We start from the raw sequence: 72,089 nt of genomic DNA on the forward strand, positions 1-72,089 counted from the left end.
ATGCCCTAGTTGCACCCAGGGACTAATTTGCTAATTTACATATTATCAAAACTCTGTTTTCTCTGCAGTGCTAGGACCAACACCATTAGATTCAGCTGACAAGGGCACATCTCCAATGTCTGGTTTTATTGAGAGGTGTTTCATGATAGATTCTCTTTAAAAACAATCTTGCCATGTTTCATGATGTGCTGTATTACACTTATATTCCAAGGGAGGATACCTAAGTATAAAATAATATGGACCTGCTTGCTCGGAGTTAAACTTTTCTCAAGAAAGTGGACACTATCTAGATTTGAATGTGTGTGACAATAATATTCCTTTATGAATGAGTATTAACTGTGATTAAAGATCCATACAATTACTGATGGTCCTGTTCCACTGGTCAGAACATATATGGTGCTTGTTTTCATAGTTTTATGTTTTTCTCATTTGCCTTTGGTGGTCTTCCAGCTGCTTGTGTTTATTGCTTTTAAAGGAGTCCACAGAAGACTTGACATGCTCATACTTATCATGAGAGGTCAGTGTTTTATTATGTTTCCTGTAATGCATCATAAAATGCATGTTATGGATGGCCCCGACTGGACACATTAATGAACGCTCATATTAGGGAATTTATGAAGCTTTGTACCCTAATTATCCAGTGTAAAAAAAAACATTGTCACAATTTTTGTGAGTTTTTGTGATTTTACGCCACTCTTGCCACTTTTGAAAAGTGGGTAGCAATGTGATGGCTGTTAGATGAAAAAGTTTAGACTACAATAAAGAAATTGCAATTTTTTGAAAAGTCACAAACAATGCTACGGTTTTACTTCAGCAGTGGGGTGGTGTAAAAACTGGAGTAAGATTTCTAGACATATTTAAAGATTTGCCAGATTTATCAAACAGTGCATGATGTTTGATACATTTGCTGTAAATTACAGCAAAACAAACTAAGGACACACCAGAAGGCCCTATAAGGAACCCTAAGTGCCACAAGTGCTAGAGGGTAGAATAGCCCTTTGGGCAATACGAATGTCATTTTATATATCAGCCCTATTGTGGGTATTCATCGACACATTTTTATTTATTGTATTTATGTGATTTTTTTTTCTTGTTTTATATTTTATCTTGATTAAATGTGTGCTTTATGTTAGAGTGCTCGCCCAATCAACCTTCTTTCTTTCCATTTCACTATTGAGAGGTAGGGTGTCCTCTCCCTTGGGTTGGTAGCACCATACTATAGGTTCTATAGCCGTGAGCCACCACCACTACTGTTTTTCATTTAAACCACTATTAGTACTGTGACAACTGTTGATCTGCCAATTTGCACACACGTGTATTTGATAGGATTGTTCTTTATTTCATAGGAAGTTTTTGTATACAATTCTCCAGCTCCTTATAACAGACTCTTTTATAGATCACAATTTTGCCATCTGTCATTTCAATTATCCCCTATGCATTAGAAATGTTCCCAGCATACATGCAAATACAAGGGTCTCACGCAACATCAGCAGAGCATAAATCTATTATGCTGCTTCAGGTTAAAAATGCAGTTACAGTACCCCAGAGGACTACTGTAAAAATAGCCTAATTTGCTAATTAATAGGTTAATCTCCATTTTTTATGGTTATGCACTTTTTCTTTGTGATGTTTGTAATCCAAGAGCTGAAATGGGAACGTCGTTTAGTTATGTTACCCTGCTCAGTGGGAGGAGGCTAATCCTTCTCCTCTGGGTCAGGAGCTTGGTAGTTAGTTCAGGCTGTATCAAAGAGAAAGCATCTGATGTGCCTGTGCAGATGTGAGACCTGCTGCAAGGAACCAACATCCTTGCATCCCAACAACTACCACCATCCTCTGAGAGAGTAAGAAGCATAGAATATACAGACTATTGAGGGAGAATTTAACAGATTGGTGCAAAGGACAGACAGCAAGTGCAATCGCTCTTCTATAGCAGCAGGCTTAACTGCTAGTGAAAACAGTATATTGCTTTAGCATCAAGCATGATTTTACCATGGATTAGCTACCTGTTGGAGGATCTACACTCCACTTTGGGAATTGTAGTATATATAGAGGCAGTATATATAGAAGTTCACAATTGGTGAACTTGAAAAGTAGTTTGGATCTGAAGGAGAGAGAGAGAGACTCAGAGTCAGCCATCTCATAGCCGGTTATCCCATAGTCCCCAATATCTTGGAGAGACTGAACTGGAGCTATCATTGCTTTTGTTATGAACTGCCAAAACTACCACAGTAACAGGACTGTTTGGTGTTTAACAAAATGGGCCTCATTATTGCTTTGCACTCGTCGCCTTCACTGCCCCACTATTGCAAGGTTCATATCACAAGGGAGATCAGCCTTGCACCTTCAAACTTCATAACATCAAGGGCACCTTATTCATCACCAGGCAGGAGCCCCCAGAAAGTTCAGGGTGTGCCCTGAGGGAAGATAGGGCGAGCCTTCCATTGACTGCATATCCCAAGAGTGCGAGAGTGAGGAGTGCCACTGTGAACAGTACTTCTACCACCATCCCAGCCACTCTGCCTCACTTCCCATGCGTGCTCTCCGCATCCTTACCTGTAACAATTATTTGCGATAAAACATAACACAGCTCAGTGACTCGATGCATGCACTGTGCATAAGATTCCTGAGCTTGGGAAGCAGCAGTAGATCCATAGCGCAAGCACCAAGTTGGCTTGGTGCTTCAGTCCTTGCACAGTGGACCTCTGGGCCGACTAAAAGCAGGCAAGACAACACAGGGCTAGAAAAGAGATCTAGCCCTGTCAATCAAAGGGGAGGGTGGAGTACACAGAGCACACGGGCATAGTGTTAACAATACCTCAAACGCTAAGACCAGACCCTTGGTGCTTGAAACAGGTGAATTGAATAAATATAACAAATAATCGCTGTAGCTATTGACCCTAGAGACAGAAAAAAGGTATCATTTTATTCAGTATGATCAACCGTAGAGGCAATGTGCCTGGTTTATTAGGCTGATAATGCTCACAGATGCTCTTTAAAGAAAACATGTCACCAAAAATGCATTGTAGTCTGCAGGCAGCATGCTAGAGAGTTGGAGTTGGTGCTCAGACATATATATTTGAGGGAGAAGATTCAGTAAAGCTTGAAATGTATGCATTTAAAGCTCAGCTTTTTCTGACTTCAGTTGTATGGGGGGGGGGGGGGGGGGGGTGTTATTAGTGATTGATAGCATTCCCTGTGAAAGTGTTGAGATAGCTGTCAGTCATTCATAGCGGTACAGGGGGAGGTATAGAAAGAGCAGAAATATAAATTAATAAAAATATAAAAGATTTTACTGAATCTTTTCCCATAAAACTATACATCTATACATGAATCTGCTCAGCTCTTCCTGCTCTATAGCATGGAACCTGCACTGCATTTCATGGTGACAGTTACTCATGATTTACTTCTTCATAAATGTGATAAGGGATGACATGTTTGGTTGATGATAAATGTGGGTAGATACTATGGAAATTTGTTCACAGTTTTTAATTAATAGGGCAGTCTTAGCAAAACACTAGAAGAATTTGGGCAGTGGGAATGAGCTACTGAGAATGCACATCTACTGGTACCGGATAGTCAAATTAACACCAGGTGGTACCAAAGCAAGTATCTAACAATACAGGAACATTTTTTAAATTACTACAATTAGAAATTAGTACATTTAAAAAAAATTCTATTCGGTCGATTTGTCAAATTTTCCAAAAAGATTTGATTCGATCCGAATTTATTTGTGGTGAATCACGTCAAAAACAGCTATTTCCTGGCTGCTGAGAGCCTGCATAGTAATGTAGATCACTGTGCATTGCAGAAACATGCATAGGGAGCCTGCTGTGCTAGTGAAAAAGTACTGTGAGTAAGTATGACACGCAGATCATAATTGTTACTGTAAGAATTACTTCACACTTCACTTATTTGGCCAAAACTGACCAAATAACTCAAGTATGAACTCAACCTTACAGGTCAGTGTTAGCATCAAGAAGAAGCGCACTCCTTTTACATCGTCGTCAGCTGATTCCACATAGATTTCCACAGAAGCTGTTCTGTTACACGCTGCAACAAGTAGTGGTGACCGAGTGGTGATGTGGCAACAGCATGAGGAGTCAACACAGTGGTTCAATCACAGAGTGTTGAGGTTGGGAAATCGCATTAATTGTCAACAAAGTCAGAGTGGTGAGGGTGGGAATTGCATAAGTCGTTAACACAGTGGCCTAGTGACAGAGTGGTGAGGTGGCAGCAGCATGAGGAGACCACAGAGTGGTGAGGTGGCAGCAGGTTGAGGAGACCACAGAGTGGCCCAGTGACAGAGTGGTGATGTGGCAGCAGCATGAGGAAACCACAGAGTAGCCCAGTGACAGAGTGGTGAGCTGGCAGCAGCATGATGAGATCACAGAGTGGTGAGGTGGCAGCAGCATGAGGAGACCACAGAGTGTTGTGTTGGCAGCAGCATGAGGAGACCACAGAGTGGTGAGAAGGCAGCAGCATGAGGATACCACAGAGTGTTGAGTTGGCAGCAGCATGAGGAGACCACAGTGTGGTAAGGTACCAGCAGCATGAGGAGACCACAGAGTGGTGAAGTGGCAGCAGCATGAGGAGAACACAGAATGCTAAGCTGGCACCAGCATGAGGAGGCCACAGAGTGTTGAGATGGCAGCAGCATGAGGAGACCACAGAGTGGCTCAGCAAAAGAGTGTTGATGAGGCAGCAGCATGAGGAGATTGCAGAGTGGCCCAGTGACAGAATGGTGAGGTAGCAGCAACATGAGGAGACAACAGAGTGGCCCAGTGACTGACTAGTGAGGTGGCAGCAGTATGAGGAGACCACAGAGTGGTGAGGTGGCAGCAGCATGAGGAGACCACAGAGTGGTGAAGTGGCAGCAGCACGAGGAGACCGCAGAGTGTTGAGTTGGCAGGAGCATGAGGAGACCACAGAGTGGCCGAGTGGTGATGTGGCAGCAGCATGAGGAGACCACAGAGTGGTGAGGTGGCAGCAGCACAAGGAGACCACAAAGTGGTGAGGAGGCAGCAGCATGAGAGGACCACAGAGTGCTGAGCTGGCACCAGAATGAGAAGACCACAGAGTGTTGAGTTGGCAGCAGCATGAGGAGACCACAGAGTGGCTCAGTAACAGAGTGTTGAGGTGGCAGCAGCATGAGGAGACCACAGAGTGGCCCAGTGACATACTGGTGAGGTGGCAGCAGCATGAGGAGACCACAGAGTGTTGAAGTGGCAGCAGCATGAGGAGACCACAGGGTGGTGAGGTGGCAGCAGCACATGGAGACCACAGAGTCGTGAGGTGGCAGCTGTAACAGGGTTCCGAAGGTGCACTTGGTCTCCCATCAGCCGCAGACCTGCTGCTTAGCTTCGGGAGCAAGGATCTGTGTTTGACCTCATTCCCAGGGCGGCTTTGCTAGCTGGGAGGCTCCCTGCTACTAGGTCTGCTTTGAGCACCGAGCTGATCACTCGGTGCTCGACTGGTCGGTCTGTCGGTCATGTGACGCTGGCCACGTCATATGACCCTCACTCCCCACTATACATACAGTCAGTCTGCTGGCCACAGGTTGCCTGTTAATTTAGGTTCCTGGAAGTTGTTGGATACCTGTGTACTTACCTGATCCTGTTCCCTGACGATCCTTTGCCTGCTCCTCCTGTACTGTGCATCCTTCCTGGTATATTGACCTCGGCTTCCACCTGACTATTCTTTGAGGACTCCTTTGGTACTTCTCGACTCTCCTGGTATTTATGACCCTGGCTTCTCCTAACCTTTCTTTGCTTATCCCTCTGTACTGCGTTGTCCTCTTGGTTTTGACCCGGTCCATTCACTATCCGTTATTTGTCTTGTCTTTCCTTCCCACACGTATTCTAAGTTAGGGACTGCCGTCCAGTTGTCCCCTGTCATCAGGACTAGTGAGGCAAGTAGGCAGGGCCAGGGGTGAGGGTGGAGCGCAATGGTCACTATCCTCCCCCTGTGTGTGTGTGTGTACGTGACCATTACAGCAGCAGCATTAGGAGACCACAGAGTGGTGAGGTGGCAGCAGCATGAGGAGACTACAGAGTGTTCAGTTGGCAGCAGCACAAGGAGACCACTGAGTGGCCCAGTGACAGAGTGGTGAGGAGGCAGCAGCATAAGGAGACCACAGAGTTGTGAGGTGGCATCAGCATAAGGAGACCGCAAAATGTTGAGTTAGCAGGAGCACGAGGAGACCACAGGCCCAGTGACAGAGTGGTGAGGTGGCAGCATGAGGAGACCACAGAGTGTTGAAGTATCAGCAGCATGAGGAGACCACAGAGTGGTGAGGTGGCAGCAGCACGAGGAGACCGCAGAGTTGTGAGTTGGTAGCAGCATAAGGAGACCACCAAGTATTGAGGTGGCAGCAGCATGAAGAGACCACAGAGTGTTGAGGTGGCAGCAGCATAAGAAGATCACAGAGTGGTGAGGTGGCAGCAGCATGAGGAGACCACAGAGTGGCCCAGTAACAAAGTGGTGAGGCAGCAGCAGCAGCACGAGGAGACCGCAGAGTTGTGAGTTGGTAGCAGCACAAGGAGACCACCAAGTGTTGATGTGGCAGCAGCATGAGGAGACCACAAAGTATTGAGGTGGCAGCAGCATAAGAAGATCACAGAGTGGTGAGGTAGCAGCAGCATTAGGAGACCACAGAGTGGCCCAGTGACAGAGTAGTGAGGTGGCAGCAGCATGAGGAGACCACAGAGTGGTGAGGTGGCAGTAGCTTCAGGAAACCACAGAATGGCCCAGTGACAGAGTGGTGATGTGGCAGCAGCATGAGGAAACCACAGAGTGGCCCAGTGACAGAGTAGTGAGCTGGCAGCAGCACGAGGAGACCACAGAGTGGTGAGGTGGCAGCATGAGGAGACCACAGAGTGTTGAAGTATCAGCAGCATGAGGAGACCACAGAGTGGTGAGGTGGCAGCAGCACGAGGAGACCGCAGAGTTGTGAGTTGGTAGCAGCATAAGGAGACCACCAAGTGTTGAGGTGGCAGCAGCATGAAGAGACCACAGAGTGTTGAGGTGGCAGCAGCATAAGAAGATAACAGAGTAGTGAGCTGGCAGCAGCATGAGGAGACCACAGAGTGGTGAGGTGGCAGCAGCATGAGGAGACCACAGAGTGTTGAGTTGGCAGCAGCATGAGGAGACCACAGAGTGGCCCAGTGACAGAATGGTGAGGTAGCAGCAGCATGAAGAGACCACAGAGTGGCCCAGTAAAAGACTGTTGAGGTGGCAGCAGCATAAGGAGACCACAGTGTGGTGAGGTGGCAGCAGCACGAGGAGACCGCAGAGTTGTGAGTTGGTAGCAGCATAAGGAGACCACCAAGTGTTGAGGTGGCAGCAGCATGAAGAGACCACAGAGTGTTGAGGTGGCAGCAGCATAAGAAGATAACAGAGTAGTGAGCGGGCAGCAGCATGAGGAGACCACAGAGTGGTGAGGTGGCAGCAGCATGAGGAGACCACAGAGTGGCCCAGTGACAGAATGGTGAGGTAGCAGCAGCATGAAGAGACCACAGAGTGGCCCAGTAAAAGACTGTTGAGGTGGCAGCAGCATAAGGAGACCACAGTGTGGTGAGGTGGCAGCAGCATGAGGAGACCACAGAGTGGTGAGGTGACAGCAGCACAAGGAGACCACAGAGTATTGAGGTGGCAGCAGCATGAGGGGACCACAGAGTGGTGAGGTGGCAGCAGCATGAGAAGACCACAGAGTGCTTTGCTGGCACCAGCATGAGAAGACCACAGAGTGTTGAGTTGGCAGCAGCATGAGGAGACCACAGAGTGGCTCAGTAACAGAGTGCTGAGGTGGCAGCAGCATGAGGAGACCACAGAGTAGCCAAGTGACAGAATGGTGAGGTAGCAGCAGCATGAGTAGACCACAGAGTAGCCCAGTGACATACGGGTGAGGTGGCAGCAGCATGAGGAGACCACAGAGTGTTGAGGTGGCAGCAGCATGAGGAGACCACAGAGTGGTGAGGTGGCAGCAGCACAAGGAGACCACAGAGTCGTGAGGTGGCAGCAGCATTAGGAGACCACAGAGTGGTGAGGTAGCAGCAGCATGAAGAGACCATAGAGTGGTGAGGTGGCAGCAGCACGAGGACACCACAGAGTGTTGAGGTGTCAGCAGCATGAGGAGAGCACAGAGTTGTGAGGTGGCTGCAGCATGAGGAGACCACAGACGGGCCCAGTGACAGAGTGGTGACGTGTCAGCAGCATGAGGAGATCAGAGTGTTCAGTTGGCAGCAGCACAAGGAGAGCACAGAGTGGCCCAGTGACAGAGTGGTGAGACCCCAGAGTGTTGAGTTGGCAGCAGCATGAGGAGACCCCAGGGTAGCCCAGTGACAGAGTGGTGAGGTGGCAGCAGCATGAGGAGACCACAAAGTGGTGAGATGGCAGCAGCACGAGGAGACCACAGAGTGCTGAGCTGGCACCAGCATGAGAAGACCACAGAGTGGCCCAGTGACAGAATGGTGAGGTAGCAGCAGCATGAGGAGACCACAGAGTGGCCCAGTGACATACTGGTGAGGTGGCAGCAGCATGAGGAGACCACAGAGTGGTAAGGTGGCAGCAGCACAAAGAGACAGCAGAGTGGTGAGGTGGCAGCAGCATTAGGAGACCACAGAGTGTTGAGGTGGCAGCAGCATAAGAAGATAACAGAGTAGCGAGGTGGCTGCAGCATGAGGAGACCACAGAGTGGCCCAGTAACAGAGTGGTGAGGCAGCAGCAGCACGAGGAGACCGCAGAGTTGTGAGTTGGTAGCAGCAGAAGGAGACCACCAAGTGTTGAGGTGGCAGCAGCATGAGGAGACCACAGAGTATTGAGGTGGCAGCAGCATAAGAAGATCACAGAGTGGTGAGGTGGCAGCAGCATTAGGAGACCACAGAGTGGCCCAGTGACAGAGTAGTGAGGTGGCAGCAGCATGAGGAGACCACAGAGTGGTGAGGTGGCAGTAGCTTCAGGAAACCACAGAATGGCCCAGTGACAGAGTGGTGATGTGGCAGCAGCATGAGGAAACCACAGAGTGGCCCAGTGACAGAGTAGTGAGCTGGCAGCAGCATGAGGAGACCACAGAGTGGTGAGGTGGCAGCAGCATGAGGAGACCACAGAGTGTTGAGTTGGCAGCAGCATGAGGAGACCACAGAGTGGCCCAGTGACAGAATGGTGAGGTAGCAGCAGCGTGAAGAGACCACAGAGTGGCCCAGTAAAAGACTGTTGAGGTGGCAGCAGCATAAGGAGACCACAGTGTGGTGAGGTGGCAGCAGCATGAGGAGACCACAGAGTGGTGAGGTGACAGCAGCACGAGGAGACCACAGAGTATTGAGGTGGCAGCAGCATGAGGGGACCACAGAGTGGTGAGGTGGCAGCAGCATGAGAAGACCACAGAGTGCTTTGCTGGCACCAGCATGAGAAGACCACAGAGTGTTGAGTTGGCAGCAGCATGAGGAGACCACAGAGTGGCTCAGTAACAGAGTGCTGAGGTGGCAGCAGCATGAGGAGACCACAGAGTAGCCAAGTGACAGAATGGTGAGGTAGCAGCAGCATGAGTAGACCACAGAGTAGCCCAGTGACATACGGGTGAGGTGGCAGCAGCATGAGGAGACCACAGAGTGTTGAGGTGGCAGCAGCATGAGGAGACCACAGAGTGGTGAGGTGGCAGCAGCACAAGGAGACCACAGAGTCGTGAGGTGGCAGCAGCATTAGGAGACCACAGAGTGGTGAGGTAGCAGCAGCATGAAGAGACCATAGAGTGGTGAGGTGGCAGCAGCACGAGGACACCACAGAGTGTTGAGGTGTCAGCAGCATGAGGAGAGCACAGAGTTGTGAGGTGGCTGCAGCATGAGGAGACCACAGACGGGCCCAGTGACAGAGTGGTGACGTGTCAGCAGCATGAGGAGATCAGAGTGTTCAGTTGGCAGCAGCACAAGGAGAGCACAGAGTGGCCCAGTGACAGAGTGGTGAGACCCCAGAGTGTTGAGTTGGCAGCAGCATGAGGAGACCCCAGGGTAGCCCAGTGACAGAGTGGTGAGGTGGCAGCAGCATGAGGAGACCACAAAGTGGTGAGATGGCAGCAGCACGAGGAGACCACAGAGTGCTGAGCTGGCACCAGCATGAGAAGACCACAGAGTGGCCCAGTGACAGAATGGTGAGGTAGCAGCAGCATGAGGAGACCACAGAGTGGCCCAGTGACATACTGGTGAGGTGGCAGCAGCATGAGGAGACCACAGAGTGGTAAGGTGGCAGCAGCATGAGGAGACCACAGAGTGGTGAGGTGGCAGCAGCACAAGGAGACCACAGAGTCGTGAGGTGGCAGCAGCATTAGGAGACCACAGAGTGGTGAGGTAGCAGCAGCATGAAGAGACCATAGAGTGGTGAGGTGGCAGCAGCACGAGGACACCACAGAGTGTTGAGGTGTCAGCAGCATGAGGAGAGCACAGAGTTGTGAGGTGGCTGCAGCATGAGGAGACCACAGACGGGCCCAGTGACAGAGTGGTGACGTGTCAGCAGCATGAGGAGATCAGAGTGTTCAGTTGGCAGCAGCACAAGGAGAGCACAGAGTGGCCCAGTGACAGAGTGGTGAGACCCCAGAGTGTTGAGTTGGCAGCAGCATGAGGAGACCCCAGGGTAGCCCAGTGACAGAGTGGTGAGGTGGCAGCAGCATGAGGAGACCACAAAGTGGTAAGGTGGCAGCAGCACAAAGAGACAGCAGAGTGGTGACGTGTCAGCAGCATGAGGAGATCAGAGTGTTCAGTTGGCAGCAGCACAAGGAGAGCACAGAGTGGCCCAGTGACAGAGTGGTGAGACCCCAGAGTGTTGAGTTGGCAGCAGCATGAGGAGACCCCAGGGTAGCCCAGTGACAGAGTGGTGAGGCGGCAGCAGCATGAGGAGACCACAGAGTGGTAAGGTGGCAGCAGCACAAAGAGACAGCAGAGTGGTGAGGTGGCAGCAGCATTAGGAGATCACAGAGTGGTGAGGTGGCAGCAGCATGAGGAGACTACAGAGTGTTTAGTTGGCAGCAGCATTAGGAGACCACCGAGTGGCCCAGTGACAGAGTGGTGAGGTGGCAGCAGCACGAGAAGACTGCAGAGTTGTGAGTTGGTAGCAGCATAAGGAGACCACCGAGTGTTAAGGTGGCAGCAGCATGAGGAGACCACAGAGTGGCCCAGTGACAGAATAGTGAGCTGGCAGCAGCATGAGAAGAGAACAGAGTGGTGAGGTGGCAGCAGCATGAGGAGACCACAGAGTGTTGAGTTGGCAGCAGCATGAGGAGACCACAGAGTGGCCCAGTGACAGAATGGTGAGGTAGCAGCAGCATGAAGAGACCACAGAGTGGCCCAGTAAAAGACTGTTGAGGTGGCAGCAGCATAAGGAGACCACAGTGTGGTGAGCGGCAGCAGCATGAGGAGACCACAGAGTGGTGAGGTGACAGCAGCACTAGGAGACCACAGAGTATTGAGGTGGCAGCAGCATGAGGGGACCACAGAGTGGTGAGGTGGCAGCAGCATGAGAAGACCACAGAGTGCTTTGCTGGCACCAGCATGAGAAGACCACAGAGTGTTGAGTTGGCAGCAGCATGAGGAGACCACAGAGTGGCTCAGTAACAGAGTGTTGAGGTGGCAGCAGCATGAGGAGACCACAGAGTAGCCCAGTGACAGAATGGTGAGGCAGCAGCAGCATGAGTAGACCACAGAGTGGCCCAGTGACATATGGGTGAAGTGGCAGCAGCATGAGGAGACCACAGAGTGTTGAGGTGGCAGCAGCATGAGGAGACCACAGAGTGGTGAGGTGGCAGCAGCACAAGGAGACCACAGAGTGGTGAGGTGGCAGCAGCATGAGGAGACCACAGAGTGGTGAGGTAGCAGCAGCATGAGGAGACCATAGAGTGGTGAGGTGGCAGCAGCACGAGGACACCACAGAGTGTTGAGGTGTCAGCAGCATGAGGAGACCACAGAGTTGTGAGGTGGCAGCAGCATGAGGAGAGCACAGAGTGGCCCAGTGACAGAGTGGTGAGACCCCAGAGTGTTGAGTTGGCAGCAGCATGAGGAGACCCCAGGGTAGCCCAGTGACAGAGTGGTGAGGTGGCAGCAGCATGAGGAGACCACAAAGTGGTGAGATGGCAGCAGCATCAGGAGACCACAGAGTGCTGAGCTGACACCAGCATGAGAAGACCACAGAGTGTTGAGGTGGCATCAGCATGAGAAGACCACAGAGTGGCCCAGTGACAGAATGGTGAGGTAGCAGCAGCATGAGGAGACCACAGAGTGGCCCAGTGACATACTGGTGAGGTGGCAGCAGCATAAGGAGACCACAGAGTGGTAAGGTGGCAGCAGCACAAAGAGACAGCAGAGTGGTGAGGTGGCAGCAGCATTAGGAGATCACAGAGTGGTGAGGTGGCAGCAGCATGAGGAGACTACAGAGTGTTTAGTTGGCAGCAGCATTAGGAGACCACCGAGTGGCCCAGTGACAGAGTGGTGAGGTGGCAGCAGCACGAGAAGACTGCAGAGTTGTGAGTTGGTAGCAGCATAAGGAGACCACCGAGTGTTGAGGTGGCAGCAGCATAAGAAGATCACAGAGTGGTGAGGTGGCAGCAGCTTGAGGATACCACAGAGTGGTGAGGTGGCAGCAGCTCCAGGAAACCACAGAATGGCCCAGTGACAGAGTGGTGATGTGGCAGCAGCATGAGGAAACCACAGAGTGGCCCAGTGACAGAGTGGTGATGTGGCAGCCGCATGAGGAGACCACAGAGTTGTGAGGTGGCATCAGCATGAGGACACCACAAAGTGTTGAGTTAGCAGTAGCACGAGGAGACCACAGAGTGGCCCAGTGACAGAGTGGTGAGGTGGCAGCAGAACGAGGAGACCGCAGAGTTGTGAGTTGGTAGCACCATGAGACCACAAAGTGTTGAGGTGGCAGCAGCATGAGGAGATCACAGAGTGGTGAGGTGGCAGCAGCATGAGGAGACCACAGAGTGTCCCAGTGACAGAGTGGTTAGGTGGTAGCAGCATGAGGAGACCACAGAGTGGTGAGGTGGCAGCAGAATGAAGAGACCATAGAGTGGTGAGGGGGCTGCAGCTTGAGGCAAACACAGAGTGGGCCAGTGACAGAGTGGGGAGGTGGGGGGAAATACCAGTACCAGCTGAAAATGGTGGGTTGCAGTAGGAGCACCTGGCAGAAAGTGGGTGGCATCCAGTGGGTGGCATCATCAGAATAAGAGCTGAAGCAGATAGCCAAGAGAAACAGGTCTCTTTTGACAAAGATTGGGAGTACGATATAGCAGGCTAGGTAAAACTGTAAAAAAACAGATGTGCGCACCATAGGGTAATTCTGTGAGTACAAATGTAGGTAGAGAATAACTTGCAAGGCTCACCTTACGTGGTTGTGCAAAGTAGGCACAACACTAATAGAAGTTTGTATAATATGTCTGGACACTTGGGTAAGATGGTCTGCAGCCACGGGATCCAAAAGAATCTTCTAAGTGGAGACGCCTGGAGCCTCCATGAAGATGATGAGTACAGGAAATGTCAAATACGTCCCACAGCGCAAATTACCATCGACCAGTCGCCAGAGTCAGGATAAGAATCTTTTATTGCAGCGATACAACGCGTTTCGGGGAATCACTCCCCTTTATCAGGTACAAAAAGCTGCACCCGCAGCTTTTTGTACCTGATGAAGGGGAGTGATTCCCCGAAACGCGTTGTATCGCTGCAATAAAAGATTCTTATCCTGACTCTGGCGACTGGTCGATGGTAATTTGCGCTGTGGGACGTATTTGATATTTCCTGTAAAGATTGGGAGTGGCATCATGGATGATCTAGTCTGGTGTGTGGAAATCCTGGCTGATCCACGTCTGATTAATTTTCTCATTTTCACGAAGGTCAGTTTCTCCATATTTTGGTTGGACAGGCGAGTTCTCCTTGGGGTAACTATGGCCCCCCCCCCCGCCTCACTGAACACCTGCTCTGATGCCACACTACTGGCTGGGCAGGAAAGCTAGTCCAGGGCAAACTCAGCAAGTTGCGGCCACAAATCGAGTTTGGCTGCTTAGTAGTGCAGGTCGATGTGGTGTGGCAGGGTACAGTCCAAATATAACACAACCTGCTGGTTCAGGTTCTGCTCCATGTCTAGCTGCTGCTGCTGGTGAGTGGTTTCTTCAGTAGGCGGGTGAAGAAATCTGCTCATTAGCGACTCTAGACTTAAGTTGCTGCTGATGGAGCTAGTACTGCTCCTGCCGCCCCACCAGCAGCCTTGGCAGTGGAACGTGAGCGCAAAGGGCCCCCTGGCCAGACCTGCGTGAGGAGCGATGGCGCACATAGGCAGCGGCCAACTGACTACATAGGATGTCTTGATAGTATTTCAGTTTGTCCTCCCTCTGACTGTGTGGAAAAAGGCCCTCTTTATGGACTTGAAGTGACATGAAGTAGTGGAATGACGTTGTTCATCCTGTAGTCCTGGTGACTGACAAATAAAGTGGCCTCCCCAAAGGACCTGAGCAAACGGCAGGTGTCACGCATGAGCTGCCACTGGCTAACATCGAAGTTACACAAGAGAGTACCTCTGTCCACCTGTATCATCAAGAAATCGTTTATGGCCTCTCTGTTCATATAGTTGGTACAACATACAGATGTAGCAGGGGTAACACTCACACTCTTAACTCAAATTTCTTAACTCATCGTGTTATCTTGAAACAAAAGCCATTAAAAAGCAATTGCTTGATGAATTTAGTTCCATTTAGTTTAGATAACATGTCTCATAAAGCATGAGTGTTAACCCTGCTACATCCGTATGAAGGGTGGAGTCCCAACAAGCGGAAATGTTGCATATCAGCCGATGTAGGGGAATGCCATTCTGCCTTTGCAGCTCAAGGAGGGTGTGCTTTGCAGTGTAAGAGTGGCTGAAGTGCATGCACAGTTTCCTGGTCATTTTCAGGATGTCTTGCAGATGGGTGGAAGAATTCAGAAACCTCTTTACAATCAGATTGAACACATGTGCCATGCAGGGTGCATGGCTCAGACCTCCTTGACGCAGCACTGACACCATGTTCTTCTCGTTGTTGCTGACCATGGTTCTGATTTTGAGTTGTTGAGGAGAAAGCCAGGATTCGATTTCTTGATGAAGGACACGGAGCAGTTCCTTCCCTATGTGATTCCGTTCGGCCAGGCAAACTAGGTGCAGAACAGCGAGGCACCGCCATGCCCTGCACATGTGGTATGCTGGAGGAGCACTGTGAATTGTTCCTGCAGTCGAGGCTGAGGACACGGTGGAGGATGAGGAGGCAGTGGCGGACATTGTCACAGGATCAACGACGTGAGAACGGGGAGGCAGCAATGGTGTCACCTGACCAGGTAACTGATGTGGGTAGGCAGGAACAGAGCCTCTAACACCTTCACCTCAAGGTCAGGGTAAAGAGCGGATATACCTACCCCTTTAGACAGTATGGGATTCCGATTTTTAAAATTACTACCTCCAGGAAAACTACGTGACAAGGCATCCGCCCTGCTGTTCTTATGATGATAGGTAACAGTGAAATTAATTCTGGTGAAAAACAATGACCATCTGGTTTATCTCAGGTTCAGTGATTTTTGTGATCAGTGAACACCCTGATCGGATAAATCACCCCTTCCAACCAATGACGCAACTCCTTAAAAGCCAATTTAATGGGCAGTAACTCTCTGTTACCGAAAAAGAAAAATGCACATGGTCTCCATTTACCAGGTGACGGGCCTCGTGACAAAATTGCTCCTACCCCTACCTCAGACGCGTCCACTTCCACAATGAAAGGTTGTAAAACATCCGGCTGCACCAATATAGGGGCAGAAGAGAAGCATTCCTTAATTGCAGAAAAGGCTCGCAACGCCGAATCAGAGCACACTGAGACATTAGTCCCTTTCTTAGTCATGTCAGTTAAGGGTTTTACTATTGTTGAATAATTCTGAATAAGTTTTCGGTAATATTTGGTGAGCCCTACAAACCTCATAAGAGCCTTTAGATTTTCGGGTTGATCCCAGTCCAATACAGCACAAACTTTCTCTGGATCCATTCGAAAACCCGAAGATGACAGCAGGTAACCCAAAAACTGCACCTCGTGTACAGCAAAAACAGATTTCTCCAATTCTGCGTACAATTTATTGTCCCTTAGCATCTGTAACACCTGTCTCATATGATCCTGATGTGTTTCCACGTCTGGAGAATAAATTAGAATGTCATCTAAATACACGACTACAAAACTCCCCACCAGGTGATGAAAAATGTCATTCACAAAGTGTTGGAACACTGCAGGCAGGAGCACTGGTCAACCCGAAAGGCATGACCAGGTTTTCAAAGTGCCCCTCAGGAGTATTAAAAGCCATCTTTCATTTATCCCCTTCCTTGATCCTAACCAGATTATATACCCCCCTTAGGTCCCACTTGGAGAACACCTTGGCGCCAATAATCTGGTTAAACAAATTGAGAATCAAAGGAAGAGGGTAAGAATCACGGACAGTAATCCGATTAAGTTAGCGGAAATCCAGACATGGCCGAAGACCTCCGTCTTTCTTTTTAACAAAAAAGAACCCTGCTGCCACTGGAGACTTGGAAGGTCCTATATATCCTTTGGCCAAACTCTCAGTAATATACTCTCTCATGGCCTGTCTTTCAGGTTCAGAAAGGTTATCCAACCTAGATTTAGGCAACTTAGCTCTGGGAATAAGATTGATAGGACAATCATATTCTTGATGTGGCAGTAACTCCTGGCATCCACTCTCAGAAAACACGTTGGCAAACTCAGATATAAAAGAGGGTAAATTCTTGGTAGTTACAACAGAAAAAGATGTACAGTATTAAGACAATTGTCAATGCAATAATCACCCCGATCCAGAATCTGCCTAGCCTGCCAATCGATAGTTGGATTGTGCTTGCTTAACCACGTTAAACCCAGAACCACCGGAGCAGGGAGAACTTCCAACACAAAACATGAGATAAATTCTTGATGAACGTCACCTACTCTTAATCTGATATCATGTACCACTTGAAACACTTCTGAGCTAGAGGTGCAGAATCAATAGCGAATACGGGAATGTTTTTTTCTAATACACTTAGTGACAACCTGTGCATTCGGACAAACTGAGCATCAATCAGGTTCACCCCTACCCCACTGTCGATAAACACCTCAATCCCCACAGTCTTAAACTCTAGCGCCACCTCGGCAGTCAGGAGAAATCGTGTACTACCAGTAAAAGACTAATGCACATTTTCTGACTCTCCTCTCATTCCTCCAAGAGTCAAATGAGAATGAAATGTCTTTTTTTTCTCCTTTTGCCGTTGCACATCTATCAATACTTACAGAAAGAGACATAGCGGATTGTCATGAAAGGCCAAAGTGTCCTCTCAGATAATCCCTGACAGAATTGACTACGGAGAGACGGATCGTTCCACTCAGTATCCGTAGCCTATCTCCTAAACTCAGAGCAATAGATGTCGGCAGAACGCTCTCCCTGATGCAGGTCACGTAACTTGGTCTGGGCCAGGGAGGTCCGATCAGGGTCATCATAGATGAGACCTAAAGCTCTGAAAAATGTATCCACCGTTTGGAGGGACTGTGATCCGGTAGGCAAAGAAAAAGCCCAAGACTGGGAGTCCCCTTTAAGCAATGAAATAATCACACACACTCTCTGACTCTCATCCCCAGATGCGTGTGGACATAGCTGAAAATACAATTTGCACGCTTCCCTGAACCAAATGACAGACCTGGTAACCACCACTAGGATCAGCCGCCTGTGGTCTCTAAATCTGTGAGACGGTCATGCGGAGGTCAGCTACCTCCCGAGACAGCCCCTGCAGCTGTCCGGCCAGTGTAGTGATAGCATCCATGGCTGAACTGATACAGACAAACAAAAATGACGGTTATTCTGACTTTTGAGTTTCCCACCCACACCGAGCACAGGAGGAACGGGGACAGGAACTAGGCCTGGAAACTAGGGTAAAGGAGAAGGTCACCTCCTAGAACAACCCTAATCCAAGTGCTGACTAACTATCAGTATGAACTGACCTCGATGGTAGGAACGTTCATACACAGGATCCTAGAGCCCTAACGCACCCTGTAGGGCCCTAGTATAGTGACAGGACTTGAGACAACCTATTCCTCCACTAGAATGATGAACAGGAGTCTCCCTCAGGCCTAGATCCAAATGACAGGGAAATACAATAAACAAAATACAAATAGGGAAGATGACACTTAACTTCACGTGGAGCAAAGGCAGCGCCAGGAGCTCAACCGAGATCCAACAACCAGCTAGCCCAGAGTCCAGAAACTGAAGCTATTAACCGCACCCCCAGAAGGGGTAAGCAGTAATAAATAGGGAAGTTAAATGAGCAAAACACCAACACCTGCAAGAGGTGTTGTCATTACCAAAACAATGCAGAAAAACTTTATCCAGCTCACCTTCCTGGTTGCGAAATAGTCCCGACTCCAAAGACCTAGGGGAGTGTCCCCACTGCAGCTGCAAACAATTTGAAAGGAAGGTCTTGGAAGCATAAAAGTCCTCTTAAAAGCTTCTTCTTTTTTTGAACATACAGGACAGCAGACATAACCACTGGGGTACACGGAATACAAACGTTGACGCGTTTCGGGTACTAGACCCTTAGTCGTAATAGTGCTTCATAGTGTGACCCCTCAATTTAAAGGAGCGTGATGTCCAACCCTCCAAAATTCTGGGAGGCAAGGCACCCGCTCCAATTGGTTATCACACTATGTGTCACACCCTTTCTTACAACCTGCTAATCACATATAAGATGAGTTACACACTGTGCGGGAGTGTTCCTTCTAAGTTAACCCCTATGGAACCCAATGCCATGTTCCAAACCTATACAGGGAAAAGACAAAAAACCGCACAGTGTGAACAGCAATCTCCATATAACAGCTTATAAAAACATATAAATAACAAAACCAATATGGCACTATACACTGCCGTGGAGTGCCGATCCTGATGATTACATACATGTACAGTTTAATCTGCAAGAAAATAAAATAAAATGAAATGAAATACAAGTAATTTATCTGGGTAGTTGTATTTTTCCGTAATTAATGATGTGTATTAGTTGAGTGTATGTCTGATTTGTTATACACACTGCGGAAACTCAATCAAAATACAACCCCTGTGAGCCATGCTCCCGGTTTCCCAGGCATATACAGAGCAGACCGAGTAACCGCACAGTGTGGATAAGGCACCACACAATAGCACTAAAAGCGTGCATGTAAGTAAATGCTATATATTAAATGGAAAAAGACTGCTGGATGGCAGAAGCAGAACGATCATATCGCTCCCCAGAATCTCCATACATGAGGGGATATCGTGGAGGTAGTCCAATCTGGGACAAAATTTCATACACGAAATGCGGGATTTTATCCTGTGATGTCGCGCACTAGTAGCATGGATGTATTCCAGGAGGTCCTGGAAAAGGAGTTAGTGAGAATTCATAAAGACAGCAAGGACTTTAAAAGTCCTGATAATCTCACTCACTCTCAGGCCCGGGCCCTCCAGGAACTGCATCAGTGTGATAGCATTGTTATCAAAATGGCGGACAAGGGGGGGGGGGGGCGGTGGTCATCATGGACAAGGAAGCATATGGTAACCAGATGCGGGATATGTTGGCTGACGCATCAACGTACAGGAAACTACAGAGAGATCCATTGAGGGAATACCAAGACGGCTATTTGTCATTAATACAAAAAGGCAGAGATTTAGGTATATTCAAAGAGACGGAATATAGGTACCTGTGCGTGGATGCGCCTGTCACCCCTATTATGCATGCCCTACCTAAAATCCATAAGGGTGTCCACCCCCCCCCCCCCACTTCGCCCTATAGTCTCTGGTATAGGGTCCCTCACTGAGCGCCTGGGTAGTTGGCTGGACAATATCCTCCAGCCACTAGTCAGGCGGACACCGGGGTTCCTCAAGGATACAACGGACATTCTGCGTGCCATGTTCAGCTTTAAATGTGACATTAATTTTAAATGGATAGCGGCAGACGTCATTGCATTGTATCCCTCTATCCCCCATGGGGTCGCCCTGTTGGCTATGGAATACCATCTTCTTAGGCACACGGGATTTAGTTCCAGCTATATTGATTATGTTTGTGAGGTCACTGCATACTTATTGACCCACAATTACTTTATGTTCGATTGTGTGCACTACTTACAGACCCGTGGCGTGTCAATGGGGGCCAAATTCTCGCCTTCATTGGCGAATTTGACCATGGCATATTGGGAAGAGAAGTATATTTACAGTCTGGACAATCCGTTTGGGCCTGGTTTGGTCTGGTATGGCAGATACATCGATGACCTGCTCATGGTTTGGGCGTGCGATGTGTCTGCCGTCCCAGACCTCCAGGCCTATCTCAATGGTAATGATTACAATCTCCGTTTTACGTGTACTGTGAATAAATCCCACATTAATTTTCTCGACTTGACACTCCACGGCAGTCCAGGGGAGGTGGTGCACACACGAACTTACCGTAAAGATATAGCTGGAAACTCGATCCTGAATGCTACAAGCCATCACCCCCTACATACCATCAGGGCGATTCCCGTGGGGGAATACATCCGGACTGCAAGAAAATTGCAGTTCACCGGAGCTATTAGCAGAAGAATTCAGCAGGGTAGACAAGAGACTAAAAGCTAGAAACTATCCTGACTGGATGTTGCAAAGAGGCCAAAATATTGCACTGCGCAAAAAAAGACAAGAAATGCTTTTTGGAAAACCAAAGGATTGCAAGAGATCTAAAATTTCTGCGGGGAGTGGAAGGGTGCATGGAGACAGTGACCAGGACAATATCCCCACTTTATCTCTGACATATAGCAGAGAATTTAATCAAATCAGTTCCACAATCAAACGTTGCCTCCCCATCCTATATGATGATGAGATTCTATACAAAGCCTTAAAATCAGGCTGTAGAATTGTTTCTAGGAGGGCTACCACATTGTCCTTCTCGCTGTCTCCGTCCCTCTTCTCTTCCAACAGAAAGGAAGCTAACATTAAATCTAGTTGGCTTATTTACAAGGGTTTCTCCAGATGTGGGGGTCACCCCTGCAAAAGCTGTAATTACGTGATCCCCCTACACTCATTTGACAAATCTGACCATTCCTGCAGTTTTCCCATTCAAAGTTACATCAATTGCAACACTGAGGGAGTGGTCTATATCATAAAGTGCACTGACTGTGACTTGATGTATGTCGGGAGTACGATCCGTAAATTCAGGAATCGACTCCTAGAGCATCTCAATTACATCCAAAACCCGAATGCCCTAAATGTCTCCAATGCAGCGAGACATTTTATACAAACACATGCACGTCAGGTTAGAACATTCAAAGCTTTTGCAATTGAGAGGGTTTTTGCACCTAGGGGGGGGGGGGGGGGGGGGGATCATTGTAAAAAGCTACGCTTACGAGAAGCTTTCTGGATTTTCAGACTCAGTACCAGAGTTCCCAATGGCTTGAATTTAAAGAGAGAACTTATGTATGTATATTAGTAATCAGGATGGATGCCAGAGCGAGAATGACCAATCCTGCGAATGCAGTAATCTTTGGTTATTCAAGTATACTATCCCCTTATGTATGGAGATTCTGGGGAGCGATATGATCGTTCTGCTTCTGCCATCCAGCAGTCTTTTTCCATTTAATATATAGCATTTACTTACATGCACGCTTTTAGTGCTATTGTGTGGTGCCTTATCCACACTGTGCGGTTACTCGGTCCGCTCTGTATATGCCTGGGAAACCGGGAGCATGGCTCACAAGGGTTGTATTTTGATTGAGTTTCCGCAGTGTGTAAAACAAATCAGACATACACTCAACTAATACACATCATTAATTACGGAAAGATACAACTACCCAGTTAAATTACTTGTATTTCATTTCATTTTATTTTTTTTTTTTTCTTGCAGATTAAACTGTACATGTATGTAATCCTCAGGATCGGCACTCCACGGCAGTGTATAGTGCCATATTGGTTTTGTTATTTATATGTTTTTATAAGCTGTTATATGGAGATTGCTGTTCACACTGTGCGGTTTTTTGTCTTTTCCCTGTATAGGTTTGGAACATGGCATTGGGTTCCATAGGGGTTAACTTAGAAGGAACACTCCCGCACAGTGTGTAACTCATCTTATATGTGATTAGCAGGTTGTAAGAAAGGGTGTGACACATAGTGTGATAACCAATTGGAGCGGGTGCCTTGCCTCCCAGAATTTTGGAGGGTTGGACATCACGCTCCTTTAAATTGAGGGGTCACACTATGAAGCACCGTTACGAGTATGGGACTAGTACCCGAAACGCGTCAACGTTTGTATTCCGTGTACCCCAGTGGTTATGTCTGCTGTCCTGTATGTTCAATAAAAGAAGAAGCTTTTAAGAGGACTTTTATGCTTCCAAGACCTTCCTTTCAAATTGTTTGCAGATTACCAAAACAACACAGACACAAATGATCCACAAGGAACCAGTCAGATTAACCCATGTGTTGCCAGTCTCTCTGATCTCCTGGCACCTGTCACAGGAATGTCCTCTAGTAGCTCATCCTCGCTGAAAAGTGGAGCCGAGTCTATGGCATATTGAGGCAGGTTGGGGGCACAGGGCCTGCTTCCGGGCCATCCTAAGCGTCGTGTCAGAGGAACACACCGACTCTTTGCCGGGGGTGTTTGATATCACTTGCGACTAAGTCAAAGACCAAGTCAACCATTCAAGCAACGCTGGGTTGCTAGTCAAGACAGGACTGCTGGATGACACTGGGAGCTCAGGCCTCTTGATGTGACTCCTGCTGTCACCCCTCTTTCTTCTGCTGCCACTTCTGCCTGTGCCAGAAACATATTGTCCACTGCCCTTTTCCTTTGAAGGGCCTGTAACTTGTCTGTTTGACATACTGTAAAATAAAAGAATAAATTAAAAGTAAATTAATACACCCCAAAAATGTCTATAAAGCAATCTACACTCACCTCAAGAATTATTAGGAACACCTGTTCTATTTCTCATTAATGCGATTATCTAGTCAACCAATCACATGGCAGTTGCTTCAATGCATGTAGGGTTGTGGTCCTGGTCAAGACAATCTCCTGAACTCCAAACTGAATGTCAGAATGGGAAAGAAAGGTGATTTAAGCAATTTTGAGCGTGGCATGGTTGTTGGTGCCAGACGGGCCGGTCTGAGTATTTGACAATCTGCTCAGTTACTGGGATTTTCACGCACAACCATTTCTAGGGTTTACAAAGAATGGTGTGAAAAGGAAAAACATCCAGTATGCGGCAGTCCTGTGGACGAAAATGCCTTGTTGATGCTAGAGGTCAGAGGAGAATGGGCCGACTGATTCAAGCTGATAGAAGAGCAATGTTGACTGAAATAACCACTCGTTACAACCGAGGTATGCAGCAAAGCATTTGTGAAGCCACAACACGCACAACCTTGAGGCGGATGGGCTACAACAGCAGAAGACCCCACCGGGTACCACTCATCTCCACTACAAATAGGAAAAAGAGGCTACAATTTGCACAAGCTCACCAAAATTGGACTGTTGAAGACTGGAAAAATGTTGCCTGGTCTGATGAGTCTCAATTTCTGTTGAGACATTCAAATGGTCGAGTCCGAATTTGGCGTAAACAGAATGAGAACATGTATCCATCATGCTTTGTTACCACTGTGCAGGCTGGTGGTGGTGGTGTAATTGTGTGGGGGATGTTTTCTGGGCAAACTTTAGGCCCCTTAGTTCCAATTGGCCATCGTTTAAATGCCACGGGCTACCTGAGCATTGTTTCTGACCATGTCCATCCCTTCATGACCACCATGTACCCATCCTCTGATGGCTACTTCCAGCAGGAAAATGCACCATGTCACAAAGCTCGATTCATTTCAAATTGGTTTCTTGAACATGACAATGAGTTCACTGTACTAAAATGGCCCCCACAGTCACCAGATCTCAACCCAATAGAGCATCTTTGGGATGTGGTGGAACGGGAGCTTCATGCCCTGGATGTGCATCCCTCAAATCTCCATCAACTGCAAGATGCTATCCTATCAATATGGGCCAACATTTCTAAAGAATGCTATCAGCACCTTGTTGAATTAATGCCACGTAGAATTAAGGCAGTTCTAAAGGCAAAAGGGGGTCCAACACCGTATTAGTATGGTGTTCTTAATAATTCTTTAGGTGAGTGTATATTCACCCCTGAACGGCTAATAACACACCCTTTTTTTAGATGTACTCTATTTTTCTTAATACCCCAGAAAATGCCTATAAAACAATGTACGTTCACCACTGAACGGCTAATTAGGCATACTCTTTTTTTTCTTAATACACCAGAAAAATGTCTATAAAACAATGTACGTTCCACACTAAACGGCTAATTAGACATACTTTTTTTCTTAACCACTTCCAGACCGGGCCATTTACCCCCTTCTTGACCATGCCTAATTTTACAAATCTGACGTGTCACTTTATGTGGTAATAACTTTGGAACGCTTTTACTTATCCAAGCCATTCAGAGATTGTTTTCTCGTGACACATTGTACTTCATGTCAATGGTAAATTTGAGTCAATGTCTTACCTTTATTTATAAAAAAATCCAAAAGTTAATGAAAGTTTTAATAAATTCACTGTTTTCTAAATTTGAATCTCTCTGCTTTTAAGACAGATAGTGATGCCTCATAAAATATTCATTAATTAACATTCCAATATACATTCTCCAACATCTACTTTATGTAGGCATCGTTTTGGTAATGTAAATATTTTTTTTTTAGGACGTTAGAAGGTTTAGAATTTTTGAAGCAATTTTTGAAATTTGTAAGAACATTTCCAGAGTCAACTTTTTTAAGGACCAGTTCAGTTCTGAAGTCACTTTGTGGGGCTTACATAATGTAAACCCCCATAAATTAACCCATTGTAGAAACAATGGGGGTAAAAGCTTTGTTAACCCTTTAGGTGTTCCACAAGTATTATAGGAAAATGGAGATGAAATTTATAAATGTCACTTTTTTGGCAGATTTTCCAAAATAATTTTAATCCATTTTTTTCTTTAACACATCGAGAGTTGACAGCCACACAAAACTCAATATTTATTACCCTGATTCTGTGGTTTACAGAAACACACCACATGTGGTCATAAACTGATGTAAGGGCACACGGCAGGGCGCATAAGACAAGGAGCGCCATGTGGTTTTTAGAAGGCAGATTTTTACTGAACTGGTTTTTAGATGCCATGTCCCATTTGAAGCCCCCCTGATGCACCCTTACAGTAGAAACTCCCAAAAAGTGACCCCATTTTGGAAACTAGGGGATAAGTTGCCAGTTTTATTGTTACTATTTAGGGGTACATATGATTTTTAATTGCTCTATATTATGTTTTTTGTGAGTCAAGCTAACAAAAAAAATGGCTGTTTTGGCACAGTTTTAAATTTTTACAACATTCATCTGACAGTGTAGATCATGCACTATTTTTATAGAGCAGGAGAGCAGGTTAGGCTGCTTTCACACTCTTGTTTTGTGCGGATCCATCATGGATGGATCCGTTCAGATAATTCAACCGTCTGCATCTGTTCAGAACAGATCTGTTTGTATTATCTTTAACGTAGCCAAGACGGATCCATCTTGAACACCATTAAGAGTCAATTGACTTACCTTGTGTGCCAGGACGGATCCGTTTGGCTCAGTTTCATCAGACGGACACCAAAATGCTGCAAGCAGCATTTTGGTATCTGTCTCCAAAGCGGAATGGAGACTGAACTGATGCAAACTGATTCTGAGCGGATCCTTTTCCATTCAGAATGCATTAGAATGCAAACTGATCCGTTTTGGACCGCTTGTGAGAGCCCTGAATGGATTTCACAAACAGAAAGCCAAAAGGCGAGTGTGAAAGTAGACTTATTACAGACACAATGATATCAAATATGTCTACTTTCTTTGTTTGTTGCAGTTTTACATAATAAAGCATTTTTATTTAAAAAATAATAATAATTTTGGTCTCCATTTTCTAAACGCCATATATATATTTTTTCTGCCGATCGTCTTTGCATGGGCCTTGTTTTTGCAGGAAGAGTTGACTGATGTATTTATTGGTACCACTTTTGAGTACATATTTTGATATTTATATAGATTTTTTGATCATTCATTATTACACTTTATGGGGCAAGGTGTTTAAAAAATTGGTTGTTTTAGCAATTTTTATTTATTTATTTATTTTTACAGCGTTCACCTGAGGGGATAGGTCATGTGACATGTTTAGAGAGCAAATTGTTACGGATGTGGCAATACCTAATATGTATACTTTTTCTTATTTATTTATCTTTAACACAATAATAGCATTTTTGAAACAAAAAAAATGATTTTTTTAGTGTCTCCATAGTCTGAGAGCCATAGCTTTTTTATTTTTTGACCGATTGTCTTAGGCAGGATAAAAAAATTTGCGGGATGAGGTGATGGTTTGATTGGTTCCATTTTGTGGGACACACACCTTCTTTATCACTTGGTGTTGCACTTTTTGTGATGTAAGGTGAGAAATTGCTTTTTTTGACACAGTTTTTATTTATTTATTTTTATGGTGTTCATCAGACGGAATGGATCATTTGATATATTTATAGAGCTGGTCGTCACGGACATGGCAATACCAAATAGGTCAATTTTTTTTTGTAATTACTTAATTGGGGAATATATATTTTTTTACATGCGAAACCTTTTTTTTAATAATAATATAGCACTTTATTTTTTACATTTTTATTTTTTTATTTTACACTTTGCGTCCCCCAAAAGGTCATACAAGACCTCTGGGGGACATTAAACTTTTTTTTTCCACTATTGATTTCTCCTGTAACTGGAGTGCAGGGCTGATCGAGGTCTGTGGAAGACCCAACAGCTCCTGCACTCTCCCGACCCCGGCGGTCACATGACCCCGGGCCGGGACAGGAAACTCATAGCGCTTCCTGATCTGTATACACAGCGCTTGTTGAGCGCTGTGTACAAAGCGATCTAGATGGCAGGGACATTGAGGAACGGTTCCTGCCTTCTCTCTGGGTTGCCCTGCTGTCACTGACAAAAGGCCCCCCGCTTGGCAGCTGCACGATTAGCGTGCAACTTCCATCTCTGATTGGACGTTCCAGAACGTCTATTCAGAGATAAAGGACCGCCAATAAGACGTTTATAGTCCACTTTGTCAACTTCGATTCGCTCAGCTCTAACTACAATGAGATAAATTATTTGCTTTTTTGCATGGTCTAACAGGGGAATGTAATATTTAAAGGGGTTGTCCTATTCAGAAAAATTATCCCTAGATGAGTTATCTTTCCACATTTTAATGGAGTGGTAGACATGCATTTGCTCTGTCGCTCCATTCAGCTCTATGGGGCTTGTACTTGGCTATCTCCCGGAGAGTTGAACGGGGCAGAGGACATGCATGCTTGTCTGCCACTGCATGCATGCATTTTGTATCATGGCTGATGCAGTTCCGCTTTAGAGTTTTTGCAAAATATTTTGAGAATGGTATTTCAGCTGTTTTTCTCCACTTCACAGAAGTGGAATTAATATAACAATTGGAATTATATCTTCCTCTGAAGCCTTTTTTCTCTTTGATACCTTAGACAGATAGCTCTATGGCAGCAGAAGCCCTCATCATCCCATTCTGGATCCTGTCAGCAGAATAAATTGTTCTAAAGAGCGGATTTAGAAAGCAGCATTCAAATGAAGTTTTCCCAACAGGGAGGCAATCTGGTGCCTCTAAACTCAAGCGCTTATAGCTTCTCTGTCACCTGCCAGACCTCCAGATTAACTAGAAGCAATTTCCATAGTTTTTAATAGCTTTATCAGGGGCAAAGACTTCTCATCTTCAATGCTTTGGCACAGCTGTAAAATCCCTCTTTATGTGTAATGAATGTGTTTACTCATTTTTTCTATATCCTAGTTATGCTCTTGTGAAGAATTAGTTGTAGTCTTGTTTAATTCATTAATGTATGCTTACTGCTGCAGAAGCTATAATGCCAGCTATCCGCTCAACATGCCACTCTCAAAAGCTACAGATTGAGCTTGTGTAATAGTCTTTTATATAATTACAGCAGTGGCGTAACTAGAAATGACCAGGGCCCACAACATATTTTTAAATGGGTCCCCCTCTCCCAGCAACTTCTTTGCAACCCCCACTCCTGAGGCTAGTCAAAATTGCGTTCTCAGACGAGGCCAGGCAGCCGCTGCATTGGTTTCCAACAGTGTCACTGTATATAATGTCATTGTATAATATAGTTGAGGGGTCCCTGACAATAAAATCTTTTAGTCCTCCTCCTAGGTGGACCCCCTCTGAGATCGCATCCTAAAGCAGTTGCTTCCCCTGCTTTCTCTATAGCTACTCAATTATAATCTTCAATTATATAAATGGTAAAAAGTATAAATCTGAAGGTGTCAGCCCTTTACAGAATAATGAGGGGGGAATTGCAGACAGCGATGAGAAGAAAGAAAAGCTATGACATTTTTTTCTCTCCACTGTATTCACTGAGGAAAAAAAGGTGTCAAATGAATTCAGAATGTAAAAGTAAATTACCCATTAAAAGTGGCCTGTCTGATCTTGGAAGAAGTACAGTGGTGTCTTAAAAAGATTAAAATAGACAAATCACTGGTATCAGATGGCATACACCCCCATATCCTAACATAATTAAGTAATGCCATAGCCAGACCCTTATTGCTGATATTTAAGGACTCTATAATGACAGGGAGTGTTCCACAGGATTGGCGCTTAGCAAATGTGGTGCCAATAATCAAAAAGGGTCCAAAAACAGAGTCCAGAAACGATATGCCGGTAAGCTTAACATCTGTCATGGGTAAACTGTTTGAAGGTTTCCTAAGAGATGCTATTTCTTTCTACACATCCCTAATGAAGCCAGACTGATATGGCGTTATATGAAAATAAGCAAATAACGCCATATCAGCATGGCTTCATGAGGGATCGGTTATGCCAAACTAATTTAAACAGTTTCTATGAGGAGGTAAGTTTTAGACTTGACCATGGCGAATTAATGGATTTCGTATATCTGGACTTCTCCAAAGCATTTGACACTGTACCACATAAAAGTTTTGTATATAAAATGGGAATGCTTGGACTGGGGAAAAATGTCTGTATGTGGGTAACATGCCTCAGTGATAGAAAACAGAGTGAGTTTATTAACTCCTTAAGGACCGGGCTCATTTTCACCTTAAGGACCAGGCCATTTTTTGCAACTCTGACCAGTGTCACTTTATGTGGTGATAACTTCAAAACGCTTTGACTTATCCAGGCCATTCTGAGATAGTTTTTTCGTCACACATTGTACTTCATGACACTGGTAAAATGGAGTAAAAAAAATAATTTCATTTTTATTTATAAAAAATACCAAATTTGCCCAAAAATTTTTACAATTACCAAATTTCCAAGTTTCGTTTATTTTCTTTACTTCAATAATACATAGTAATACCTACACAAATAGTTATTACTTTACATTCCCCATATGTCTACTTCATGTTTGGATTATTTTGGGAATGACATTTTATTTTTTAGGGATCTTACAAGGCTTAGAAGTTTAGAAGCAAATCTTGAAATTTTTCACGAATTTTCAAAAACCCACTTTTCAAGGACCAGTTCAGGTCTGAAGTCACTTTGTGAGGCTTACATAATAGAAACCACACAAAAATGACCCCATTCTAGAAACTACACCCCTCAAGGTATTCAAAACTGAATCTACAAACTTTGTTTACCCTTTATTAGTTCCACAAGAATTAATGGAAAATAGAGACACAATTTCAAAATTTCACTTTTTTGGCAGATTTTCCATTTTAATAATTTTTTTCCAGTTACAAAGCAAGGGTTAACAGCCAAACAAAACTCAATACTTATGGCTCTGATTCTGTAGTTTACAGAAACACCCCATATGAGGTCGTAAACCACTGTACAGGCACTGCTGTGATATTTTTAAAGAGCAGGTTATTACAGACGTGGCAATACCTAATATGTATACTTTCTTTTTACACAATAATATCAATTTTGAAACAAAAAAAAATCATATTTTAGTGTCTCCATATTCTGAGAGCCATAGTTTTTTCAGTATTTGGCCGATTATCTTGGGTAGGGTATGATTTTTGTGGGATGAGATGACGGTTTGATTGGCACTGTTTTGGGGTGCGTGTGACTTTTGATCGCTTGCTATTACACTTTTTGTGATGTAAGGTGACAAAAAATTGCTTTTTTTACACCGTTTATTTATTTTTATTTTTACGGTATTCACCTGAGGGGTTAGGTCATGTGATATTTTTATAGAGCAGGTTATTACGGACGTGATGATACCTAATACGTATACTTTTTTTTATTTATGTAAGTTTTACACAATATCATTTATAAAAATAAAAAAAAATCATGTTTTAGTGTCTCCATACTCTGAGAGCCATAGGTTTTTCAGTTTTTGGGTGATTTTCTTAAGTAGGGTCTAATTTTTTGTGGGATGAGATGACGGTTTGATTGGCACTATTTTGGAGTGCATATGACCTTTTGATCGCTTGCTATTACACTTTTTGTGATGTAAGGTGATAAAAAAATTGTTTATTTAGCACAGTTTTAATATTTTATTTTTTATGGTTCATCTAAGGGGTTAGGTCACGTGATATTTTTATAGAGCTGGTCAATATGGACGCGGCAATACCTAATATGTATACTTTTTATTTATTTATGTAAGTTTTACACAATAACAGCTTTTTTAAAACAAAAAAATGATGTTTTAGTGTCTCCATATTCTGAGCCATAGTTTTTTTCTATTTTTTGGGCGATTGTCTCAGGTATGGGCTCATTTTTTGCAAGATGAGGTGACACTTAGATTGGTACTATTTTGGTGGGCATACGCCTTTTTGATCGCTTGCTGTTGTACTTTTTGTGATGTAAGGTGACAAAAAAATTGTTTATTTAGCACAGTTTTTATTTTTTAGTCAGACCACACATGGAGTACTGTGTACAGTTCTGGGCTCTGTAAGCAAGGCAGACATAGCAGAGATGGAGAGGGTACAGAGGAGGGCAACTAAAGTAATAACCGGAATGGGTGGACTACAGTACCCTGAAAGATTATCAAAATTAGAGTTATTCCGTTTAGAAAAAAGATGACTAAGCTGTGCGCTAATAACTGTGTATAAATATATCAGGAGTACAGAGATCTCTTCCATCATCTATTTATCCCCGGGACTGCGACGAGGGGGCATCCTCTTTGTCTAGAGGAAAGAAGGTTTGTGCACAACACACAGAAGAGGATTCTTTACAGTAAGAGCAGTGAGACTATGGAACTCTTTGCCTGAGGAGGTAGTGATGGTGAATTCACTAAAAGAGTTCGAGGGGCCTGGATGTATTTCTGGAGTGTAAAAATATTACAGGTTATAGTTTTTAGATTTCTGAAGAAGGGTTGTTGATCCAGGGAGTTATTAAGATGGGCTTCCAACCAACAGGGTTTTTTTTTGCCTTCCACTGGATCAACTTGCAAGATAACAGGCTGAACTGGATGGACAGATGTCTTTTTTCACACTTTTAAACGGTGTTATACGGGAGGTTGCATCATGGATATACGTGAGGTTGCATCAACTGTTTCATTCTCTGCAGTTTTGCTTGTGCATAACCTTCAGCATTACAGGAAGATGCGCATTAAAGAATTCAATGTATGGCTTGGTGAATGGTGTCTGAACCAAGGGTTAGGCTTTGTGTCTCATGTTAGCTCTGGTTTGCATCTTTCTCTCAAGTGAACGAATGTCCTTGGTGAACAGTTTCAAGTATTTGCTAAGGAGCATTTAAACTAGGAAAGGGGGGCAAAAGAATGATAATCCAGCAGTCCAACTGCCCCCCGGAACAATGCTAGAATATGCCAGTAGCACAAAGGTCAAGAAATGACAAGCTCAGATTCTTGTCTACAAATGCTCACAGTTTAGGGAATAAGATCAATGAACTTGAGGCTATAATGGCATCTGAGAATATAGATGTAGTGGCTGTTACTGAGACATGGTTCAAATGTGAGTAATGACTGGGATATAACAATAACAGGGTTCTCTCTATACAGGAAAGACAGAGAAGGCAAGAAGGGGGAGGGGTGACCCTGTATGTGAAAGATAGCATAAAATCTAATTTGATACAAGTTAGCAAGAACAATTTAGAGTCAGTTTGGGTTACTTTGCAGCTTGATAATCATAAGGTAACTCGTGTAGGTTTGATATATAGACCACCTAGCCAAGTCAAAGAATTAGATGATCTACTAGTTGAGGAAATAGCTAAAATGACATTGAAGGGGGAAGTTATCATTATGGGAGACTTCAATCTTCCTGATGTAAACTGGAAAACCAAAATAGCTAGTTCTGCCAGGAGTACAGATATTCTAAATTCCCTACTGGGATTATCTCTACAGCAAGTATTTTAAGGAGCCAATCCGGAAGGAGGCCATTTTAGATTTAGTATTCACAAATGGGAATTTGGTATCTGATATTACTGTAGGGGAAAGCTTGGGATCTAGTGATCACCAGTCAGTGTGGTTTACTATAAGTTTTAGATTTTAGAAAAATTAACTTTTTCCTGACATCAATAGTGGGGAAATTAATGGAAACCATACTTAAGGAGAGGATTGTGGAACATCTAAAATACCATGGATTGAAAGATGAAAAACAGCATGGGTTTACTTCAGGGAGATCATGTCAAACTAATTTTTATAGATTTTTTTTGATTGGGTGACTAAAATAATAGATGGAGGAGGTGCAGTAGACATCGCTTATCTAGACTCTAGTAAGGCTTTTGATACTGTCCCACATAGAAGGCTTATCAATTAATTGCAGTCTTAGGGCTTGGACTCCCATATTGTTAAAAGGATTAGGCAGTGGCTGAGGGACAGACAACAGAGGGTTGTAGTCAATGGAGTATATTCAGACCATGGTCTTGTTACCAGTGGGGTACCTCAGGGATCTGTTCTGGGACCCATATTGTTTAATATCTTTATCAGCGAAATTGCAGAAGGCCTCGATGGTAAGTTGTGTCTTTTTGCTGATGACACAAAGATTTGTAACAGGGTTGATGTTCCTGGAGGGATACACCAAATGGAAAAGGATTTAGGAAAACTAGAGGAATGGTCAAAAATCTGGCAACTGAAATGTAATGTTGATAAGTGCAAGATAATGCACCTGGGGCATAAAAACCCAGGAGCAGAATATAAAATAAGTGATACAGTCCTAACCTCAGTATCTGAGGAAAGGGATTTAGGGGTCATTATTTCAGAAGACTTAAAGGTAGGCAGACAATCTCATAGAGCAGCAGGAAATGCTAGCAGAATGCTTGGGTGTATAGGAAGAGGCATTACCAGTAGAAAGAGGGAGGTGCTCATGCCGCTCTACAGAGCACTAGTGAGACCTCATTTGGAGTATTGTGCTCAGTACTAGGGACCATATCTCCTGAAGGATATTGATACTTTGGAGAGAGTTCAGAGAAGAGCTACTAAACTAGTACATGGATTGCAGGATAAAACTTACCAGGAAAGATTAAAGGACCTTAACATGTATAGCTTGGAAGAAAGACGAGACAGAGGGGATATGATAGAAACTTTTAAATACATAAAGGGAATCAACAAGGTAAAAGAGGAGAGAATATTTAAAAGAAGAAAAACTGCTACAAGAGGACATAGTTTTAAATTAAAGGGGCAAAGGTTTAAAAGTAATATCAGGAAGTATTACTTTACTGAGAGAGTAGTGGATGCATGGAATAGCCTTCCTGCAGAAGTGGTAGCTGCAAATACAGTAAAGGAGTTTAAGCATGCATGGGATAGGCATAAGGCCATCCTTCATATAAGATAGGGCCAGGGGCTATTCATATTATTCAGTATATTGGGTAGACTAGATCAGTGTTTCCCAACCAGTGTGCCTCCAGCTGTTGCAAAACTACAACTCCCAGCATGCCCGCACAGCCAAAGGCTGTCCAGGCATGCTGGGAGTTGTAGTTTTACAACAGCTGGAGGCACACTGGTTGGGAAACACTGGACTAGATGGGCCAAATGGTTCTTATTTGCTGACACATTCTATGTTTCTATGTTACTATGTTATATAACAATAATGAATATACACCTGCACTGCCGCAGGTGCATTTTATATAATATAGTACTCCTTTTGTATTATATGTAATATGGTCCTCAATTTTGTATTGTTCTGGGCCATCCCTAATCTCTGTGATGGTCCTTTTATTCTTTACTGGTCTGCAATTATTACACATTTTGCAGGGAAAAAAGCCTTTTTTATTATTATTTTTATTATTCAATTTTAATGTTTGATTTGTACCTATAGAGGCGGTTACTAAACTGGCCAGATTACGTGCTTTTTTGATTGTAAAAATGGGGTATGTCGTTATTTTTCCCCCTATGATTTTATCCTGTTTGATGATGTCCAAGTGTCGTTTTACAGTTCGTTTAAAGGTCCTTTCTTTTTCAGTATATTGTGTTATAATTGGGACTCTAATGGTTTCATCATCCTCTTTAGGTTCTACTTTTATAGCATGTGTTTTTTTCTGCAATAACATGTAGCCAATAAACGTGCAGTTTGGCTACATGTTGGCTACTGGCATTACAGTGATTGGCTGGCCGGAACGCGTCATCAGGTGCTATATAGCACCCGATGACGTGGGTTCGGCTCATTGCGATTCAGGGAAAGCTGTTCTTAGGACGGGACAGATAGTGTAGGGAGATTGTGAACGCAATATATTCCAGTGAATACCGTTTCAAAGAACTAAAAGTCCTTTTAAGGACTATTGTATGTGGTGGCAGCAATTTAATTGTGCAAAGTAGTACTCGATTTTTCTTTTTTATATTTTGTGAACTAGATATTATTTTGCTATATAGAAGGTGTCTGCAGTGACTTGTGACATCTGTGCAGCAATACCTTCTGTGTGTCAGGGGCAGAGATAGGAAGAAAATTTGTGAAAACAATAGGGATATAGGGAAAAAATTAAAATACAGAAAACAATTTATCTCCCATAAGCTATCCACATTTTTGCTGTCAACGGTGTAATCCGTGAATTGTGTGATCTGTGCTTCAACACCTTGTGTGGTTGTCAGGGCCAGATATAGTGAAAAATATAAATATAAACTACATCAGTAAACAGTGTCTGTACTGCAGATTCCAATAATAGCGTCCATATTCTGTGGTGTTCTGTGACATATACTGTTCTGCATCCGAAAACGGTGTCTTTAGCATACAGTTAAAAACTGCGCCACATCCAGTGACAAAACCATTAATATGAAGAAGGCAAGCACTAAGAGACGGGGAAGTGGGCGTGATGCTGATGGTGTGCGCAGAGGCCGTGGTCCTGGGTGCACTGAAACCGTGGCTGCTGCCAGTGCACCAGAAAAAAATCCACCGTACCCAGCTTCATGCCCAACTTAGCTGGGCGGTGCAGGACAACACTGTCCAAGTTGGACCATTGCGAACAGTTGTTCGGTTAAGCACCACCCTCACTTCCACCAAGTCCAGTCTCTGTAGCCAAGAGTCTGGTCAACCGAATCCTCACTCTGATCATCCTTTCCACCATGGAGAGGCTTGAAAAACGAGTGATCCCACACTCGGCTATTCCGAGGAGCTCTTTCCAGCACCACCATTACATTTGGCCCTCGCATCCAGCACTCTTGAAAAAGGACCTGAGATATTGTGCCCTGATTCCCAATCTCTTGAGCCTTCGAGCCTTCACAGTCTCAAGAAGATGACGGTGTTGAACGGCAATCATTCATTAACGAGGTGGATGACATTTCCCTGACGGCACACTGGGTGAATGTTGTGGAGGCCGGAAGTGAGTTGTACCCTGGGATGGCACAAGTGCTACCAACGCCCAGGATTGCAGGCCCTAGGTCCATCAGGGTGTCCGCCAGCAGCTATGTTACTGGCTTCAACCCCCACTTCTCCTCCTCCACCTCCAGCAGCAGTCAGCCATCCGTCGCTAGCTGGAAGCAGTGTAGCACTGCTGTGGGTAAGCGTCAACAGGCTGTGCTGAAGCTTATCTGCTTAGGGGACAAACAGCACACCGCCGTAGAGCAGTGTCAGGGTATAAGGGACCAGACTGAGCTGTGGCTCTCGCCACTCAACCTACAACCAGGCTTGGTTGTGTCTAACAATCACCGTAACTTGATGGCGGCTTTGAAACTCGGCAACCTGACACACATCCCATGCCTAGCCCACGTCTTAAACTTAGTGGTTCAGCGGTTTATCAAAACCTACCCCGATTTGCCAGAGCTACTACTGAAGGCACGCCACGTGTGTGCCCATTTCCACAAGTTGTCCACAGCTTCAGCCGGTCTGTCAATGCTGCAGGTGCGCTTGCGGCTTCCAGCTCACTGACTGTTGTGTGACGTGAGCACACGCTGGAACTCTACGTTCCACATGTTGGCCAGGTTTTGTGAGCAGCAGAGGGCAGTTGTGGAATACTAGCTGCAACATGGTCGTTGCCTTTTGAGTTAACTGCCACTATTCACAAGGGAGGAGTGGGCATTGATGTCATACCTGTGTGAGGTTTTAAAAAACTTTGAATGAATCCACACAGATGATTAGTGGCGATAACGCTATTATCAGCGTAACCATCCCACTGCTGTGTCTACTCAGACGATCGCTGCTCACAATTAAGGATGACACTCTGAATGTGGCAGACGAGGAAATGGGGGAGGACATTAAACAGGATGATAGCCAGCCCACCCTCAGTTCATCTTCTCAGCGCGAATTGGACCATGAAGAGGAGGAGGAGCTGGAGACAGTTGCCTCTGCTACAGAGGGTAGTACCCATGGAACTTTAATTCCATCTGTTCAGCGTGGATTGGTAGAAGAGGAGGAGGAAGTGATAGAGAATCATTTTGCTGTCACATGGCTTGCACACATGGCTGACTTTAAGTTAGGCTGCCTTTCCAGCGAGCCCTCGCTTTTTACGCATTTTAGATAACACGGATTACTGGGTGTTCACCCTTCTCAACCCCCGCTACAAAGATAACTTCTCATCTCTCATACCTGTGGTGGAGAGGATGAGTAAAACTGAGCAATATCAGAAGGTACTTGTTGAGAGATTGCTCCAAAATTTTCCATCTGACAACGCTGGCGGTAGATTCAGTACTTCCTTAGGCAACCAAGGAAGGGAGACAAGGGGAACACACAGCAGTTCCATCAAAGGCAGGGTAACACTCTCCAAGGCATGGGAAACTTTCATGACAACCTGCCAGCAACCTTAGCCTGAAGCCCAGCTTGTGGTACAAGACGGGAAAAGTTTTGGAAGATGGTGAAGGAATACATAGCAGACCGTGTCAGCGTCCTAAATATGATCCCTCAGTGCCTTACAACTACTGGGTGTCCAAGCTGGACACGTGTCACGAACTTGCGCTTTATGCCTTGGAGGTGCTGGCCTGCCCTGCCGCCAGCGTTTTGTCTGAGCGTGTATTTAGTGCTGCTGGTGGTATTATAACAGATAAGCGTATCCGCTTGTCCACTGGCAATGCTGACAGGCTTTTGAATTGCCTCTGACTTCTTATCTCCACCAGAGGAGAGCTGTGCTGATGATGAACATAAAGGCAATTTCAATCTATCATTTATAATGTATTCCCATGCACCTTTTCCACCACAAAAAACGAGTATATGGTTGAATCTTGTTTTCTCCTACTCATCCAGATTGTATATATTCCCTTCACTCAAATATATTTAATAGGGTCAGCTCAACTGCAGGCCCTCAACTGTAATTTTTTTTAATAGGGTCAGCTCAACTGCAGGTCCTAAACTCAATTTTTTTTATAGGGTCAGCTCAACTGCAGGCCCTCAACTCAAATTATTTTATAGGGTCAGCTGAACAGCAAGCACGTGCATATAATGTTTTAGAACGTCAGCTCACCTGCAGGCACTCACATATAATGTTTTAGTGCGTCAGCTCACCAGCAGGCACTCGCATATAATGTTTTAGAGCGTCAGCTCACCAGCAGGCACTCGCATATAATGTTTTAGAGTGTCAGCTCACCAGAAGGCACTCACATATAATGTTTTAGAGCATCAGCTCACCAGCAGGCCCTTGCCCCTAATGTTTTAGAGGATCAGCTCAGCAGCAGGCCCTTGCATATAATGTTTTACAGGGTCAGCTCAACTGCAGGCCCTCGCATATAATTTTTTACAGGGTCAGCTCACCTGCAGGCCCTCACCTAAAATCATCATCTGATGATGACAGTGAAGTCTTGCCTGTTGGCACACTGGGTGAATGTTGTGGAGGCCGGGAACAAGTTGGCTGCTGGCACCAGACTTGCCCTCCAATAGATCCTCCTTAACGGAAAGTGTACTCATTCAAATAACAGGGCCGCTTAGGAGTGCTGTATTGTTGTTTATCGTCACTACCTCCCCGAGTCAGGAGCGGGTAATTGCCGCGTGCCTGCTGCCTTCCTTGGAATTTTGTGCTTTAATAACTTGACCCACCCTCTCTGGGTGGTTCACGATTAGGAAAAAAAAGTGGCAAGGCAACAACAGCCAATCAGATTTCAGCCATTGACCTCCCTTGGATGTAGCTTCCCTTTCTCAAGCTCCCTCTCCGGCACTGAACCCTGATTCTCCGTTACCCGGGATCACCATGGTAGGCGCAGAAAAGAACATCGAATGTTTATAGGGCAGACATCCAAATGGATCGTCGTTATCTAGAGTCACCAATGCGACAGCATGCCCCTAAGGTTTTAGATGGTCAGATCAGCAGGCCCATGCTCCAAATGTTTTTGAGGGTCACCAGCAGGCCATCAATCATAATTTTTCAAGGGTGTGTATGATGCCCTCCTTTATGTGTAACAAAGGGTGTTTTGTAGTGTCGGTTCCTTGTAATTTTTGGCAGCCCTTTCACTTAGTGCATAGGCTTTATGAGTGTAGGAGTCCCACTACCTGAACAATTGTACCACAATGTGAATGATGCCCACCTTTATGTGATATACAGGCGGTTTCGGAGTGCCTCTTGCTTGTAATTTTTTGCAACACTTGCCCTTTATATAAAATTGAATATACAGGAAAGAATGTTTTCTAACAATTTTTTCTGTAAAATAGATTTTTTCTTTGGGGGGGGGGGGGGAGGGTTTGTACATATTTTTGTCAGTCTGTAAAAGTGGCATGCAACTCGAACAACATGGTTCCCAGCAGAGACCTGGGAGTCCAAGATGCATCCAGACGTCATCCACATGGTGTTCCCAATCCATTTCGGTGGTGTTTCCATCACTTTCTGAATTTTTCCAATGGACCAGACACCCTCCCCTCTTCAGAGCAGGGGGTGCCTGGTTGTCTCCCATTGACTTCCATTATACTCGGGTGCTTGGCCGAGCACACTAATATAGCAATGTGTTCAGGCCGAACACCTGAATACTTTGGTGCTCGATTATCAGATTATTTCTTCTTTTATGGGTTCTAGTTTATTAATTTCATATCCTTTTTCCTCAAGTTTTCTGTGTAGTTCATTTGCCTCCTCTTCAAAGTGTTCAGTTGTACAATTTCTTTGCAGTCTTATATACTGACTGCGGGGAATATTTGCTAGCCATATCGGCAAATGATAGCTATTTAGGGAAATAAAACTATTAGTATCGGTAGGTTGTGATAGGTTTTTGTTTAGATCTGTCCATCCTTAATAAAAATAGTGCGGTCTAAAAAATGTATTTCTTGACGACTCCAGTTTGGAGTAAAATGCTAATAAAAATCATATTTATATCCATTAAAAATTGTATCAATGAAGCCTCACCCCCTTTCCAAATAAAAACAATCTCATCAATGAATATTCTCCAGAGGACCAGGCCCGCGCCGAGGGCGCCATGGGGATATATTGTTTGTTCTTCCCACCTCCCCATATAAAGGTTAGCAAAACTTGGTGCGAACCTGGTCCCCATTGCGGTCCTCCACGTCTGAAGGTAAAACCTATTTTCATATTTAAAATAATTATGGGTTAAAATGAACATAATACATTCCCTTAAAAAAAAATGTTTTTTGGGCATCCAGTTTTCCTTCTAAAGAAAGAATTCTGTAGCTTTTTTCCCTTTATTATTATTTTCTATTATTGTATATAGGGACGTAACATCTAGGGTCCCTAGAATGTAATCTTCCTGCCAGTCTATCTCACTTAATAATTGTATAATGTGTTTCGTATATTTCATATACGCTGGTAGTTTCTGTACATAGTCGTGTAGGAACACATCTACATATCTTGATAAGTTAGAAGTAAGGCCCCCAATCCCTGATATTATAGGCCTCCCTGGTGGATTAGTTTTACATTTATGTATTTTTGGGAGGTAATAAAATATTGGAATTCTGTGGTTTTGGTTACATAGCTTCCTTGGTTGTCATTATTCCTTTTTCTTTCCCCTTTTTGACTAGTTTATTTAGTTCTCTTTTATATTGGTCAGTGGGATTAAAGAGGAGTTTTTTGTATGTTTTTGGTCAGTCAATAATCTTATAGATTCTTTGTTATATGCCTCCTAATCCAAAATTACAACCCCCCCCCCTTATTCGCAGGTCTAATAATAATACAATTATTAATTTGTAGTGTTTTAATTCCCCTTTTTTCTTCTTTAGTAAAATTCTGTGGGTGTCTTCTTTTATTTTAAAATTTCTTAGGTCTCTTAGTACTAAGGTTTAAAAAGTTTGACCATGAGTATTCACTCAGGGGGTCAAAGTTGGATCTAGGTTTAAAGTCTATGCTTTTATACATGACATCTTCTTTATTCATCCCTTCTTTATTTTGATCTTTACTTATATTGCTATTTTTATTTGTTGAATCCTTTTTAATAAAATATTTTTTTTAAAGTTCCATAGGAATTTTTTTATACCAATAACGGCATCAAAAGGACCAAATTTTGAGGAAGGGCTGCGGAGAAATTGTAGTACAGCTGAACACTTTGAAGAGGAGGCAAATGAATTGCACAGAAAACTTGAGGAAAAATGATATGAAATTAATAAACTAGAACACATAAAAGAAGAAATAAAGAAGATGAACCGTGACATGTTATTGCAGAAAAAAACACATGCTATAAAAGTAGAACCTAAGGAGGATGAACAAACCATTAGAGTCCCAATTATAACACAATATATTGAAAAAGAAAGGACCTTTAAACAAATTGTCAAACGACACTGGGACATCCTCAAACAGGATAAAATCATAGGGGAAAAAATAACGGCATACCCCATTTTTACTTTAAAAAAAGCACGTAATATAGTTTAGTAGCCCCCTCAATAGCTGCAAATAAAACATCAACATTGAATAACAAAAAAAATAATAAGAAAGGCTTTTTTCCCTGCAAAATGTATAATAATTGCAGACTAGTAAAGAATAAAAGGACTATCACAGAGATTAGGGATGGCCCAGACCAATACAAAATTGAGGACCATATTATGTATAATACAAAAGGAGTAATATATTATATAAAATGCCCCTGTGAGAAATTATATGTGGGGCAAACTAAAAAGGCCCTAAAAACAAGAATAAGAGATCATACAAAAAACATACAGAAGAAATACGATGGCCAGCCCTTATCACGCCACTACACGGAACATCATTGAAGACAGTTTTTAGGCTCTTCATTTGGAGGGATTAAAAAAGTAAAAATGGATGTGAGGGGTGGAGATTACATAAAACAAAGGTCACGGTATGAAAGTAGGTGGATTTATAGGCTTAATGGCCTGGCACCCAGAGGCCTAAATCAAGAAACTGAATGGTTTGCTTTTCATTAATTACTGTATGCACCTCCAGGAAATTATTCATAAGAATCCACTACAAAGACCTCTTAAAATCCTTAAAATTTGGAAAAATGACAGCTAAAAATATAGTGGCAATAAATAAATAGAGGCAGGCAAATAGTTAATCCCACTGAATCATAAAGGGATTGTCATGGGAACGGGATGCCTTTTTAACCAGGAGGATTAAGATACTTTCCTATCCCTGATGAAAGAAACACGCATGTTCCGAAACTCATTGGAAGGTTGTTTTACCCTTGGAGGCATCCGTGCTTGCAAGAAGATTCAGATTTCTAACATCTACACTCGGGAGGGAAAAAGAAGATTACCTGCATTATACCACCAACTACCTCTGGAACATCACTGATAGGTGAGAACTTATATATACTAACTTGGACTATATGTATCAATAAGAGAAAGCATCTTTATTAACTATATACGAACGGTATCTTTATATATATCAATAGAAGGAAGTATCTTTATCAGTGCGGGGATCCAGTTAACCTAGTTAACCCTTTATTACCCATATGTATATGTTACTATGTTACTCCCCTGAATAACAGATGAAATGGGAGATTCAATATTCCTATAATGTACATGCTGATACTTTTGTATTGACAGAATAATGTTTCTGGTATAGAAGTTTCCTTTCACGTAATGCATTTGTGCACCTTATGTTTTGGCATGTCATTTAAGGTAGACATGTCATGGGGTTGTTTCGGCGTATGTCCTGTGACACAGTGAGGGGAATGGTCTGGGAAAGCAGGTATTTTCCTCCCAACCTGTGCTGCTGGTCTGATTTGCAGCCAGGTGGGGTCAAATACCGGACTGGATTTTAATTACTGGTTCGGGTTTTTGGCAGCACCTGGCTGCCCTTATGTAGGCAGCTGGGCTCAGCAGTAGGATCTCTCTGTGTTGGGATCTGAGGGTTGGTGCCAGGTTGGAGGGCTGAGACCCATGGGCCGAGGAAACAGGCACCCTAAAGCCTGCCATGGACTGCTGGAGGCAGAACTGACATCAAGGTGACTTGTCTTATAAGAACTTTCCAATTTGTGTGAAGTAACACCAAGATGTAATTTCCATTGTGTGTGAAGTAAACACCAAGACTGCAAAGTAACGGATTGTTTTTTTCATTTGCCTCAATAAACACTGAAGTTTTGCGTTAAGAACTTGCTTTTGACTCTGTACTGCGTCCGCTTACCCTATCTACCTGAGCAAAACCCCACAATTGGCGGAGGATGCGCGCAAGCGCAGTGAGGCAGGCGTGATCGCCGAATTATTGTTGTTTTTCCTTTTTGCTCCATTCACGGTTGTATATTTTGCATTAAACCCGCTAAATTTCAACCGGTGACCCTCGACAAAATGGAGGCCATAATGAAGGCTCTTGTGGAGGCTAACTAGCAGCAGCGAGAAACCAACCTGCAACAACGGGAGGCTAACAGGCAGCAGCAAGAAACAAACCAGCTGCTGTTGCAGCACGTGATGGCTATACACACGGCAGGGACATCCCAAAGTGTCTATGATGTTCGTATGGCAATCCCCAAGATGACACCCTTAGATGACGTCGAAACCTACCTGGCGATGTACGAGAAGCTGGCCACAAGGGAGAACCTACCCCGAGACTAGTGGGCTGAGGTCGTCGCTCCATTCCTGGCATCTGATTCTCAGCGGGTGTATTTTGACTTGCCGGACGATCAAGCGGGCGACTACCAGAAAGTAAAGACTATTAGCTGATATGTTCTGGAGGGCTTTGCCACCCCCTCTCCCGCACTGGATCGGCCAGGTGTCTCCTGGCAATGCCCTGGAGATGGTGGACCTGTTGGAACGCTATGAGGCTACTAAGAATCTACAAGGGTGTTATTTTGGGAGGGGTCAGTCAAACCTCGGAAATCTGCACCCCATGCCCCGAGATTTGAGCCGATGAAACCCACCTGGAATGTATCCACTATGGGCCTGGCTCCGTTAGTCTGCTGGCAGTGTCAGGAGCCTGGCCATGTAAGGGCTGACTGTCCTTATCGGGTTGAGCCCATGGATACTAATTGTGGTTACACTTCTAAACAAAAATTTGTTTTTGCAAACAGTCGGTTGCTGCTGTGTATAGGGTTCCCACCCCGGGTAATGTATTTACAAAGATCACAGCAGATAAGTTGGATATTCTTTCTGTTTCTCTTTTTATTTTTTTTGTTTCAAAAATAAAGTGTAATAACATACGGCAGTACGTGTGTAAACGTTTTCGGCTATACAAAGCCTTCCTCAGACACTGGAAGATTACAAAAAATGACAATCAAGCCCTATGTAGATACTATATTAGGTTAACAGCATATAGTTTTAGTAAATAATATATAAATAATATAAATTAATCATATACGAAAATAGAATATGAAAATAATACAAATGATAGAAACAATAATATAATACAATATAATACAAGATACAGTGGCTGTCTATGCGATCCAGTAGAACAAGCTTGTCCGGATCTCGAGGTCATATCTGGTCAAAAGTCACACGAAGTGGACATTGAGTCGGTCCATACCATGTTGCTAGGACGTCGTATTATTGAAAAATGTATTTAAGGAAGAAAAGTCCAGTTTCAAAACCAAAATCTAGTTCTAATATACGTTTAGTTCCCAACTAAGTATTGCTGTATTAACTGAGGTACGGTAACCTCATAGTGACCCCTATAATCTGATTCCATTCCAACACAGCATATATGTCACATATCTCTCTCTCTAGGAGACCTAGCTACATTGTTAAAAAGCACAAACACGTCAAAAAAAGACACGAGGAAACATAGAACAAAACATAGAAAACCAGGTCCTTCCATCCTTACCTGTGCCGCAGTGTGATGTGGATATTATGGTGAAGAAGAATGAAGGTTATGCCAATTGTAACGGAGCTATGCTCCAAATGCACCTAATTGGGTGTCATAAGTGCTCCACAGTCTTGGCTTTTTATACTGAGGCACTGTCTCCCGCCCAGGTCGGTGGGCGGAATCTATTGAATTTTGTTTTATCCATGTGGAGCGGCGTGCGTTCCACCCGCCGGAAGTGTATCGGCCGGTGGAACGCATCCGGACCGGAAGTTGCGTTCCAAAGGCCGGAAGTGCCCGGCCGTGGAATGCAGTGTGTAAAGACAATACAGGGCTCTATTGTGGACAGAACAGAAATAGATATTCAATTAGATAATATCATTCATAGTGATGTTTATTCCGTAACATGCTAAATATGGTTATGATATGGAAAGAATAGAGTGGAAAGATAGATAGAAAAGGGTATGAGTGGAAACTGACTGAATAGAAGGAATAAGAAATAAAGATAAGATACAATACAGATAAGATACAAGTAAAAGAAAAGGAAAATACACCTATGTAAACACATATGTACATATACACACATGTGCATGTATATGCACATACCCATAAAAATGGGGATGACAAGACAATAGAAATAAGACTAAGACACAATGACAAAGGGGGGAAAAAGGAGGGGAAAGATGTATACGCATACATATACATTTTTACATATACAGACGTGGACAAAATTGTTGGTACCCTTTGGTCAATGAAAGAAAAAGTCACAATGGTCACAGAAATAACTTTAATCTGACAAAAGTAATAATAAATTAAAATTCTATAAATGTTAACCAATGAAAGTCAGACATTGTTTTTCAACCATGCTTCAACAGAATTATGTAAAAAAATAAACTCATGAAACAGGCATGGACAAAAATGATGGTACCCCTAACTTAATATTTTGTTGCGCAACCTTTTGAGGCAATCACTGCAATCAAACGCTTCCTGTAACTGTCAATGAGACATCTGCACCTCTCAGCAGGTATTTTGGCCCACTCCTCATGAGCAAACTGCTCCAGTTGTGTCCGGTTTGAAGGGTGCCTTTTCCAGACTGCATGTTTCAGCTCCTTCCAAAGATGCTCAATAGGATTGAGGTCAGGGCTCATAGAAGGCCACTTTAGAATAGTCCAATTTTTTCCTCTTAGCCATTCTTGGGTGTTTTTAGCGGTGTGTTTTGGGTCATTGTCCTGTTGCAAGACCCATGACCTGCGACTGAGACCAAGCTTTCTGACACTGGCTAGTACATTTCTCTCTAGAATTCCTTGATAGTCTTGAGATTTCATTGTACCCTGCACAGATTCAAGACACCCTGTGCCAGACGCAGCAAAGCAGCCCCAGAACATAACAGAGCCTCCTCCATGTTTCACAGTAGGGACAGTGTTCTTTTCTTGATATGCTTCATTTTTTCGTCTGTGAACATACAGCTGATGTGCCTTGGCAAAAACTTCGATTTTTGTCTCATCTGTCCACAGGACATTCTCTCAGAAGCTTTGTGGCTTGTCAACATGTAGTTTGGCATATTCCAGTCTTGCTTTTTTATGATTCGTTTTCAACAATGGTGTCCTCCTTGGTCGTCTCCCATGTAGTCCACTTTGGCTCAAACAACGACGGATGGTGCGATATGACACTGATGTTCCTTGAGCATGAAGTTCACCTTGAATCTCTTTAGAAGTCTTTCTAGGCTCTTTTGTTACCATTCGGATTATCCGTCTCTTAGATTTGTCATCAATTTTCCTCCTGCGGCCACGTCCAGGGAGGTTGGCTACAGTCCCATGGATCTTAAACTTATGAATAATATGTGCAACTGTACTCACAGGAACATCTAGTTGCTTGGAGATGGTCTTATAGCCTTTACCTTTAACATGCTTGTCTATAATTTTCTTTCTGATCTCTTGAGACAGCTCTTTCCTTTGCTTCCTCTGGTCCATGTCGAGTGTGGTACACACCATATCACCAAACAACACAGTGATTACCTGGAGCCATATATATAGGCCCAATGGCTGATTACAAGGTTGTAGACACCTGTGATGCTAATTAGTGGACACACCTTGAATTAACATGTCCCTTTGGTCACATTATGTTCTGTGTTTTCTAGGGGTACCATCATTTTTGTCCATGCCTGTTTCATGAGTTTATTGTTTTACATAATTCTGTTGAAGCATGGTTGAAAAACAATGTCTGACTTTCATTGGTTAACATTTATAGAATTTTAATTTATTATTACTTTTGTCAGATTAAAGTTATTTCTGTGACCATTGTGACTTTTTCTTTCATTGACCAAAGGGTACCAACAATTTTGTCCACGTCTGTACATGCATACATATACATGCACAGAGAGACATAGGGATAGAAAAAGTGTGATGAAAACAGTGAAACTATGGGAAATATCTTAAAGGATACTCTATGCGGCACTTGGATTCAGGAGGAGGTTTACATGGCCTACGGAAGAAAAGGACAATTATGTTAGTATATATAGAAAATGTTGCATGAAAATACAGATTTTTTTATATATATGGTGATAGAAGTCATAGGATACCACTTCGGATTATATCTTTATAGAAAACTTTGAATTTCATACTCTTTATTCATACCCTTTGGACTGAGGGTCTGTAATAAGTGGATCCAGTACGCTTCTCTGAGTTTCAGGATTTTGCTTCTATTTCCTCCCCTGCGTGGTGGTGGGATATGTTCAATCACTTGATATCTGAGTTGTGAGATTGAGTGACCGTGGCTGTGAAAATGTGCGGGGACTGGTAGTAATAGGCTTTCTCGGCGTAACACCTTGTCCTTTGCTGATGAAGAGGTCTCAAGAGTCCTGTCACAAGTAACGCTATCTAGCGAATTTCTACAAACCCCGGCTGCAGAATTACAGGGACGCGATCTAGAACGCGAAGCCAGGCGATTACAAAACTATGAATTACATAGCGTAACCCTAGCAGAATATATTAAAACTAAGAAGATCCCTCGTGGTTTACGTATACGCACACGCCCAACCTTCTTTAAAGAGAATTTGGAATATTGTTCGAAGTTCGAACAAATCCTGAATAAATGCTCAGCCGACATAATGACATTAACGTTGATGTACCTACAGACAGCAATGTCTGAGATGAAAGACAAGATTCAGGCAATTGAATCCCAACTCCAAGATCTGATGCCAAGAGAAGAATACACTAAGTTAAAAGAAAAAATCACATCCATCCTGACAGAGAGAAGGAAGGAAATAGAGAGCACAAAGAAGAAAAAATTCTTGAGAGATACCGAGGATTACCGCAACAATAGAGTGTATCATTGGCCCGAATCGACCAATCGTAATCGTTACCACGAAAGATCATCATCTGTGGAGTCAAGAAGATCTAATTCCAGTGCCGAATCGACGTATCGTGAACGACCACCAGAACAACAGCGACAAAGATATCAACGCAGGGGCAATAGAAATACACCGGCTCAAATACAATCAACCTCATCGGTGACTACAAGATCCCAGGTAGGACCTTTTACTTCTATTACAGACTCCCCCATATCAGAATCCCTGGTAGTTAATATTTCATCGGTTTCTTTAAGTCCGGCGGAACTTTTGTTATTACAAAAAGGCCTATCCTTTTGTCCCTCCTGTCCAATTGACACCTTTCAGTTGGATTTGGACTTGCAACGTTTTTTCCGGAACATTCGTCTCAAGGTCCATTTCTCTGAGACGAACACTAGAACTCCGAACAAGGAAGGAGGAGGAACATTGATATCCTCTGTAAACCTGGGATTACGAAATAAAAGCACTTACATGCCACCAAAAAACTGTCCGGCAGTCGAAACTTTTGTCCAATTAGTACAAAAAGACGTTGAGAATTTCAGGAAAAATGTGAAGGCGGGTCACTTTAAATACCCTAACAATATGCTAAATACAGAAAGGCAGGCACTAAATTCTCTAAAACGTTCAAAAAACCTTGTTTTCAAACCTGCAGACAAAGGGGGAGCCTTAGTAGTAATGGACAAAAGCAAATATACCATTGAAGTCAAACGCCAACTCAATGATGAAACAATTTACCAAAAACTAGATCGGAATCCGTCACTAATTATCTCCGCCTCTATCAAAAATACTCTCACTTACCACCTTGACCAGGGAACAATAGATAGTACAACAGTAGATTACCTTACCAAGCTACACCCGATTGTCCCAGTGTTTTACATCTTACCCAAGATTCATAAGAATCTACAAAACCCACCAGGCCGACCCATAGTGGCATCAACTGAATCCATTTTATCACCACTATCCATCTTCTTAGAAAAAATCCTCACTCCCCTGATCAAAAAAACTAAATCCTTTTTATTAGACACTACATCCTTTCTGACCCTCATTCGAGAACTAGGACCACTACCAGCAGGAAGTATCCTAGTAACCTGGGATGTGTCAAGCCTATACACATCAATTCAACATGAGAAAGGCATTAAAGCAATAGAACAACTACTAATCAACTCAGACTTACATACGAAAGTAAAATCTCTTTGCATTGACCTTCTCAAGTTAGTTCTTTTTAATAATTTTTTCATGTTTCAAGATGACTTCTACCTACAGAAACAGGGTACCGCAATGGGTTCAAATGTGGCCCCCCCTTACGCTAACAGTTTCATGGCACATTTTGAGGAAACATACATTTATACCAACCAGTTATACATGACGCATACACTAACATGGAAAAGATACATCGACGACATTTTTTGTATCTGGACGGGCCCAGAAGAATCCTTACTTTTATTCCATCAATATATAAATTCAATTTGGCCGGAACTACAGTTCACTATTCACCACAGTAATACCTCAATAGACTTTTTGGACACCAGTATTTCCATTAACACAACAGGGACACTATCTTCAGATCTTTTTCGAAAAACTACTGATAGAAACAACTTACTTCATTTTTCCAGCTTCCATCCTCCAGCAACACTAAAATCACTTCCAATCTCTCAATTCAAAAGAATTGAAACAATAGTCCAGGATCCCAAACTAAAAACAATAAGAGAAAAGGAGATGGAGGAAAGATTTAAAAATAGAGGATATCCACAACATATCTTACATGAAACAAAAAATAGAAACATCAGACGCCCAAGTACTACTAACAACAAAAAAATCCCATTTGTACACACATATCACCCTGCCACAAAGAAAGTCCTCAATATTATTCGGGGACACTGGCCGCTCCTACGGAAAGCCTTTCCACTGGTGGAAGAATTCCACAACCCTATCCTTCCATGCAACCGTAGATCGAGAAACATACGGGACAACTTAGTGCGGGCAGACATTGGCTCGGATATAAAATTACAAAAACAAATCTTTCTATCCACTCCTAAGAGAGGAACGTTCCCATGCTTACATTGTGCTCAGTGCACGCACATCCAAAAAGGTCCCACCATCTCACATCCTCAATCTGGTAAAGCTATCGAAATTAGGGGATTTTTTACATGCGACTCCGATTACGTTATCTACGTTATTAAATGCCCATGCGGACTGGCATACGTAGGGGAAACATCGCAAAAAATACGTGACAGAATTTGCCAACACAAATCTACCATACGCCGAGAAAGCCTATTACTACCAGTCCCCGCACATTTTCACAGCCACGGTCACTCAATCTCACAACTCAGATATCAAGTGATTGAACATATCCCACCACCACGCAGGGGAGGAAATAGAAGCAAAATCCTGAAACTCAGAGAAGCGTACTGGATCCACTTATTACAGACCCTCAGTCCAAAGGGTATGAATAAAGAGTATGAAATTCAAAGTTTTCTATAAAGATATAATCCGAAGTGGTATCCTATGACTTCTATCACCATATATATAAAAAAATCTGTATTTTCATGCAACATTTTCTATATATACTAACATAATTGTCCTTTTCTTCCGTAGGCCATGTAAACCTCCTCCTGAATCCAAGTGCCGCATAGAGTATCCTTTAAGATATTTCCCATAGTTTCACTGTTTTCATCACACTTTTTCTATCCCTATGTCTCTCTGTGCATGTATATGTATGCATGTATATGTAAAAATGTATATGTATGCGTATACATCTTTCCCCTCCTTTTTCCCCCCTTTGTCATTGTGTCTTAGTCTTATTTCTATTGTCTTGTCATCCCCATTTTTATGGGTATGTGCATATACATGCACATGTGTGTATATGTACATATGTGTTTACATAGGTGTATTTTCCTTTTTCTTTTACTTGTATCTTATCTGTATTGTATCTTATCTTTATTTCTTATTCCTTCTATTCAGTCAGTTTCCACTCATACCCTTTTCTATCTATCTTTCCACTCTATTCTTTCCATATCATAACCATATTTAGCATGTTACGGAATAAACATCACTATGAATGATATTATCTAATTGAATATCTATTTCTGTTCTGTCCACAATAGAGCCCTGTATTGTCTTTACACACTGCATTCCACGGCCGGGCACTTCCGGCCTTTGGAACGCAACTTCCGGTCCGGATGCGTTCCACCGGCCGATACACTTCCGGCGGGTGGAACGCACGCCGCTCCACATGGATAAAACAAAATTCAATAGATTCCGCCCACCGATCTGGGCGGGAGACAGTGCCTCAGTATAAAAAGCCAAGACTGTGGAGCACTTATGACACCCAATTAGGTGCATTTGGAGCATAGCTCCGTTACAATTGGCATAACCTTCATTCTTCTTCACCATAATATCCACATCACACTGCGGCACAGGTAAGGATGGAAGGACCTGGTTTTCTATGTTTTGTTCTATGTTTCCTCGTGTCTTTTTTTGACGTGTTTGTGCTTTTTAACAATGTAGCTAGGTCTCCTAGAGAGAGAGATATGTGACATATATGCTGTGTTGGAATGGAATCAGATTATAGGGGTCACTATGAGGTTACCGTACCTCAGTTAATACAGCAATACTTAGTTGGGAACTAAACGTATATTAGAACTAGATTTTGGTTTTGAAACTGGACTTTTCTTCCTTAAATACATTTTTCAATAATACGACGTCCTAGCAACATGGTATGGACCGACTCAATGTCCACTTCGTGTGACTTTTGACCAGATATGACCTCGAGATCCGGACAAGCTTGTTCTACTGGATCGCATAGACAGCCACTGTATCTTGTATTATATTGTATTATATTATTGTTTCTATCATTTGTATTATTTTCATATTCTATTTTCGTATATGATTAATTTATATTATTTATATATTATTTACTAAAACTATATGCTGTTAACCTAATATAGTATCTACATAGGGCTTGATTGTCATTTTTTGTAATCTTCCAGTGTCTGAGGAAGGCTTTGTATAGCCGAATACGTTTACACACGTACTGCCGTATGTTATTACACTTTATTTTTGAAACAAAAAAAATAAAAAGAGAAACAGAAAGAATATCCAACTTATCTGCTGTGATCTTTGTAAATAATTGTGGTTACAGTCAGTCGCTATATGCCAGGAAACTGTGTGCAACAGGTACCCCAGAATCTCTAGACTACTTGTGCCAGGTGGAAGTGGGAGACACTCAAGCGGAGGCACTGCTGGACTCAGGGAGCCCTGAGACCCTAGTAAGTGTTACCCTAGTGCGGTCCACTGAGTATACTGCCCGGAAAGTCGGAGTCAAGTGCATGCATGGAGACTTAAAAGACTACCCTGGCAGGTGGACCCACGAGGTGGCAGTCGCCACAAATCTACACTCCGAACGAACTCATAATAGGCCGGTTGTTCAGGAGGTAGGTCAGAAGTAGGGGTGACCGCCACAGGGCCAGCAGTAGGGGTGACCGCCAAAGGGCCAGCAGTAGGGGTGACCGCCACTTCGGTGGGAGAGAGGGAGACAACCCTGCTGAGTGTAATGGTGGGAGATGTGGAGGACTTGACACCAGGTCCTGAGTTGGCAGACCTCAACGTCTCCAGGAAAAATGTTCGGTACAGCACAACACCGGGACCCAACCCTATCCCAAGCCTAGTATAATGTGGTAATAGAGTTAGCCCACTAGCATGTTCTCAGGGTTCATCTGAGAACACAGGACCGGATATTACAATGATTTTACTGGCCCAGTTTGTTTAGAGAGGTGGACCAGTTTTGCAAGTCTTGCCCGACTTGCCAAACAACTAGCCCCCAGCACCTTTTCCACAGTCCCTTAGTACCTATCCCGATAATTGAGGTACAATTTGAATGAATCGCTATGGACTTCATCGACTCAGTACCGAAGTCTGCTAGAGGACACCAACACATCTTGGTCGTCATAGATTACGCCACTCGGTATCCGAAATACATCGGCCAAACTTATAGCTAAAGAGTTAATGGATATGTTTTCCCGAGTGGGGCTACCTAAAGAGGTTCTGACTGACCAGGGGACCCCTTTTATGTCCAAGGTCATAAGGGAACTCTGTAAGTTGCTGCACAACAAACATCTACGGACTTCCGTTTATCATCCGCAAACTGACGACCTGGTACAAAGGTTAACCCTGCATTAAAAAACATGTTAAACATTAAAAAACATGTTAAAAAGAGTGGTGTCTAAGGATGGGAAGTACTAGGACCTCCTTCTGCCCTATCTTATTCACCCCATATAAAAGTATTATTGAATACATCGCCCAGATGCAGGAACATATAGAAACAGTTGGGTCGATAATCGGCAGGCTCGGGTCCGGATATTTAACCCGGGTGATCGGGTTTTTGCTCTGGTACCGACCGTGGACAGTATGTTCCTGGCTAGGTGGCAGGGACCCTACGAAGTAATCAAAAAAGTTAGAGAGGTAAACTACAAGGTACATCAGCCAGGGTGGCAAAAGCCGGAGCAAGTGTACCATGTGAATTTGCTCAAACCTTGGAACGATAGGGAGATCGGTACTGACGACAGCCCGCGGCCGAGTTTTCTAGGGAAGGGGTTCCGGCCCCTCGGTCTGATGCAAGGGAAGCAGTTGCTACAATGAAGATTGCTGGCAGCCTCTCCTCTAAACAGACTCAGGAGGCCAGGGAGTTCGTCAGCAGGAACACAGATGTGTTCTCAGACCTCCCCGGATGCACTTCCACAATTCAGCATGACATTGTCACTTAGCCTCAGGCAAAAGTCCGGTTAAAACCATACCGGGTACCCAAGGCTCGGTGACATGCAATGTCGGAGGAAGTTCAGTTAATGCTGTAACTAGACATTATTGAGGAGTCTAAAACTAATTGGGCCAGCCCTATAGTTTTAATACACAAACCGGACGGAACTTTACGGTTCTGTACCGATTTTCATAAACTAAACTAGACAGGCAGGTCTTGTTTACCGAGGCTGCCAAAGATAAAACTGCCTTCATCCCACCAGAGGGGCTGTACCAATATAAGGTGTTACCCTTTGGTTTGCATGGCACCCCTGCCATTTTTAAATGACTTATGGACATTGTGCTTCGTCCACATCGTTGGTACGCTTCGGCTTACCTGGACGATATTGTCATCCACAGTACCGACTAGGAAAGTCACCTACCCAAAGTGCATTCCGTAGTGGACTCCCTTCGGAAGGCTGGACTAACAGCTAACCCAAAATAATTATGCGATAGAGTTAGAGGAAACTAAATACATGGGGTATGTCATAGGGCAGTCATCAAACTCCAAGTGAACAAAATATAGGCGATACGGAATTAGCCCCGACCTGTCACCACTAAGTATGTAAAGTCATTCCTGGGAATGGTGCACTATTACATGAGATTTGTCTCCCACTTTGCTACGGTGGCCGCGCCATTGACAAGGCTCTGGAAGGGAAGCAAGTAAGTGATGGTTCGCTGGGATGATCAGGCGAAAGAGGATTTCTTCGCTTTGAAGTCGGCCCTGTGCGGGTCCCCGGTTTTGGTGATGCCAGACTTCGAAGAGGAATTTATAGTACAGACCGATGCCTCCAAAGTAGGCCTTGGTGCTGTACTGTCTCAGGAAGTCAACGGGGAGAAGCATCCAGTTGTCTTCCTCAGCCGTAAGCTCACCCCAGCCGAGACCAGGTACAAAATAGTGGAGAGAGAGTGTCTGGATATCAAGTGGGCACTTGAGTCTCTCTGTTAATATTTGTTGGGGAGAAAATTCCACCTGGTGACCGACCACTCCCCTCTCCAGTGGATGAGCCAGGAAAAAAGACAGAAATGCCCGGGTCACCAGATGGTTCCTTTCCCTACAGAACTTAAAATTTACAGTGGAGCACAGGGCAGATCGGTTGCAGGGAGAAGTGGATGCCCTGTCCCGAGTACATTGTCTGGCGAGTGTTCACCCCCTCGAGGTTGAACATGCGGGGGGTATGTGACACAGTGAGGGAAATGGTCTGGTAAAACAGGTATTTTCCTCTCAGCGTGTGCTGCTGGGATGATTTGCAGCCAGGTGAGGTCAAATACCAGACTGGATTTTATTTGCCGGTCTGGGTTTTTGGCAGCACCTGGCTGTCCTTAAATAGGCAGATGGGCTCAGCAGCAGGAACTCTCAGTGTTGGGATCTGAGGCTTGGTGCCAGGTTGAAGGGCTGAGACCCATGGGCTGAGGAAACAGGCACCCTAAAGCTTGCCGTGGACTGCTGTAGGCAGAACTGACATCATGGTTACTTGTCTTATATGAACTTTCCAATTTGTGTGAGATAACACCAAGATCTACTTTCCATAGTGTCTGAAGTAAACACCAAGACTGCAAAGTAACGCATTGTTTTGTGCATTTGCCTTAAGTGTGAATAAACACTGAAGTTTTGCCTTAAGAACTTGTCTTTTGCCTCTGTACTGCTTCCGCTTACCCTATCTACCAGAGCTAAACCCCAAAGTCCATAAACTGAGCAAGAATGAACTAACCCAGAATTAGCTTGATGAGTACATGAACACTCACCAGTTACAAAATTGAAGGTGCCATGATATAATCCACTCCATTCCAGTTTAGAAAATGTTTTATTACAATGAATGTACCCCTTTTTGTTAGAAGGGTACCCCAAAGATAAGCAGATCACCAGGTGATCAGCTATACTTTACCTGCAGCTCAATACATTAATACACTAAAACTCAACAGGCCAGAAAAGTCCACACACTAAATATAGTGGCCATTGTAGTGTAAATGATCCAGATCCATAGTTGCATGGTGACCACCACTGAGACCTAGTGGTGCACTCTGACAACACCAGGAGAAACTTCAGGGGCTCACAAGAGTGCTCTCCTCTCTCTCAGTGTACAGTGATGTATAGAAAATGAGAGGGCTTACAACTCAAGGCTAATGAATAAACACAACCAGTTGGAGTAGTGCTAGTATGTCATGTGATCAGGCAAAGGTTGTGGCTCGTATGTAGACTGCATCTGTTCTGTATATGCAATACAACATAATGTAATGTCTGTACGGATGAAGAGCATCGTGAGTAATGCCACATGGTGTATTGGCTTATGCTCTTTAGTGACACACAGGCTAGGAATGCTGATATACTGAATCGTTTTTGGGGTTGCTGGTCTTATGTCATCAAAACTTTACTGGCCACCTTGGATTTATCCCTTTAGAGTGTCATGAACCAGTGGGTGTGAACCCACATAGCCAACCTCCTCTAAGGGCGTTCTCTAAGTGAGCCCCTCATTCTTCGCAGTACCCTTGATGGCGGGATTGATTTTCCAGAGGGGAACACTAGGTCGCTACCTTTTGAGGAGGATTGGCACATGAGGCAGCTGGCCCAGGTAAACCAGGGGGTACCAGTGCAAGATACCAGAGGTGCAGACATAGTCAGCAGGCCGAGTCATAACCAGGAGCAACAGTACAGGACTGAAGGATGAGGCAGAGCTGAAGTCAAACAAGCAATAGGTCAGGGCAGGCGGCCCAGGTACAGGTCAGGCAATCCGGATCGACAACAGAAGAGTCTAAGTAAGCAGGCAGGGGTCAAACAGGTAGCAGAGTCCAGAAACATAAGCACGAGTCAGATAAACAGGAACACAAGCAGAGATAACAGCAACCTTTGCAGGACACAAGTACCTTGATGCTCAGGCACCTGGGAAAGGAGCTGGACCGCTTATATAGGTGCAGGAGGGCTAGGATAGGTCAGCACGGTTACAAACCGGATTCCCAAAAAGTTGGGACACTAAACAAATTGGGAATAAAAACTGAATGCAATGATGTGGAGATGGCAAATGTCAATATTTTATTTGTAATAGAACGTAGATGACAGATCAAACGTTTAATCCGAGTAAATGTATAATTTTAAAGGAAAAATACGTTGATTCAAATTTTCACGGTGTCAACAAATCCCAAAAAAGTTGGGACAAGTAGCAATAAGAGGCTAGAAAAAGTAAATTGGAGCATAACGAAGAGCTGGAAGACCAATTAACACTAATTAGGTCAATTGGCAACATGATTGGGTATAAAAAGAGCTTCTCAGAGTGGCAGTGTCTCTCAGAAGCCAAGATGGGTAGAGGATCACCAATTCCCACAATGTTGCGCAGAAAGATAGTGGAGCAATATCAGAAAGGTGTTACCCAGCAAAAAATTGCAAAGACTTTGCATCTATCATCATCAACTGTGCATAACATCATCCAAAGATTCAGAGAATCTGGAACAATCTCTGTGCGTAAGGGTCAAGGCCGTAAAACCATACTGGATGCCCGTGATCTCCGGGCCCTTAAACAACACTGCACCACAAACAGGAATGCTACTGTAAAGGAAATCACAGAATGGGCTCAGGAATACTTCCAGAAACCATTGTCAGTGAACACAATCCACCGTGCCATCCGCTGTTGCCAGCTGAAACTCTACAGTGCAAAGAAGAAGCCATTTCTAAGCAAGATCCACAAGCTCACGCGTTTTCACTGGGCCAGGGATCATTTAAAATGGAGTGTGGCAAAACGGAAGACTGTTCTGTGGTCAGACGACTCACGATTCAAAGTTCTTTTTGGAAATCTGGGACGCCATGTCATCCGGACCAAAGAGGACAAGGACAACCCAAGTTGTTATCAACGCTCAGTTCAGAAGCCTGCATCTCTGATGGTATGGGGTTGCATGAGTGCGTGTGGCATGGGCAGCTTGCATGTCTGGAAAGGCACCATCAATGCACAAAAATATATTCAGGTTCTAGAACAACATATGCTCCCATCCAGACGTCATCTCTTTCAGGGAAGACCCTGCATTTTTCAACAAGATAATGCCAGACCACATTCTGCATCAATCACAACATCATGGCTGCGTAGGAGAAGGATCTGGGTACTGAAATGGCCAGTCTGCAGTCCAGATCTTTCACCTATAGAGAACATTTGGCGCATCATAAAGAGGAATGTGCAACAAAGAAGGCCCAAGACGATTGAACAGTTAGAGGCCTGTATTAGACAAGAATGGGAGAGAATTCCTATTTCTAAACTTGAGAAACTGGTCTCCTCGGTCCCCAGACGTCTGTTGAGTGTTGTAAGAAGAAGGGGAGATGCCACACAGTGGTGAAAATGGCCTTGTCCCAACTTTTTGGGGATTTGTTGACAAATTTGTTCTGATTCAACATATTTTTCCCTTAAAATGGTACATTTTCTCAGTTTAAACTTTTGTTCTGTGATTTATGTTCTATTCTGAATAAAATATTAGAAGTTGGCACCTCCACATCATTGCATTCAGTTTTTATTCACGATTTGTATAGTGTCCCAACTTTTTGGGAATCCGGTTTGTACATATGCTAAACCCATAAATCACAGGAAGTGATGCACGCCGGCCCTTAAGGAAGGGCTGTAGGGAACAAGCTGAAAGCATGCTGTGCCCAGGGCTGGAAGGAAACCATGGAGCAGATTCACCGCATAACACGTAGTCCGGGACCGCGGCGGTAAGTAGGGGGAAATTGACTTACAGCAACTGCTGTTACATAGAGTTAATTAATTATCCTCCACCTTTTTCTTGAGCAAGTTGTCCATTTGTGTTTTTTTTTATATTGATTCAAAACCTCAGAATATTCAATATTAGATTGGCGCATTGGATGTAAAAGCCATAATTACCCTGCACCACCAGTCAGCTACTATTCTATAGACACAACCTGGGGACTCAGAGCAGTAAAAGACAGATCCCTGTATAGGGTTTAAAGTGTTAATACCTTCTAAACCTCTGCCGCAAGCTCAGGAGTAGCAAGAGTGAAGGATGGGAGTGGTAGGGCTCTGACTGAGATTCTTATTCACAGTGGCATTCCTCACAACGATGCTCCCTAGGGCCAGGGAAGTGGTAGTGAATCAAAACCTATATTCTTTAGGGGCACACCCTCATGTTGGGGCTCCTGCCTGATGGTAGTTGGGGTACCCTTGGTGTTAACATTTTGTATAGGTGCAAGGCAGGAGATGTAGGTGCTGTGACTGGTGTATTTTGCTGAAGTCAGTAACCAGGCCAGTTGTAGGAAAATAAAGTCTCTAGGAAAATAAAGCACAACTCCAAGGCAAGTCACAGTGCAGTCTCTTCCCAATAGCTATATATAGGCAAAAAGCAATAATGATGAGAATAGGAGTAGTATTCCCTGAGCTCCTTCTGAACACACTGCAACCTTTCCAAGATGATCTTAGGCATGTAAAAGTCTCAAAAATGTGGTAAGCATCCCAGTCTACAAATCATCTACACACATAGCAAGAAAGTGTGGTAGGAACCAGAAACTACAAACTGTCCACATGCAAAATGTCTCGCAATCAGCTGTGCAATTTCCGGACTGAGGGATTCAGAAGCTCAAATAGTCGGCCAAACCGTTATATAAGTGTGAAAGGTGTCATTAACTGTTAATCCTTTCACAAGCAGCAAAGTTATATTGATAATAAACTATGAATACTGGACAGTCTTTGGATATCTGTTCCTCCTTCCCTCAAGGTTTGTTCTGTCAACAGGAATGATGTTTCTCCTGAAGCTAAACTGACTAGCCCTGAACGACAGGCAGAGCTATACTGAAGTGGCTAATGCAATCATGAGTAGAAAGCTCCTCCCTCAGAAAGGAAAGCTAATTCCCTCTGCTAAGTCAGGGCATTAGTTAACTAAATAGTACCACCTACAACTTTTGGGAATACATACAAAGCATAATACAAAGCATGAACAGATAAAATAGCATAAAATCAAGAATTTGCAAGTACTGAGGTACTGTACCTCAGATTCTTTTAACAAGAGTCTATTTATAGAGTTCAAAGTCTATTTATGGTATTGTTTATTTCTAAAGAGGCAACAAATCCATTGCACAAGACAAATACAGCTGTATAGTCGCAAATACTACATAAAAAAACTTCAATGAAAATGCCTATGTCACCAGGTGGTCTAACAGCAGAAAAGCAGTGTAAGTAGCTCAAATAGTGGTGCCAGGTGTTCTGGCAACCTGACACCATTGTGAAGGTGAAGGCTGGGAATAGGATCAACCCTGCAGAGCCACAGCATTGGTAACACTTGTTTAACTCAATTGTGGAATTAACTGCCACATATGAATTAGCTCTCTCACATTCTTCTTGAATATTGCATTTAATACTAAAGACTTATTTCCTTGGTAATCTGTAAATTTTCTACAGGGAGTGCAGAATTATTAGGCAAGTTGCATTTTTGAGGATTAATTTTATTATTGAACAACAACCATGTTCTCAATGAACCCCAAAAACTCATTAATATCAAAGCTGAATATTTTTGGAAGTAGTTTTTAGTTTGTTAGTTTTAGCTATTTTAGGGGGATATCTGTGTGTGCAGGTGACTATTACTGTACATAATTATTAGGCAACTTAACAAAAAACAAATATATACCCATTTCAATTATTTATTTTTACCAGTGAAACCAATATAACATTTCAACATTCACAAATATACATTTCTGACATTCAAAAACAAAACAAAAACAAATCAGTGACCAATATAGCCACCTTTCTTTGCAAGGACACTCAAAAGCCTGCCATCCATGGATTCTGTCAGTGTTTTGATCTGTTCACCATCAACATTGCGTGCAGCAGCAACCACAGCCTCCCAGACACTGTTCAGATAGGTGTACTGTTTTCCCTCCTTGTAAATCTCACATTTGATGATGGACCACAGGTTCTCAATGGGGTTCAGATCAGGTGAACAAGGAGGCCATGTCATTAGATTTTCTTCTTTTATACCCTTTCTTGCCAGCCACGTTGTGCAGTACTTGGACGCGTGTGATGGAGCATTGTCCTGCATGAAAATCATGTTTTTCTTACCTTGCAGACTTCTTCCTGTACCACTGCTTGAAGAAGGTGTCTTCCAGAAACTGGCAGTAGGACTGGGAGTTGAGCTTGACTCCATCCTCAACCCAAAAAGGCCCCACAAGCTCATCTTTGATGATACCAGCCCAAACCAATACTCCACCTCCACCTTGCTGGCGTCTGAGTCGGACTGGAGCTCTCTGCCCTTTACCAATCCAGCTTGTGTGTCTTGTTCAGTGGTGGTCGTCTTTCAGCCTTTCTTACCTTGGCCATGTCTCTGAGTATTGCACACCTTGTGCTTTTGGGCACTCCAGTGATGTTGCAGCTCTGAAATATGGCCAAACTGGTGGCAAGTGGCATCTTGGCAGCTGCACGCTTGACTTTTCTCAGTTCATGGGCAGTTATTTTGCGCCTTGGTTTTTCCACACGCTTCTTGCGACCCTGTTGACTATTTTGAATGAAACGCTTGATTGTTCGATGATCACGCTTCAGAAGCTTTGCAATTTTAAGAGTGCTGCATCCCTCTGCAAGATATCTCACTATTTTTGACTTTTCTGAGCCTGTCAAGTCCTTCTTTTGACCCATTTTGCCAAAGGAAAGGAAGTTGCCTAATAATTATGCACACCTGATATAGGGTGTTGATGTCATTAGACCACACCCCTTCTCATTACAGAGATGCACATCACCTAATATGCTTAATTGGTAGTAGGCTTTCGAGCCTATACAGCTTGGAGTAAGACAACATGCATAAAGAGGATGATGTGGTCAAAATACTCATTTGCCTAATAATTCTGCACGTAGTGTATAACTCCCACGTCTCACAATGAATAGTCACTGCACAAGAGCAGCCTCCATTAAATGGACATCTGGGCTGTTTTCGGCATTATGTTTTGGGGGAGGAGCTGTGGCTCTTTGTTATGACTTCAAGGGGTTTTCTGGGAAGTTTTATATTTTTAAAGATGCATTACTTAATTCTACAGCTACAGTCCTGTCAGGGGCATAGCTACCATGGAAGTAGGGGAAGATGCTGCTATGAGGCCTAAACTCAGGAAGGGGCCCAGTCCGCTTTACCCGCACTGTAGCCAGACAAGTCTTTTATTTTTTATTATAATTATATGTATTTTACATATGGCGACTAGGGCCCCTTGGGTTTGTAGTAGGGGGGCTGTAGCCGGTAAGTGGGCCCATAGTTTGGGAAGGGCGGATAGGGAGGGTGCATGATCAGAGTCCTGCAAGGAGCAGGTGGGCTGCGCGGCTGCCCCTTATATCAGCCTAACGTTACTTTAATGACCGGCAGCCCTGCAGCCTTAACACCTTCACTGCCAGCCACACCTGAGCCTCCCCAACGCGGTGGCATCTCCGCATTGTAGGCTGTACAAATGGCGGAGTGCTCCCTCATACGGCCACACGTGCGCCAACTGATGGAACTGGTCACAATCGCACTTATCAGGCTCACACCAGAAAAGGTCCCCCCCTCCACTTCAGCATAAAATAGGAGATGCGCAGAGAAAGTTAGGTAGGTAGGTAGGCGGGGGGGATACTGGGCAGCAGCAGCCATTAGCAAGTGGCGAGGTGATCATCAGTCATCTCACCACTTGCTTATGTTAAGTATGTAAAGGGTTAATAGGAGCCCCGTGCTGGTCAAGACACTAAAAAGCCAGTGAACCAAATCTCTTTCAAAAGTCCGTGCTTAGTAGGAGGGGAGGTTATCTCCTCCTACTAAGCATGGACTATTGAAAGAGATATGGTTCACTGGCTTTTTAGTGTCTTGACCAGCACTGGGCTCCTATTAACTCTTTTATTCCCTTATTAAGAATGTTTGTGAACCCAGGCAGGGAGCTCACACGGAGCACCAGCAGCGGCCCCCTGAGTGTTATCAGGGTTGTAAAGACGATAAGGATTAGCCTTTATCAGCGCAGGGGTGACTGTGACTCTCTGTTTGTGGATTGTTAAGTATTCGCTTCTCAAGCTAACCTCTGTTCTATGGAGCAGTCGGCATGGAGCGGCTCCCTGTCTTCATGACTCTGACTGAAGATCAAGCGGCCGCCGTGTTCAGCGCGGGAGAATGGGGGGGGGAGTGAGAGGAGCAGCCAATGGCAGGGCAGCCCGGGGGATACTATCACCAATTAGCAGCCTCCTCTCTAATAACAGAGCTATGTACTGTGCGGAGCTCTGTTATTGGATTGCCGTCTGCCTGCTGTATGAAATCCCGTTCTTCTTAAAGCAGCAGAGCAGCGGAGGGTCTAGGTGCAAATGGCGACAAGACTACAAAGTCTTGTCGCCATTTTGCAATTCTAAGTCGCATTGGCGACCATTTTGGTCGCCATCTGGAGCCCTGCCCTCCATGTCACATTTCTCATCCCCCTCCATGTCACATTTCTCATCCCCCTCCATGTCACATTTCTCATCCCCCTACATGTCACATTTCTCATCCCCCTCCATGTCACATTTCTCATCCCCCTCCATGTTACATTTCTCATCCCCCTCCATGTCACATTTCTCATCCCCCTCTATGTCACATTTCTCATCCCCCTCCATGTCACATTTCAACCCCCTCCATGTCACATTTCTCATCCCCCTCCATGTCACATTTCTCATCCCCCTCCATGTCACATTTCTCATCCCCCTCCATGTCACATTTCTCATCCCCCTCCATGTCACATTTCTCACCCCCTCCATGTCACATTTCTCCTTCCTCCATGTCACATTTCTCATCCCCCTCCATGTCACATTTCTCATCCCCCTCCATGTCACATTTCTCATCCCCCTCCATGTCACATTTCTCAACCCCCTCCATGTCACATTTCAGCCCCCTCCATGTCACATTTCTCAACCCCCTCCATGTCACATTTCTCAACCCCCTCCATGTCACATTTCTCAACCCCCTCCATGTCACATTTCTCAACCCCCTCCATGTCACATTTCTCCCCCCTCCATGTCACATTTCAGCCCCCTCCATGTCACATTTCAACCCCCTCCATGTCACATTTCTCAACCCCCTCCATGTCACATTTCTCAACCCCCTCCATGTCACATTTCCACCCCCTCCATGTCACATTTCTCTTCCCCCTCCATGTCACATTTCTCTTCCCCCTCCATGTCACATCACGCCCTCCTTTTTACATCACCCCCACCGAGTTGTGTGTGTGTGTGTGTGCTTGTGCAAAAATCCTTGCACCGTCCCTGGTTACACCACTACCTATTGCTCTCTATTTCCTGTCCCAACTCAACATGCTGGAAAGGCCTGCAGCCATTCACTAGCTGAGACAAGTTACCTCCAAGGCCAGCGATTTTCTGGCATGCTCTTTTTCCATTAATATCTTTAGTATACTGTCGTAATGTCCAAAAGAAAAATGCTTTTGGTGTGTAAACCCCAAACTACCTGCTACGTTAAATAAATCCTTCTCTGGGCTCTGGACTACAAAATGAGCAATTTCTACAACTTCTGTGCCTGAGAACCTTTCATCGCCTCCAGCAGACAGCAGACTGGAATAACCTTTTACAGAGACAGAATATATTATTAAAATACAGTCCTAGCTCTATTCTTAAACCTGTACGTTTAAAACATTTGAAAACAGTAGCATTATGTTTTAAAGTAAATTTGATCATTTTAAAATAAATAAGCTTAACAGGCTTAGAGATAAACATATTTATTAAATGTGAATAAATATAAGTTAAAAGACAAATCACATACAGAGTAGTAAAAATAAATAATCATTACTGGCCCACACATGCAATATGGGGGTGGGCTCCAAGCCGCCATGTCATAGCACACGGACGACACCCCAGGAAAGAAATATTGTTGCAACATCCTACCTGGATGAAGTTCCCCAATGGAGTGCTCATTAATTGTCTGTGCAAACCAGGTTTATGGCCTTCAGCCCCTCCTCCCAAGGATGCTCAGTGTGCAAAACACATGTCTCTGGGCTAACCACTCAGGAATGTGGCCTTATCAGAACAATGGAGGTTGTGTACTGTACGTCTACCTATTCCTAACTCACTACATTACAAGGGATATAATTGCACAGAATATTGAAGGCAATATAAAATCAGACAGAATTAGAGGGGAAAGAACCAATCAGTACTTAATTATGTATGTAAAATACCCTCACAACATAGCTACTTAAGCCCAAAGACTCAGCTTTGACAGAATATATTAAGCAAATAACAGTGCCCCAAAGGCTGCTTACTTGAAGTTTGTGTTATGATATTTGACTTCTAGCTACAGTGCTTGTAGATAACATGCTATTATTTTTATGTCAATTTTTGGGCACTCAAAAATGCATATTTTATTGCTTATGAAAAAAAAAGTGGCAGTTTGTGGCAGTTTTTCTTCCATTCAATAATAAAAGAAAAAAAATGCATAAAAAAATACATGCTTTACACATACAATAGTAATGCACATGTGTTTTTCTCTAGAAGCCATTCTCAAGACATTTCCTAGAATCCTTTATTTAACTTAGTTTTTCTGCTGTTTAAGTTAAACAAATTTTCTCTTTATGACTGTAATGTAGTACTGTAATTTTTATAATCATCTTAGTGCACATTTAGATGCCAAATGACAGCATATTCACAGATTAGGAACTGGAAGACTCAGCTTATTTGTACATAGATGGTAAATTGACAATAGGTATGTCATACAGGGTATATGGACGTTCATAGGTGAGGTAGTGGGTGCAAGATGCCCCTGCCATAGGCCCACTGTATTGGAAATTCTGGCAAAGAGAGGGGTTGTCCAAAGTGGTTGTCCAATCATATTAAGTTGGAAGGGTCAAGTGGTAAGACTTTTAATGGTTTTGAATGCCTAACATCACTTCATAGATTGATATTGGTTAAGGGATGGAAGGTTTAGCATAAACCGCACATTGTGTTTATTTCTTATAGCTAAGATGCAAAACAGGAGGTCATGTTGAGAACTTGGACAGTAACTTTTTGGAAGGGCCAGCTGGCACATGCTGACATAGTTAAAAGGCTTGAGTAGTTATGCATTTTAGAGGTGTCAGAGGCCATTGCAATTACTCAGGAGCGCTCTATCATGAACATTAAATAAGAGCAATGATTAGTTTGCTACTTGCTCTACCACAGCCATGGCACATCCTAAAGCTATCATCGGTGCATTACGTGTTTAATGCCCATGCTGTCACTGCAGTCACTTTTCTCCTCTTCTAGCATGATGCATTATGGTATGCACAGAAATGTGGAAATATTTACACAGTCTCAGTCTGTGCTTGGACATAACTACATCTGTTTAGTATGTCCAGATCTCTTTGTTTAAAGGGGTTCTCCTGGAATGATTTTAAATGGCCACCAACAACCTGTCTTAGAATATGAGCAGGACTGTCTGCGACCATTTACAGAGCAGCATAAGGGGTGAGTGATGGGACCGCACTACAGAATGCACTGCTCTACAATAGATGGTAATGACGCAATCCTGCCTATGATATGCCATCATGGCTGAGCAGCCTGACAGGAACACTCACCAATATATAGTATATGCAAGTGCCATCGTATTGTGTATTGAGGCCCTGCCCCTTCACCTGCCTTGGCAGCTTTGTAAGTAGTGGTATCCTGTCCTGCTCACATTCTAGGACAGCTTGCTGATGACCATTTTAAAGAAAATGTGTCACCAAAAATGTTAACTGCCAGCTAAAATTAGATAGCAACACAAACACTTTTTTTCTAATCTGTTTTTATTTTCTGATTGTATTTTTTTTTATTCTATCCTGAACATTATGGGAGTTGCCATCTTGCCTGAGCAGTTCTTAACAGATATAGAAAACATTAAGAAAATTGCTATACGGCAGCCCCATGTTCCGTAGACACAATGGACAGTAAGGGACCTCATTGACTTATATGGGAAAGTTTTCTAGGCATGCTCGGTGACCTCTGCAGACATTATTGTACAAGGAAAGAAAAGATAAGCTTTGACAATCACCTGTTGGGAATGGTGCATCCTGGTGCATACACAGGATAATATCATTAAAGGCAGGATTAGAATGACGATAAGCAGGTAACTATAAGAAAATTTAGACTAGCGGATTTATAGTCGCAGGTTGTTGAATTATCTTCTATATAAAACTAATCTTCTTATTAAAGAGAGGATCCTAGAAAAATAAAAAATAAAATGATTGGATCCTCTAGGCTGACATATCACCTCTAAGTTCTTTGATAAGGAATCTTAATTCGTTTTTGTGCAATCAGTGAAACAAGGGACAAATATTTATGCAAAAATATATGTAACTAGACATTAAGCCGGTTACAATAACAGGTGCTAGAACAGTAGTGCTGGCACTGTGATGGGGGATCTGTGGATCACACTGTTATGGGGGTATCTGTGAATGGTACTGTTATGGGGGGATCTGTGAATGGTACTGTTATGGGGGGATCTGTGGATGGCACTGTTATGGGTGATCTGTGGATGGCACTGTTATGGGGGGATCTGTGGATGGCACTGTTATGGGGTTCTGTGGATGGCACACTGTTATGGGGGTATCTGTGAATGGTACTGTTATGGGGGATCTGTGGATGGCACTGTTATGGAGGGATCTGTGGATGGCACTGTTATGGGGGGATCTGTGGATGGCACTGTTATAGAGGGATCTGTGGATGGCACTGTTATGGGGTATCTGTGAATGGTACTGTTATGGGGGATCTGTGGATGGCACTGTTATGGGTGATCTGTGGATGGCACTGTTATGGGGGGATCTGTGGATGGCACTGTTATGGGGTTCTGTGGATGGCACACTGTTATGGGGGGATCTGTGAATGGTACTGTTATGGGGGATCTGTGGATGGCACTGTTATGGAGGGATCTGTGGATGGCACTGTTATGGGGGTATCTGTGAACGGTACTGTTATGGGGGGATCTGTGGATGGCACTGTTATGGGGGATCTGTGGATGACACTGTTATGGGGGATCTGTGGGTGGCACTGTTATGGTAGGATCTGTGGATGGCACTGTTATGGGGGGATCTGTGGATGGCACTGTTATAGAGGGATCTGTGGATGGCACTGTTATGGGGTATCTGTGAATGGTACTGTTATGGGGGGATCTGTGGATGGCACTGTTATGGGTGATCTGTGGATGGCACTGTTATGGGGGGATCTGTGGATGGCACTGTTATGGGGGGATCTGTGGATGGCACTGTTATAGGGGATCTGTGGATGATACTGTTATGGGGGATCTGTGGATGGCTCTGTTATGGGGCTGGTCTGTGGCTGACACTAATTGGGGTCTGTGGCTGACACTTATTTGGGTCTGTGGCTGACACTGGTATTGGGGTCTCTGTGGATGACACTGTTATGGGGGTATCTGTGAATGGTACTGTTATTTGGGATCTGTGGATGGCACTGTTATGGGGGGATCTGTGGATGTCACTTTTATAGGGGATCTGTGGATGGCACTGTATGGTGGGATCTGTGGATGGCACTGTTATGGGGCATCTGTGGATGGCACTGTTATGGGGGGATCTGTGGATGACACTGTTATGGGGGATCTGTGGATGACACTGTTATGGGGATCTGTGGATGACACTGTTATGGGGATCTGTGCATGATACTGTTATGGGGGATCTGTGGATGGCACTGTTATGGGGATCTGTGGATGGCACTGTTATGGGGGTGATCTGTGGATGACACTGTTATGGGGGATCTGTGGATGATACTGTTATGGGGATCTGTGGATGACACTGTTATGGGGGATCTGTGGATGATACTGTTATGGGGATCTGTGGATGACACTGTTATGGAGGATCTGTGGATGACACTGTTATGGGGGGATTTGTGGATGGCACTATTATGGGGATCTGTGGATGGCACTGTCATGGGGGATCTGTGTATGGCACTGTTATGGGGGATCTGTGGATGGCACTGTTAAGGGGGATCTGTGGATGGCACTGTTATGGGGGTATCTGTGGATGGCACTGTTATGGGGGGAACTGTGGATGACAGTGTTATAGGGAATCTGTGGATGACACTGTTATTGGGGATCTGCGGATAACACTGTTATGGGGTATCTGTGGATGACACTGTTATGGGGTATCTGTGGTTGACAGTGTTATAGGGGATCCGTGGATAACACTGTTATGAGGGATCTGTGGATGACACTGTTATGGGGGATCTGTGGATGACACTGTTATGGGGAGATCTTTGGATGGCACTGTTATGGGGGGATCTGTGGATGGCACTGTTATGGGGGATCTGTGGATGGCATTGTTATGGGGGATCTGTGGATGACACTGTTATGGGGGATCTGTGGATGACACTGTTATGGGGGATCTGTGGATGACACTGTTATGGGGATCTGTGGATGACACTGTTATGAGGGGATCTGTGGGTGATACTGTTATGAAGATCTGTGGATGGCACTGTTATGGGGGATCTGTGGATGCACTGTTATGGGGTGATCTGTGGATGACACTGTTATGGGGGATCTGTGGATGATACTGTTATGGGGATCTGTGGATGACACTGTTATGGAGGATCTGTGGATGACACTGTTATGGGGGATCTGTGTATGGCACTGTTGTGGGGGATCTGTGTATGGCACTGTTATGGGGGGATCTGTGGATGGCACTGTTATGGGGGATCTGTGGATGGCACTGTTATAGGGGGGAACTGTGGATGACAATGTTATAGGGAATCTGTGGATGACACTGTTATGGGGGATCTGTGGGTGGCACTGTTATGGGGGGAACTGTGGATGACAGTGTTATAGGAAATATGTGGATGACACTGTTATGGGGGATCTGTGGATGACACTGTTATGGGGCTATCTGTGGATGACTGGCCACCAATGCTTTGAATACTGGGGAGGGAGGGGGGCCGCACTGGCCACCAATGCTTTTAATACTAGGGATGGAGGGGGGGACCGCACTGGCCACCAATGCTTTAAATACTGGGGAGGGAGGGGGGGCCGCACTGGCCACCAATGCTTTTAATACTGGGGAGGGGGGGCCGCACTAACCACCAATGCTTTTAATACTGGGGAGAGAGGGGGTCTGCCCCCGATTAGGGGGCTGAGATCCTCACAATTAACTTTTTGTGGATCACAGCCCCCAGTAAGAGATCGGGTGCTGCCAGGCAGCAGGGGGCAGTTATGTACACAGTTCTTAGTGAAGAAAGAAAACGAATTCCAGCTCTTCACAATAAAAGTCTTCTTTATTCCACTTCTTTAAAAACAGACATCAAAAGCAGAGTAGTCTTTGATTTTTCTGAGCTTGTTCCTATGTCCTCATTGCAGGGAATGTATCGAGAGCCAGAGGATACTCCTTTACAGAATTCTTCTGTTGGTTTTAAAACCTCTAATAGGGATTTTTATCCCATACAATCGAGGTCCCTGGCCCTCGATAGATTCCAAGACTTAGTGGAGAGAGATCTATGCACTCTTAAGGATCATATCAGAAGTAATGACCGTAGGAGAAACCTATTAAAGGAAGAATATATGGCTCTCAAGAGTTTGTCTGATATGAAGGATGTTGTCGTCCGGAGAGCTGATAAGGGGGGAGCGGTGGTGCTGCTAGATAGTGAGATATATAAAACACAAATTGAAAATATGTTAAAAGATAGTGAAGTTTATTTACCTCTGGCAACTACCCCTCTCCCCCAATATCAGTCCAGGCTGTACGACATCCTTCAAGAAGGAGTGCACCTTGGCACCTATCTGAAAAGGAGAGGGATTTTATATATGTTAAAAATCTGAGTACACCCATATTCCATGCTCTTCCGAAGGTGCATAAGGAGGGTTTCCCTCCACCTTTAAGACCGATTGTTGCTGGAATTGGATCGTACTCAGAACGACTGTCAGAATGGGTTGATTCCTTGTTGCAACCTCTTGTACCCCACATACCTGGCTATTTGAGGGATACGTGCAGTGTACTTCAGAATTTTCAACAATTCACATGGGAGAAGGAGTTCATGTGGGTCACTGCAGACATTAACTCTTTGTATACTAATATCCCACACCACTTGGCAATCTCAGCCCTAACATGGTTTTTAGATACATTTAGCAATTATACCTTGGAACTCCGTGATTATATCTGTGTATGTACTGATTTTTTACTTAAGCATAACTATTTTATGTTTAATGGTTTATACTATCTACAGATATCCGGAGTTTCAATGGGTGCAAAATTTTCGCCTTCAGTGGCAAATGTGTTTATGTCATGGTGGGAAATGAATTTTTTATTTTCGGACCATAACTCATATCTAACATCTCTGAAATGGTATGGGCGCTTTATTGATGACATGTTGTGGGTTTGGCAGGGTGATGCAGAAGACTTGATAATATTTGTGGATTTTCTGAATGGTTGTATTCCATTGATAAAACTGACTATGACCAGCGATCCTACCTCAATTGTCTTTTTGGACTTAGTATTATCAGCTGATCATATGACCAAAAAAGTTGACACCTGTACCCATCGTAAGGTCACAGCTGGGAATACATTACTTCATGCATCATCCTGCCATCCCCCACATGTGGCCAAGAATATACCCAAAGGGGAGATGTTGAGGGCACGTAGAAATTGCTCATCTTTCGATTTATTTGAGAAGGAGGCATCTGACATTTCAACCAGGTTGCAGATCAGGGGATATTCGAGAGAAAATATTCGAAAAGCCAAGGAATATGCAACTTCGGTGAACAGAGAGTCACTCATATTTACTCAAGCTAAGAATGCGAACAAAAAGAAAAGAAAAAATAGAGGAAAAAATTATAACACGCAGGTCCGCAGTCGAAATTTGAGCAACCCTGCGACTTTTGTCACTAATTTTAGTGTAGAATATTTCCTTTATCTGCAACATTTTACGTAGACATTTCCCAGTTATAGGTTTTGATGAGGGTTGGGGGGACATCGCGGAGGCAGGTATTAGATGCATCGCAAAAAAAGCACCAACTGTAGGACAAAAAGTCAGTCCTAGTTTGTATATGGAAAACGCAGGGTGTGAACCAGTCTGGCTGAGCACGAAAGGAAACTTCAAATGTGGAAGCAAAAAATGCATATGTTGCACATACATGTCAGTGAGTAAAGATATTGCATCTACATCGAACAATAGCATACACAAAATGCGTCAATATATCAATTGCAATACTGAATATGTAATCTATGTCATCACATGCCGTGCTTGTATGCTGCAATATGTGGGATGTACAATCAACCAGCTCAAAGTAAGAATTCGGAAGCATCTGAGCGACATCCCACATATCGCAACACGCAATGTTTCAGCAGCCACATCACACTTCGCGGTAGTACATAAGGGCAATACGTCTGCGTTTTGTGTGCAAGGAATTGAGAGAGTCACGGCTCCAATTAGAGGAGGAGACCGTAGGCAAAAATTGTACAGTCGTGAAACATACTGGATGTTTAATTTAGGAACATGTATACCTAGAGGATTGAATAGGAAACATGACCTA

This window comes from Bufo gargarizans, chromosome 6 (genome assembly GCF_014858855.1).
Source record: "Bufo gargarizans isolate SCDJY-AF-19 chromosome 6, ASM1485885v1, whole genome shotgun sequence".
NCBI lineage: Eukaryota > Metazoa > Chordata > Amphibia > Anura > Bufonidae > Bufo > Bufo gargarizans.